At 32.1% G+C, this 72089-nt stretch overlaps 4 protein-coding genes and 1 long non-coding RNA gene across 8 annotated transcripts in view; 3 read left to right on the forward strand and 2 right to left on the reverse strand.

The window, feature by feature from the left end:
* Positions 1-21575: 21575 nt before the first annotated feature.
* On the forward strand, positions 21576-30351 carry LOC148277460 (putative pseudouridine-5'-phosphatase). Its single transcript, XM_088232860.1, has 4 exons — positions 21576-21830; positions 26609-26827; positions 27132-27364; positions 29631-30351. The coding sequence occupies exons 1-4, from the start codon at positions 21734-21736 to the stop codon at positions 29808-29810; spliced, it is 729 nt and encodes a 242-aa protein (XP_088088986.1). The 5' UTR covers positions 21576-21733; the 3' UTR covers positions 29811-30351.
* Positions 30352-35357: 5006 nt separating this feature from the next.
* On the reverse strand, positions 35358-36215 carry ND-B8 (NADH dehydrogenase (ubiquinone) B8 subunit). The gene is made up of 3 exons (XM_088232861.1): positions 36030-36215; positions 35726-35832; positions 35358-35525 (listed from the first exon to the last, which is right to left on the reverse strand). Exons 1-3 carry the CDS (start codon positions 36107-36109, stop codon positions 35437-35439), a joined length of 276 nt encoding a protein of 91 aa, XP_088088987.1. The 5' UTR covers positions 36110-36215; the 3' UTR covers positions 35358-35436.
* Positions 36216-36870: 655 nt separating this feature from the next.
* Positions 36871-38518, forward strand: LOC148277462 (uncharacterized). 2 transcript variants are annotated; one of them, XR_015823462.1, is made up of 2 exons: positions 36871-37107; positions 37491-38518. It is a non-coding gene; the product is annotated as an uncharacterized LOC148277462 (long non-coding RNA). The 2 variants fall into 2 exon arrangements; XR_015823463.1 differs by having other exon boundaries at positions 36923-37107; positions 37496-38518.
* Positions 38519-41388: 2870 nt separating this feature from the next.
* Positions 41389-52167, forward strand: LOC148277463 (pseudouridine-5'-phosphatase-like). Of its 3 annotated transcripts, none has more exons than XM_088232862.1 (4): positions 41389-41625; positions 48934-49152; positions 50527-50759; positions 51419-52167. In XM_088232862.1, exons 1-4 carry the CDS (start codon positions 41526-41528, stop codon positions 51614-51616), a joined length of 750 nt encoding a protein of 249 aa, XP_088088988.1. In that variant the 5' UTR covers positions 41389-41525; the 3' UTR covers positions 51617-52167. The 3 variants fall into 3 exon arrangements, with proteins under 3 accessions (XP_088088988.1, XP_088088989.1, XP_088088990.1); XM_088232863.1 differs by lacking the exon at positions 41389-41625 and adding an exon at positions 48402-48565; XM_088232864.1 differs by lacking the exon at positions 41389-41625 and adding an exon at positions 48718-48824.
* An 11456-nt stretch (positions 52168-63623) lies between these two features.
* SCCRO (defective in cullin neddylation 1 domain containing SCCRO) overlaps positions 63624-72089 on the reverse strand; it is a 10945-nt gene continuing 2479 nt past the window's right edge. The window contains exon 3 of the mRNA XM_088232855.1: positions 63624-65610. Within this exon, the coding sequence (XP_088088981.1) occupies positions 65434-65610 (177 nt within the window). The 3' untranslated portion in view covers positions 63624-65433. The remainder of the gene's footprint in view (positions 65611-72089) is intronic.

Raw genomic sequence — 72089 nt, forward strand, 5'->3', positions numbered from 1 at the left:
ACAAAAAATGCAAAGATATAAGCTTATGATATAAATTCTGTAAAGCAAACACAGCAAATAAAGTGTTACGGTAAGCAAGAAAGTCAAATTTAAGTTAAATTAATAAACAAGCGAGCATATATTATCGCGAAAAAAGAAGAAACAAAAATATGTATCTATGAAATGCGTATTTGCCAATACTACAAAGCAATTTGATATAATAGTAAAAAATAAAATTAAGTATAAGGTAATAAAAATAAACAATTGAGTATTTTGATAACATTTACATATTATGGAAACTAGATTACCAATTTTGAGTAGAATTGTTTGAAAAATTAAATTGCGCGAGTGGCTAGATTACATGCCTCGCATGCAACTATATTAAATGTCTTATCTAGGCAAAAAGCGTGAATGTTAATAGTCGGATCGTCAATTTGATGATTTCACACACGTTTTAAGCGCCGATTTCTACAGCCAGCAATAATTTGACATCTGTTTGTTTATTAACGCCGGCGAATTGTAAACAATGAAGAGCTAAATATACCTATCCGGCTCTGGATGTCCGCTTTCCGTACACGTGCGCCATGCGGAGTAACACGTGGTACCTAGCGGTCGAATACTAGTTGATGAAGCGCTAGTTCGGGGTGAAAATAACACCAATTGAACGTAGTTATGCAGAAAGCAGCCAGTCCACAATTGTGAAAAAAAAATGAGATATTGATTTTATCGGGTGCAGGAAGGTCAAATCTATGTTCTGCTAAAAACAGCCAGACCGCTTTTGTACAAAAAACTGTATTAATCACCTCCTGAAAATGGTGTCCATCACAAAAGAAGCATTATTCAATTTGCAGAAAACACCCACATCTTTAGAAAAATCTTATGTTTTTTTAAAAATCATTAAAACTGGTCAAATACGTAATCAGATTATTGTTTGTAATATTTAAAAAAAACTTATGTATTCATTGTTTAGCATTTGTTAAAGTCAAAAACATTCCAACAGTTTTATTTAAATTATTTATTGGCAATTCTTGATAGAATTCCATTGTAATGATGTAATAACTTATATTTTCATGTCCAAATAAATAAGTAAAAGTATACCAAGTATTTTTTAAATTAATAACTTATATGTAAATATAAGTTCTTAATTACATCATACCAACTAATGTTTAGATTTGATAATTCACTCATTTCACAAAAGTGCTTTTATATCAGTTTCATTTTTATTTGGCTAGCTATTTTCTGCATAACTACGTTCAATTAAAGCTAGGGTTACACGAGGACAATATTGTCTTGTCCCGGGTCCGTGAATAGCCACGACCGCGCGGGAGGGTCTCTGGGACAATACAAAAATTCGGCCATAGTTCATACGTTAGCGCTGCGAAAATGACAATGTTTGAGTATGTCCAAATGCGAGCAGACTGGCTGGATTTCCTCCCTAGGGATTTGTTCATATTTAAATTTATTTCAACAGAGAGGGAAAACATTACGAATTTGGACATACTCAAACATTGTTGAATTACTACCTGGTAAAAAACCAGCCAATGACAGGTCATAAGCCCTGTAAATGCCTAGACTTCCATATTCCCTTCTCAAAAACGTTTTCCCTCTCTGTTGATATAAATTTAAATTAAAATAGCTATTTTAAACTAATATAAACTAAGATAAAAACATTACCTACGGGTGAAAGGTTTTTTAATATATATATATATATATATTTATGGGAGATGCCTTTATTAATTACCTTGCTTATAATATACATGGTTTATATGTTTTAATAGTGGATTTTTCTGCAATTAAATTATTTAAATTTATATAAGCTGTTGGGATCAGGAGGGATTTACTTATGTGGGCCAATCAGGAACTTCTCAGCATTTGCTCGTGTGGAGAGGAAACCACTTAAAACTCTTCGGGAGAAGCTGGCCTGTTGGTAGTAGTCAACAGGCCTCCCGTTCCACATTACGGTGAAAGGTTTTACCATAACTTTTTATATCTTTTCTCGAACAATCTGTGCAGTATCTTAGCGTACATCTTGGCATTTTAGTCATTGCGAGAAGAGGCAAAAGTTCAAAAGAAGCCGAGGAATGCTCGCAACATACTAGAGCCCATTCTATCACATATGCCAATTGGCCGCAAGTTAAGGAATCATATTTCGAACGCTTATTTTTACTCTAGTTACGAGTATATACCCCAATGACTAGCTACGACTACACATCACCGGGAAGGGAGAGTTGACTATACTTAGATTGTAATTTATCAAACGTCTTATTTCTAATGATAAGTCTTAAACGTCACGTCGTAGGCGATCCTTTTTACAATACTAAATCCATCAAACAAAATATCAGTAACGTCTAGACAACGATTTCAAAGTGAATAAAAAACTTTTATAAATGATCTGTGATATTTATTGAATCGGGCAAGCGAGAATTTGGCCCTTTTGTGATGCGTATAAATAAGGGCCCATTGGACATGTGATATTTTGGCCCTTTGAAGGTTCCAAGGATTGTGAGTTGAATGCTATTGGCTCATCCCGACCGGATGCTGCGTTTGGGAATCTGATAGAAAAGGGTTTAAGAATGTTTATAAGCCCTTGTATTAAAATGAAAGGGCGGAGTGCAGCGACGGACGATGGAACTACTCGTAGCAAGGGTGAACATGAATTACGAAAGGAAGAAAAGAAAATTGATTTGAAATGAATGGGTTGCATTTTTTATGTTTCTTTGACTGGCCCCTGAAGTGTAAAACTGATCGTCTTACCTTCACATGACAAAAAAATCAAGATGCGCTGCGATACTAAGCATCATAATGTGCGGAAAGGGAATAATGAACATAATAATGAAAAAAATAGACTCACATCAGTGTTTGATATTTATTTATTTACGGACGTATCCAGTCCATAACAAACACATTTTCTTTTAATATGTACAGGTATAATTGAAATAAAATGCAATTAAAGAAAATTAAAGCTACTAAAAAAAATAAAAAAATAACTACGTCACTTCTATCTTAGAGATTGTTTAAATCTAGAAAGACTTGCACCGACAAAATCCAGATCTTGTCCGGAGTTTACAATGCGACACAATCAGGACATTGGTGCATGCAAGCCATAGTTTGTGCTGTGCTGATCAAGGAATATCACATTATTATTTCGCAACCGGCGGATCGGAAAATTGAATGCCACTTGGTACAGTGACGATGGCACATCAATTAAGCCATTCAGTTAATTAAACACAAATATTGAGTGAATGTAATTTCTACTTTTTTGTAGACTTGAGATTTTTAACATTGGCTCCATTTCTCCGTAAGTGTAGTCTCCTCTCTCGAGGCCGATCATCCATACTACTTTTCTTAGAGAACGATGTTGCACCGATTCGATATGATTTATTCGGCATGCATAGAAGGGTGACCAGATCACGGCATCTAAAAGAGGCAAACAAGAGAGCAATATAATGCTTTTACTGTGAACATATTAGTAAAATCACTAGTGTCATAGTAGTGTCACTCAAACGAAGAAGTGATAACCGAAACTAACGCGTATTTTGAGAGGTTCCCGAAATCGTATTATTCAGATGGTATAAAAAAGTAGGAATATCGTCTTACTAAGTGTGTCGAAGTAAAATGAGACTATGTTGATAAATAAATGGTTTTTGAAAAAAAAAAAAGTTTTTTCCCCACTTAGGTAGCTTTATTTTTAATCCGCCCTCGTAAGTTAACAGTACATGATAACTCCGAGGTCTTGACTTTATCTAGATTAATATTTTCGATTTTGTAATCAAAGGAAAAGTATATCGAAATGACAATATGAAGTTCTAGAAAATAAACGCCAACTCAATTTATTTATTTATATACGGCATTTCTGCCATTTACATATATGTGGTATAAAGAGTGCTTAAAAATAAAATAAAAAAATCGAGTATGAAATATTAATATGCTCGTACTGTACACATTATTAATTATAATTTACTTGAAATACATATATATTTTAAAGAAATTATACATTAACAAAATACATTAATCAATCAAATTATAACTATTCCAACCCAATCTTCGGAAGATGATTTGCTCTTTTTGATAAAAATATGTGGGTCACTTTATTTTTAAAGTTAGGCAGAGATAAACTAAGTATATCAAAATGTGATGCATATTCATTCCCGGTATTCTGTAATTAACTAGCAATTAACAGAATGGTGAATCTTATACAGTGAGTAAGGTGGCCACTTTAACCAGCCAATGATACTCTAACTATACATCGTTCACCGTCTCTAGACTCTAGATAGTAAAGCATTCATAAACAAATTACAAGAATTTATTAGAGATACTGATTTTTGGGAAACATTGAGTTTTCATTTGTTCTTCAAGGTTTATTTTTTGTTTCTGATCTTACAATATTTATACAGTGTGTTTTAATTGTGTACGTGCTGTAACGTAAAACTGATAAAATCATGTATACCCACGCACAAGCTGTAAGAAGAAAATTACTTTTTTTTTTTAAATATACATACAGGGTGTTCTTTAAACCCTTTCACATCCGAAACCACAATGATCAGTATGGGAAAGAAGACATATTAGCATATTAAAAAAAATATTTAGGACAAAGAATTTTTTTTAAATAAAACATTTAAAAAAAACAATGGTTGCATACTTCTGCAGGGGAGAAGTGAGGGGAGCGCGACGCAGTTTCAGACTCCCCCTCCCCCTCCTCGTTTTTGCCCTGCAGAAGTAAGCAACAATATCCTTTTTTTGATATTTTATTTTTTTAAATTTGATTCGTTCTAAAAAAATATTTTAATGTGCCAACATGTCTTCTTGCTCATACTGATTATCGTGGTTTCGGATGTGACCAGGTGTAATGAACACCCTATATATTGTCGAATAATAAAATAATTATTTTTTTTTGGGCGGGAATGTCGATTTAAAATGCGTAGTGCGGTGTCTTCGTCTTCATAATAAAACACGCCGAGAAAACTAATAAAGGTAAGTTCTATCTAGCCATTACAACTTTTGAAGACATATCATTCATTTTTCCTCGTATAAGGATTCTCCAGTAACACGTTTGTTTTCAGCAGTGCATTTATTGCAAAAGGTTGGGTCAATGTTTAAAGTTGTGTTTTAACAATGAGGAAAAAGAATGGAGGTTTTGAGTCGGTGGCCATTTCGTGCTGCGTTTATTCTGTTTGTTCGGGTGCATTCCAGAGTAGGCGGCTCTGGGCCATACAGAGATTATCGGGTCTAGATTTTCAAAGCAGATTTGAATTAAAATAGAAAGTTACCACAGTAAAAAAGAAATGCGGTATTATTCCCACATTATCGATGGTAAAAAAGGCCGAATAGCTATAAAGTAAAATTTGCAGATAAGCGATTTTTTTTAATAAAAAAAGAGCACATTTTTTATTATTTTGAATAAGTTTCAAAACAATGTAGACAAGTGTTATGTAAAACTACTTATTGTTTAAAAAAAACTCTTAAAAAATCTTCGTAAAACCTGTTATGGTTTGTAAAATAAAGACAAAAAGCATAAATTAATGTTAATCTAAACGACAAGTCCGATTTTGGGCAGTATCAATACCCTGATTTTATTAACCTCGTATAAGAGAATTTTTGGATAAAACGCCAAAATTTATGTTCGACATCGATGCAGCTCAAAACACTTAAACATTAAACTGCATATTAATCTCATTATTAACGCGCTGTCCTCAAACGAAATCGTTGCAAATTTTGAGTTTGGTTTTACAGATGTTTAACGGACAGTTTCGTCATTGCGATTGCAATTCTGGATCTGAGTACCTACGGCTAATTGTTTTGCAGATAACTGTACCTAATTTCGTGATTGATAATCCTAGCATGGTTTTTGTCCATATGGGCGGCAGTATAAGCGGTAGCGTGTTATTACTTTGAGGTTCTAATATATGTATGTCAACAAAATCTTGAATTGAACAAATTTGAATAAAAATAATAAACGTGATATTCCTATCTAACCAATTAAAAATTAAAAATAAAAAGTACTTTATCTAGAAAATATTTATTATTGAAGTAAGTGTTAATTAACAGTTCAAGTAACGAATAATAAATTAAAGTAATAAATATCGTTATTTATATTTACATAAAATTATTTTTATGACGCAAGAAATTGAAGTTATCATTTAACTGTCACGGGTCATGCCCAAAAGATCCTCTAAAAATAATATTACTAATGCAATATCTGTTTATTTAATAACAAAGTAATAAAAAAAATCTCAAATAAAAGATATTATACTATTTATTGAATCGGCATTCACTTCATTACACTTCATGATGAATAATTATAAAATAAAAACTTTGTTATTAGTGTTACACGTATATTCTATTTAAAGTACACAACTTTAGTTTCGAGAGGGCACTACTCTCATCTGCGGGAGACACAAAACTAATATTACAAATATAGAATATTGATAATAGTGTAATCATGGAATCTATATAAAAAACAAACAAATAAATCGGAGATAGAAACTAAAGTGGAATTAGTGGGAGCTTATTCCACTTATCTTAGATGTTGACATATGTTTTCTGAAAAGGGTGGGTACTGACTGGCGTTACGCGACGTAATATAACGTTCGCAGAGAGCATGGACATAACGTCGTTTGCTGTAAAAACCGTGTAACATGCTCGTTGCTCGCCCGTGCTCCAGATTTCTTGCCACTCACAGTCAAGATTCGGAAAGACTTGCCGCGGCGTACTGACTGAATCTACGCGATTCAGTCTAAGGATCCGCTGAAAAATCGACAGCCGGGTGAAGCACTGGAGCGAGCGACGAGCGGCTTGCTGCTCGCTAGTTTACCCGTACTGACTGCACGAATGCTCGCACTTTGTATCATGTTACATAACGCCTTGTAACGCTGGTCAGTATCCACCCTAGACTTATTTAAAAATAACTCAGTTATAAATAATATTCAAATTTATATATACATGGGTACCGACAGGCTAGGGGGAAAATAGGGAAACATAATCAATGGAGGTAAAATAATGTTAAGCGGATTTTAGTTCTTTAAATCTAAAAAACAAGTGAACGCGACAATAATGAAATAATCAAAGCACCCTCTTAATACCCATCCACTATATACATATATATTTTTATTAATAAATTTCATAAAATGTATATGTTTAAAAAAAATTCAATACAGATCGACTTTTATACATCTAGTAAATGTTATCACTGTAACTCTCCAAAAAAGAGACTAACTCTTGTGCTTGGAGAGTGACTTACACTGTTGTAGTTGTTTATTTATAAGAGTTTATATAATTTTGAATATACGAGTACATGAGAACAAAAAAGCATAGGACATATAAAGAAAAAACATAAAATATTAATACATTCATACTAGTTATCCTGGCATACATTCCTAGCTTCTTCCACATTTATACATCTTGTCATACATGCCTTTCGATTCTGTCTGCTTTTGACATGACCAGACTTGAGCTTTTGGTTTATCTGATCATGCCACGTCTTCCTAGGTCGTCCTCGTCTCACGTTACCGTTTATTTTCGCCATACATACTTGTTTTACTATTCTTTCGTCGTCCATTCGTTCTACGTGACCAAACCATCTTAGAGACCCTTTCTTAATCTTATCAATTATACTTGGCTCAGATTTACACTCTTGCCTGATTACATCATTCGTAACCCTGTCATACATTGATTTCCCACACATTCGTGTTAGAGATTGAATTTATTGATGTATTATTTTTAATAGTTTTAAGTTCATTGGGGAGATTGTTATAATTTTTTACACCTTTGAAGACAAAGCTATTTTTAACATGACTTGTGTGGAATTTTAATATTGTACATTAATCTTTCTTCTCTAACGCAAATTAACTTTCCCAAAATATCAAACTAATAAACTTCAATCTGTTTTCAATGCAGCAGCAAGGCTAATTACGGGAGTAAAAAAATATTCCCACATCTCACAACATCTTCGAGATTTACACTGGTTAAAAAGCCCAGAGATACAAAATACAAGCTTTGCTGGACAGTATTCAAATCCCTTCATGAAATGGCTCCAAAATACCTATCGGACCTCTGTATTAGGGAAAATACATGTCAAAGAAAATCTACTCTTAGGTCAGCATTTGATTCAGGAAGAGGAAAACTTGTCGAAATCCGGTGCTCCCCAAACACTAGATTTGTTGATCGTGCTTTTGCCGCCGCCAGCCCCTCTGCCTGGAACCAATTGCCTTCAAACTTACGAATCATCGACAGTCCCAGTCAGTTCAGATCCCCACTAAAATCCCACTTCTTTAGACTTTCATACCCTCAATTTTAAATCTGGAAATATAATATATCACTTTAGTTTAGTTAGAATGTAATTTTAGGTATACAATTGTAAAGCGCCCTTGAGATGATTTTTTACAAAAAATGGCGCTTTATAAATCAGCCAAATATTATTATTATTATATTGACTCGCATCGAAAAACCGCTCCCAAAATTTTCCTACTGCAGTCCATTCATTTCTAAGAAATTTGCCGCCCGCCCGCGCATTCTATACCTGAAGATGGCGGCGCTGGCGACACCTCCCCACTGTGAAATATTATTATTTTGTATTATCTACAGTCATTTTACTTACTAAATGGCTTTCCGATTGTTTGAAATTCAACGCAGGAATCATTTTAAACTACTCGTCAAAACATTTAAATCTTTCGCAACATAAAACTCACAGTTAAAATTAACGAAAAAAATATGAAAATGTTTGGTACCTGGTCGATTATTTAAAGCTGGCGCGTTCACAAAACTTACACAAACGCATTATGAAAATAATATCTGTCTCTCTCGCGCTCAGACGCGCTTATGAGCGTGACGTAGACTACTATTGCTTTGTTAGTTGCTAATGATATGGTAATAAAATATACACAAGATGCTTCTGCGTTCGTCTGAATTTTGCTGCGATTCTTAATAGTAAAAATATAATAATATATATTTAATGTTTAGCTATAGATTAAAAACACTGGTCTATAAACATATTTTACACAAACGCATTATGAAAACAATATCTGTCGCTCTCGCGCCCAGACGCGCTTATGAGCGTGACGTAGACTACTATTGCTTTGTTAGTTGCTAATGATATGGTAATAAAATATACACAGGATGTTTCTGCGTTCGTCTGAATTTTGCTGCGATTCTTAATAGTAAAAATGTAAATTTAATGTTTAGCTATGGATTAATAACACTGCTTTATAAACATATTTTTTCATTTAATCAAATCATATATAGTTCGATTATCTAGTGTTGATGCGTTCGCAAAACTTACCTAAACACATTTTTTATACACAAAATATTGATGTAAAAATCTTTCATATTCAATTTAAGACAAATGTGCTATGTTTTAAAAAAAAATTCTTTGGTGTAGAGCAAAAAGTCAGTTAAGAAAATTTCGTATATTTATTTTAGAACTTGTCGCTCCCGGCAAAAAATCACCCGAAAATGGCGGCAGAAAAATAGATTTTTTAATATTTAGTTCGTCGAAAATTATGAACACAAAATATTATTTTATATTCAATATAAAATTATCATTGTTCCCTAACCGCACCGAATGGTGCATAGGGCACTGCATTGGTACACCAATCGCAGCGTATTTTGATCAGTTTTGTTACATGAAGAGATGATCAGTTTTGTTACATGAAGGTAAGATGATCAGTCTTATGCTTCGGGTACCAGTCCGGGGACTATTAATTAATTAATTATGGATAACTTATATAGCGCCATTTTCGTAATAAAATACCTCAAGGGCGCTTTACATGGTGATTCTATTCTTAAGTTAATTTAATTGAAGCTCTTAAATTTGTTATTTTCTAGTATAAAAACACACTTTTAAATAAATATTTCATGTTAACCATGTCGGGAATCGAACCCGAGACCTCTTGCATGGTAGGCAGACGTGCTGACCATAAAACCACGAGGCCGACAAAAAACATATAACGTAAAAGTAATTAATATGTATTTTGCATTTTCTACACCTATTGTATTTTCTACAATATTTTGAGTTTGTTTAAATTTTTGTAGACAAGGATTTAACTCCCTGGGGAGGTTTGAGTATGAATATATTACAACAGAGATGAAGAACATTATAGAGAATGTAATATAATAAAGGTTTCAGCTCTTTCACTTCACAAACATCAACAGATGAAAGAGTTGAAGGGATATAGATGTTTTAATATGGGCAGAATGGTGAATGTTACACAGTGTAAAGTGGCCGCTTTAACCAGAAAATGACAGGTCATAAGCCCTGTAGATACCAAGACTTCTTTATAACCTTCTCATAAATGTTATTCATCTCTGTTGTAATGTTACCATTGTATTTTTTTTAATACACACAACTCTAAAATTCGACACGGATTTTAAAAAAGATAGCACATTTGGTTAAAATTTAATGGAACATTTTTGAAATCAACACTTCATATATTTGAAATGCGTTTGTGTAAGTTTAGCGAACGCGCCAGCTCTAGTTAATCGACCCGTACTCCAGCCCATTGGCAGTGCTGTAGAATAGCCATAAAATTAATTCGAACACAAACAAATGACAAGCGGCTTCGAAAAACGGCCGTCAAGATGGCGGCCCTTTCAAACTTTTTTCGTGCAAAAAGTATCTGTCAGATAAATCATAATTTAACTACATTATTAGCACGGGATCCGGCGCCAGTGCGTGCAGAATCGACGCAAGTCGGGCGGCTATTCTAGCCGCAGTGCGTTGTGGCGTGAAGCATTCGTTGACCTGCATAATGCATCGAAAATGCATTGTTTTACACGCCGCGCCGGTGTTACTTTGGGTTGTTTTAATTAGATGTTTCGCGGCGCGGCGTGGCGTTGTGAGTTGTGAATGGCGGCAAGTTGAAGCGGGGAAACGAGTTACCGAAGATAAAAAAATTCCATCGCACTTTTTAAACGCAGTTTTGAAATTCCCAGTAGGTTTAAAACGATAACTGTATGAAAGAACTGAAAGGCTCAAGAATGGGAGCAAAAATTGGTGATTTTACTGACAATTGTCTTTAGTATGCTGATGATGTCGAGCTTCTTGCTAACAACAAAGAGGAACAGCAATTCTTGGTAACAAAGGTCTACGATGTATGCGAGGGGAGCGATTTGCTGATGAATGTCCGTAAATCGAATTTGATAGCTTTCGGCAGCAAAAATGAAAGTATGACTAAATGTGGATAAACTGTGAATCAGTGGCCAACGGTGATTTTATTAACAGGTAAGCTATAAAAAATATAATTTATTTGTCCCTATATGTAGGTAATATAGTGTAAATCATTTGAATGAATCCGTAGCACGTGACAACAAAATAAATTGTTTTAATTAAATTACAAATTTAAAAGCTTCAATTAAATTAATTTAACAATAGAATCACCATGTTAAGCGCCCTTGAGGTATTTTATTACGAAAATGGCGCTTTATAAGTTATCCATAATAATAATAAAAATAAACGTAGGTACTAAAAATTGCTATTTTTTCTGTGGTTCTGTGTGATACATCAACTCTCATCTATTAAATCAACTCAAACGACGTAACTTCGTGATATTGTATCGTGGAGCTATAGTATTATCCATTAATTTAAGACATAACTTATATAAAAGTTTATAAAAAATAGCACAATGAATTCAGTGAGTATTAAGTATTCGCATAACGATTGAAATGTCAACTGGCCGATTTGTTCTAGAAATGAATAATGCCAAAAACGGCTGCGTCGAGCGCCGCATGTATTGCGAGTCACATGTCAAAAGTATAATCTCAAAGAAAAATAGTCCTTAAGAAATTATGTTTGAAATACTGTTTTTCAAATCGAGAATCTTTAAAGAATTTGTGAAATCTGCAAGTTTACTTAAGGAGAAAAATCCTGGTATATAAAAATAAAATAAAAATTTTTGGCTTGCACTAAAAAGCACTTAAACTTTCTTGTTTTTTTTTTGTTTTAAAACGAAATCAAATGTACGCAATATTACTTTACCTATTCTGCAGTACGGTGTTATAAATTTGCCGGCAGATTAGGGTTAAAGATCGGACGTTAACTAGTTATTACTCGCCTCAGCAGACGGGGGAATAATATTCGATCTTGGCAAACTGTTTCGGGATTCGGGGTTAATCGGGTGTGATGGGCGCAATAAGGAAACATCGAGCCAAGGAGCGCCATGGATCCCGAGAAAGGAAAGTGAACATTAAATACGAAACAAGGCTAGATATAAAAGGGCGGGCGGTGAGATGGTTAAAAACGGCATTGAAGGAATGTTACCCGGTGTGTAAAGTGGCCACATGAACCAGCCGATAAGCCCTTTGAATGCATAGACTTCCATATTGCCTTCTCAAAAATGTTTTCTCTCTCTTTTGCAATAAATTTAGATCTTAATAGGGAGCGAAATTCAGCCTGTCTACAAACATTTAGCCATGATCAAAATATTGTTGGTTAAACAAACTGGCATAAAAAGATATTTTTTTAAATTATGTAATAATTCCCACTTCCACACATTCTGCAACATATCGTTAAATATCACTAACTTAATTTTAGTGCATGTTCGGACATGGTGGTGTTTGCATCCCTTTTAACTCTGCGTGTAATTTATGTATTTTTTTGTAAATACTATGTATACTACGGTGACGGTAAAGGTGAAAGTGTATTTTAGTATTTTCATGTTGGTGAGGTGAGTGTCCTGACGAAGAGACGGGTACGACTCAAAACCGGTAGATATTAAAAGTCGATCGATAAAATCAATAAATGTTGGTATTCGTGTTAAATGCGAGACATGAGGTGTCTTGTTAATTTTAACCATGGCTTTAATAAAGACACTGGAGTGAAAATCTTACACAAAAAAAATAAAGGGTTTAAAGTAAATCATATGGAAATATTTCAGATGAGGGAAGCTTTAAAAAATAATGTTCCTTTGATCAATAATCAAACAACATTTCAATATAGCCCGTTATACGATGCTCCATTGTAATCGTCACCGTACCTATTAAAATCCCGCCCGTCCCTTCATCCCTTCCCTCTTTTTTCAACTATTTCTACAACAGCATAAAAAAATGCATAATTTAATCAGTGCATGTAAGGATTGCTTATTAAAATGCATGTCCTGTTGGTTTTATAATTTTGCGCATCAACTATGATGAAGGTGTATAGTGGGTTTTGCATGTTGGGTTAATAGGGAAATATCACTTTCTTAAAAACATTTCTCCACAATATCCATATTGATTTTGAAAATACAATAAATTATTCTAAATCCATTTCATATATTTTTATCGGCATTCGTAGTATGTGATATTTCTCTATTGTAGTCCTGATGAAGAGACGGGTACGTCTCGGAACCGGTAGACATAGAAAAGTCGGTAAGCGTTTATATACAAATACACATTTGATCATATTTAGTAATAATGAATCCTTATAAATTCAAGCATTCTTGGCTAGTGACAGATACAAGGTTAGGAGTGATGATAAAATCGGAAAGAAATTGCGTATCGTGTTCGTGAAACAGTAACCAATACACACTCCTACACGTGTCCAGATAAAGGCGTCTTGTTTTGGTAGTGGTATTGTGGTTGCAGGCACAATTAGCTGCCTGTGTAGGAGTGTATCACATATCAGATAAGCTACTGCCGTGCTGTTTATACGAAACTTCCATTTCCATATTTATATTATGGCACCTTCGTGGGAAAACGTCGAGACTACTCCGGGTATTCTGGTCGATAATAGTCCCAGGAAACAGTAATCTCAAAATGTTTGATGTGCATCCTTTTATGAATTTGTAGTATTAGGGAAATATCACATACTATGAATCACTGGTGGCTCCTGACCGAAAACATTGGCAGTGCATTTCTTTACATTTTGTTAACTTGTAACTTGTATACTAAGTTCAATGATATTATAACAATATAGCAGGTCTGACGTGATAAACGGGCAATAGTATGACGAATGACAGCCCGCGCATCGGAACTAAGAACGCTAAATTCGCCTAACATTATACGCACGTTATAGGATACTAAATCAATTAAATTCGTACTAATATCATGTCATTACGCATGTTCAAAGTGACATTGCAAACGCACTTTAAACTTCAAATATGCGCATGCGTTGGCAATGCCCGGAGTATGTAAATTATCTTCTCCCTCTAACGCACGATTCACCAGTATGAAGCGTTGTCTGTCTCCCTAAAATGACGACCTTAGGAGAAATTACATATTTCATACAAATTCAGGGTAAAGAATTGCGCAAAACAGAACATGCACAGGGACGATTGCGTATGCGTAGACAAGATGTGAAAATCGTCCGCTAGAGTCGATCTCGCTAGATCTTTTGACGCTAGTATTAAATATTACGATGTTTACGAGTATAATATTGCAACGAATCCCTGTTTTTTTGTAGCTACCTATAACATATTTTTACTATCAATAAAATTACTAATTTGTTTGCACATATTTTTACTTGGCGGTGCACTGCACTTATGCGCATACTAAGGAACCGCCTCTGCTATGAATACCGACAAAAACATGTTAAATGGATTGAAAATTAATTGTATTTTCAAAATCAATAAGGATACTGGGGAGAAATGTTTTACAATCACTTAATATATATCTCTTGTTATTTTAATGATGAAGTTGTATTTCGAGTAATCAAATAAATAATAATTTTAAAAATAAATTTTCACACCGGATTTGGAAAGTAAAATTTGTATTAACATGCTGGATTTAATACAAAAAATATTTATCCTTGCTATGCAAAGAATGAATATGACGCCAATACAGCAATAAATCTGACGAAGATATAACCTTATCTTTATATCTATAGCAGTGGCGGCTCCTGACCGAAAACATTGGTAGTGCAATTCTTTACATTTTGTCAACTTGTATATTATAAGGTTCAATAATATTATAATAATTGTCAATTGTCTTCAACTTAACATTGACAAATGTAAAATAATATCTTTCACGCGACGAAAAAAACCTATACAATTCAACTACAAACTAAAAAATACTTTCCTTTCAATGGTTTCGTCGATAAAGGATCTTGGCATTACTTCAGATAGTAAACTCTCATATCGTGAACACATTGATAATATTGTAAACAAATCTCTCAAACTTCTCGGTTTTATCAATAGAGGGACGGCGGACTTCAAAAATATTAATACCATCAAAACTCTTTATTGCTCACTAGTTCGACCCCATCTAGAATACGCTTCTCCTATTCGGTCTCCATTCTACAGGACTCATATTGACCATATCGAGTCTGTCCAACACCGTTTTCTAAGAAAAGTGGCATGGATGCTCGGATTACAAAGGGGTAAATATTCCTATTTTGAAATAGAGCAATCTCTTAATCTGTCTTCATTGGAGAGACGTAGAACTGAGATGGACCTTATATGCATTTTCAAAATACTTAATGCTTTAAGTGATGTCCCATCTCTGTTGCAATCAATTTCTTTTCATGTTCCCAACCGTGTCACCAGAACTCAAAATCTGCTATTTATAAAATCTTCTAAGAGCAACTTTGGTTTATATGCACCAATGTCCAGAATGTGTATATTACTCAATTCATCACACGACTTGGAATTTTTTGGGATAGATCTTCCGGCTTTTCGTAGATCTCTTCGCGACTAAACAGTGTGGGATGAAGTTGGATTGGCATGGTTTAGCTCAAAGTTTTTGGTCTTTCGTTTTTTTTAATATATTGCATACAATTATTGTTTTGCCCTTGTTTGTCTTTGCTAAATAGTTTTATGTTCTTTTTGTTCAGTTTCTTGCAGTTATGTTTCTTCATGTAACTGTTGTAATCGGCTTAGGCCATATATATAATAAATAAATAATATGATAGATCTGACGCGATAAACGAGCAATAGTATGACAGACCGCGTAACATAATACGCACGTTATAGTTAACTAAATTCGTGCTAATATCATATTATTACGCATGTTAAAAGTGACATTACAAACAAACTTCAAATCTGCGCATGCGTTGGCAATGCCCGAAATATGTATATTATCTTCTCCCTCTAACGCACAATTCATCGGTATGAAGCATTGTCTGTCTCGCTCAAATGACGATTTTAGGAGATATGATATATTTCTTACAAATTCAGGGTAAAAGATTGTGCCAAACAGAATATGCACTGCGACGATTGCGCATGCGTAGACAAGATGATAAAATCGTCCGCTAGAGTTTCGCTAGATCTTTTGGCGCTAGTATTGAATATTATGATGTTTACGTGTATAATATTGCAACGAATCCCTATTTCTTTCTAACTCCTTATAACATAGTTTTAATATCAATAAAATTACTAATTTATTTACACAAATTTTAACTTGGCAGTGTATTGCACTTATGCACATACTAAGGAACCGCCTCTGATCTATAGCCTTATCTCCTAATTAAAAAACAGCTGTTGTTAGTAGCAGCTGTTACTTTAAATTAATTAGTTATAATAATAAAAATACGTATAAAGTTTTATTTCACTTTAATTCATAAATTTTTACCGGTGACCGGGTTTCGTCGTGACCGACATCGTCAGACTGGTATTATATGCAAGTTCAAGCACGGTCGATGGAACTACCAACCAGCGGCCCCTGTTATAGTTTTAATAAAATTTAAATACATATAACTCAAATACATTTTCATTATATAACTTCACAAAATTATATGATTTACACCTGGTTTTATTATATACATTTAAACAAAACTTAAATTCATACAATTGTTATTACCTTGTACTTAAATTACTTTGATTTAAACTCCATAATTATATAAAATCATGATTTACAACCCCTGCTTGCACAAAAATACAGTCCATAAATAGGAAAATAAATTTTCTTTATTTTTAAAGAAATTATAAGTTTATGTTATTTACTATGTAAAAGAGGACGAAAAAATTAATTTTGACATAGTAAAAACTTAATTTCATTATATTTGGAAATACCGTAGTTTACTTCTGACATACAGAAATATGCATATTTTACATGTTAGGTGTGTTTTTTCTCCAATGCAGCGTAGTCTCTTTTCGGAAAGTCTCAAAACACAATCATCTTCATCGGTACATATCGAGACGGTATAAACTAAGATCGATATTTATGTACAAAAATGTGTATATTGGTATGAAATTCAAAGTACTTTGTCGGTAATCAGTAATTGAACATGTTTAGAAAAAAAAATGTAAACATTCTATTTTTCATACAGAAAACATAATTTTACTTTGTAGTCTAATGATGGCTTGGTAGTACCAAAAGTATGCAATAAGTATGGAAATAGAACTCTGAAATATTTAGTACCTAGAATTTTTAATTTATTACCAAAAAAAACTTAAATTTAACTCACATTGTAACAAGAGCAAAATAAGAGAGTGGCTACTCGATCAAAAGTTTATATATGAATAGTAGCTTAGGTGTAAATATTTTAATTTTTCATATATTTTCTTGTATTTAAAAAAATAAAAATATATATATTATTTATTATTATCAAAAACATTTTTCACTTTGTGGTATGACATTTTACATTTATTTGTTTATAAATTTGTATAAACCACTTAATTTTTTTTATTTTTTTTAAATTACACTTCGACCGGTTTCGAGGTTACTACCTCATCGTCAGGAAAACTTCCGTCATTAAATTCCTGACGATGAGGTAGTAACCTCGAAACCGGTCGAAATGTAATTTAAAAAAAAATTAAGTGGTTTATACAAATTTATAAACAAATAAATGTTATATATTATTATTTGTATAAACATGTTTATTCTGATCTTAAGGGCTGTTAATTTTTATCTGTTATTCATTGTTTTTATAAATGTAAATAATATTATTAAGTTAGTATAAATATAATCTTCACCAACAAGCTACAGAAAGTGGCTTGGTGGGATTTAAGTTTAAGTTTTAGTAAAAATATAACAAGTGAATTTTTTATTAAATTGTAAAAATGTACAATTATACTATTAAAATAAAATAAAAAAATTAAAAAAAGATAAAATTGAAGATAAATTTTAACTTCAGAATACGTACCCTGGACACCGATTACAATGGGAAGTTGACATTTATCTTCCATTTTAAATGCAAAATAAAAAAGAGTTTCCTGTATGAAAATCAGAAATGCATGCATTTTTTTCTTCTAAACATGTTCAATTATAGGTTACCGACGAAGATACATTAAATGTTCATGCAAATATACTTATTTTCGTACACAAATATTGGTTTTTCTTTATAGACAGTCGAAGATAACTCTGTTCCCATTGTAATCGGGGCCTAGGTACTTGATAATATGGTGTTTAGTGGCAAATAAGTATTTACTTGGTATTCCTTAAAACATATATTATTTTAACCATAAATACCATGGTGACCCAAAGGGATTTCCGACAAAGGATCCGTTTTAAAAACAGTTCGACAGGATAGGTAGTAAATGTAATAATCCTTTTGCCCATAGTATGGACTTCCAGAAATATGGGAAACAAAATATACCTGGAATTAATTCCTTGTTCTAAAGGTACAACTTAAAATTATTTACATAACTGTCGCATTTGTAGAGGATTTTTCGAAAAGATAGATTTTTTTAAGAAGCAAAATAGTCGAATTTGTGACGACATAATGAGAGAAACGTAATTTCGAATGATTTGTAAATCGCCATATTCGTGCAGATCACCCCAAAGACGTTGCTGTACCTCACTTACATTACCATGTCCAAGTGGGTGGTTGAAATTCTATTATTACAATTGATATTTTATGCAGCGTCATTTTTTGTGTAAATCACCTAAGAGGCGTTGTAAAATAAATATCCCAACACGTCTTGCAACTACAGAGCATAAAGGCATATTTGATGATTTTTTTTAAAATTTATTTTTATTTTTATTGTTCAAAAAACTTAGATTTAAAAAAAAACTAATGTTGTATTATTTTTTGTAAAATGTTCTTTGAACCGTTGATGTATAAATAAATATTATATTGTGTCTTATGTGTAAAACTAAGAAGTTTGTAAAGATTACTAATCTAAAGACTATACGTAACACAATAATGGTCATCATTTCCCCATCGGCACTCAGTGGTGCATAGGGCACTGCAGTGAGGAACTTCAGCCCTACAGGAAATTAGATACAAAAAATGTTTTCTTGCGCGCGGTAAAAAATAGAGTATTCAATTGTACGGCAAAGTTTCTTGAAAATGTAAGAAAAAAAATATTTTAATAAAAACGAACTACTTTGAACGACGTCACTAGTTCACATGAATCAACCGATGATAAGAGAGTTATGAAAGATTTCCGGTTTGCTTGCCGTCAATCGACCAATCATTGAGCAGAACTGATCGAGAATATGCGGAAGAGAACCTCTGACGCGGAGTTTTTTAAGAAATACAAAACTTTAAAAAATCATAGCACTGATAATACGAGTACGATATATATGATTTAAAAAATATATTTTTGGCTTAGTTTAATAGTCTATTAACAAATATTTTTTAAAAACCACTGAACTTCTTCATTGCAGCGTATCTAGATCATTTATGTTACATGAAAGGTAAGGTGATCAGTCTTACGGACCCAGGGCCAGATAATGAACGCTATCTCTATCGGTACATGCCGAGATGGTATAAAGTAAAATCGATATTTATTTCCGAAAATGTGTATATTTGCATTGAAATTTAAAGTATCTTCATCGGTAACCTGTCATTGAAAATGATTTTTTTTTTAAATGTATACATATTGTATTCGTCATACATAAAACGTAATATTACTTTGTAATTAAAATTGACGATAAATGTTAACATCCCATCGGAAAACGGGCCCAGGACCTCAAAAATGGTAGGCTAACACGCCAACCACTGCTCAAAGAGTGGGACTTATTTCCAGACGTTTCCCTTTCAGCATTTTTACCTGAGAGTAGCCATCGAGTCAAAAACGAGTTCTGAAATTCGTTCGAAAGTTCGAAAATTTACTACCACCGGGTGATCTTCTTGTTATTACGAAGGAAAAGCAACTTCGCACATGGCAAGAATATTGGGTAGCTTTCGCCCAAGCCAAGGGTAGACATCTTTTCCAACTGAAGCCAGAGTAACAGAAAAGCCTTGGTTTTCCAAAGTGATTCTAAACAAGTTTGAGACATCCTCCATATGCAGAATGCGCATTGGGCACTGCTACAATGGTTCTCACCTGCTCAGAATCCACGTCCGGGACTCTGCCATTTGCGAATGTCAGCTCGACGAGGAAGATTTAAACCATGTTTTTTTTTGGATAAATGATTGTTATCCTGATTTCCTATCCGACCTCTCTGATATTAATATCCCATTTCCTAATAATATTCTAACTCTCATGTCCCCACCCAATAAACGTGTATTTAAAATTCTATGTAAATATCTAGTTATAAATGGTGTCAGGCTGAAAATATGTTATATTACATGTGTAAATATGTAAAAAATAAAACAAAAAACTCGACACTGGCCAGAACTCTCGATTTGAGAGGTGGAAAGGCCATAAAAAACGAAGAAGAAGAAAAGTACTGGATCCTTTTCACACTCATTTAAGTGTAGTCTTATCCGCCCGGACACATAATAATGGTACGATGAGAATGATTAGTGATAAAAATTTTAATATATTTTTTTATACACGATGAACCACCTTAATTTTTTTTTTAAATGCAATAAAATTAACTACCTTACTACTTCCTCATTTTCCCAAACCTATTAAATGAAAACTATTTTAATTGTTTCATTACAACGAGTAGTGGAAATGAGTGTATTTATCATTATGTCTTCATTATAGGTATATAAATTGAGTGCTGGAATACACGAGTTTGGTAGAATGAAAAAACATCAAACGTGCCGACGGGATTCCATAACAATGGGTAGGTACTAGGATTGTGTACGGTACCTACTTTCCAGCGGGACCCACGGTATAATATTTATGATAAACTCACGCGGACCGACTGCATAAGAAAACTTTGTTTATTACGAAAATTTTCAAGAAACATGCTACACATTTGCATTCTGAAACATCAGTCCGGCTGTCGGTAACATAAATGAAGTGTTAATAATTCAACATACCGGTTATTGGCTCCTCGAGATTGTCCAAAATGGTTACAGATCTGCTTTCGAAGATATTCTTAACATTACTACAAGAAACTATGCCGCTGTTCGCAGCCGCGCTAGATCCGACACTCGAGAACACAAAACACAACAATAAACACAATGTCTCCGATCCAGTGAGGCTCCTCGCACCACGCACATTCGGAATCAAACAAAGTTTACGCCAAAACATTGCACTCGCAGACATGATTGCATCCGCGTCAAACACTCGAAAAATAAACAAAGTCTCGTTTTCTAACACAAAAACAAGACGAAATCCAAAGATGTGAGAAAAAAGAGACTATCCTATAGCGCGCACTGAATACAAATCTATTTAAATGAAGTTAATTCCATTATTTAGTAAATAAACTAAAAAAATAAACGTCAACAAACTCGGAGGTATCCGACGCGACACGCGCGCTCGCCGACGGAACAAAAGTGAATAAAATTAAATTGAATTGTGGTGGCGCTAGTGCGCAAGACGAAAAATGCACATGCACCAGTGTTGCCACATTCAAAATATGTTTCTTGACTTTTGACACCCGCAACTAACTTCGCACTCGTTAGCCATATGATAAAAATATAAAAACATACGTGTATAATCTTTGGAGCTGTCATTTTCAGCTGTCCACCGAGATTATAGTTTCGCGAATGAAAACGGTGCAAAATTGCGCGCTCATTTTTTTTTTCTGAATTTGAATTAGAACTATTTAATCAATTAAAATGTATTGCTTATTTAAGCGCAGTTTTTCAACATCTAACCGATTGTATTTCAAAAAAGTGTCTCATGTACTTTTTGATATGGATGGTGTTATAATAGGTAAGTTTTATTGAAATATTGTTTCGAAATACCATTATTGCAAAGGTGGTAACTATTTAAATTTCACAAGCTGTTGACACTTTTCATAGTTTTATTTTATGCATTTTGCTTTCGTGATTTTATTTTACCTTGAATTTATTTACTTAGAATTGGAGGTCAATTATTAATGTTACGAACTAATTCATTTCCTGTCACTTATTATTCTTGAATTTTTATTTCGATCAATAAATAACATGGGTCTTCATCCAGTGATGCTTCCAATTCTTGTCTTCCAACTTTTTCGGTAAGCCGGAACATTCTTTATCTTTATCTTCAACATCAAAATCATTATTTTTAAAGCATCAAAACCAATATCTGCATGCTGTTTCCAACAGACCATGGTCACCGTAAGTCTCCACAAGAATTCTATGAGCTTCAGCTGCAGACTTTAAAAAATTAAAGTAATACAGTAAAATTCCACGCAAATTTTATTTTTTGGCATGAAATTTGACACGTTTAACGCCATGAAAAAATATTTTAGTTGCAATTTGGTGGAATAACATTTACTGCCATTTCAAGCTTAATGGTGAGCTTCACGATGAAGTTGGCTGTAGTATTGCTAGATGTAAAAAAGCTAAGCTATCACCATCTGTCGGGAAAGAGCGAAAACTTATTCAAGTCCCCATTATAAATTTGAATTTTCAAAATTTATTTTATTTATATAAAAACACATATTACAAAAAAATAATAACATGTCCCTAACTCTATGAGGCCATCAGCCCTGTGTTGAGTTGGGATACAACTCAATGGAAAGTGGAAGCATGCATATTATTTAAGAATACTATAAATAAAAACTATTACATAAACTTAAATTTTGACGAACATCTGGACAACACGCTTAATAGTGTATAAATCTATGCAATGTCTCGCAGCAGTCTCCTGCAATGATCTCTTCCCTGAGACGAAATCCAAACTTGTACAATTCTCCTGAAAATGGCTTTTATTTTGGAGAACTTAATATGTTCATTAGGGACATTGAACACTCTTGGGGCCACAAAAGAGAAATTTCTCAAAGTTAATTTTTTAAAAGATTTTTAATTTTAAAGTAAACATACAAGTAAAAAGTCTCGAAGATGTCGCGAAAGCGATGAAACCAATCACTGGTTATTTCAAATTTTTCAAGTCAAGTATCACTTGTGTTTTATTTATACGATAAATAAAATAAAAATAAAATGGTTACAACAGTGTGAAAGTAAATAAATAAATTATTGACATGTTGAATGTTAATGATTATGCAAGTTGTACGTTGTTGACATTGTACAAATAGCAGTCTTGACTTACTTATTATTGCGATATTTCAATTAGAATATAATTACATAATTAATACATATTGACGGTGGAAAAGAAGTTCCTAAGGGACATGTAGCAGATTCATAGAAAAGCCAATTAAGTTTTTCTTAACTAATAAAAAAAATCATATATGCCTATTATTTTGGCATGGTTCCTACATAATTTATTAATTTAAAAAAATGTGAAGTTTTTTTATTCATAAAAAAATACCTTTAATTAACTCTTCTGTTAAATTGCCCACATTTTGCTAAGAAACTTTTCCCTGTTTACCCTTGAAATATGTAAATGGGTTTAACTATTTTTTACTATTTATTATATTATTTTCATTTAATTTATCTTTTTGAAATTCCTTTGTGAAATGTCTGTTCCATACGAATGTATTCAATAGATGGATACCATTCTAATAATAGACTAGATGTTTGATTGTTTATCAGTCAAATCAGTAATATTTTATTATGATTATAGGTCACAAAAGCGTTTTACAAGTTAATCTAATTTTAATGTAGAATTTTTACAGTGTACGTAGAGTAAATGATACTATGATAACTTACCTTCATACATACATATTTTTTAAACTACTGGCTAATACTGAGATTACTTATCATTAATCCATTGGAACATAATACACACATTATTATCTGATTATTTTATATATTTTTCAACTGACAGCGTGTGTAAGTTTAAAACATTAAGGACATTTATGTGATTCAAAGTTATTATAGCTTATCTCTAGTTATTTTAAACCATACATAATATAATAATCCATGACATCAAATTGATATATTACTTTTTTAGTCGCTCATCTTTGCTAAAATTTTATTTATTTTTGGCTTTACATTACTTATAGCCATATAACCTACGGTAATATCTAAACCTGTGCTCCACTGTGGTCAAACACCAACCTTTATTTAGAAACTAAATATTAAATCTTTTGGATGTTTATAACACTAACTTTGTAGTTCATTGTTATATTTTAAAGGAATAAATAAAATTACTTGGTTTTATGAACCACCTTTTTTATTTATTGTCACAACTGACTAGTTTCGGCAACTCACGTTGCCCTCTTCAGGGTTATATAATAACTAAATAAACTTATGTAAAAGAAACAGTGGGAATAGTGCTCCTTTAAAAGAAATGTATACATAAAAAACTTATCTCTAGTAATCAAGCACTCCTCTCTCCATAATTCTGTAATCAGTAATCATAGATTTCAAAGTATATTTATATAAACCTCTAGAAAAACATGTTTCATAAGTAAAACTGCTTGTACTAAGAAAACTAAAAATCATAATCCCATATTTACATTTCTTCAATCCTAGTTACTTAACAATCTTTGCTCAAATGCTTGGCACTCATTCAAGGGTCAGTAAGTCAGAAATAAACCATTCACACACTCACCACACACAATCACATTGCTTTCTGAAGTATGATATTGACACTTCCTCTTTAAAATATTTACTTCCTTATATGTATCTATTTTTCTTGGCTTACTACCATTTGTTGAAATTTTGAACAGTATGTATTTTGAGGGTGAGTGGGAAATCGGAACAAAGACAGCTAAGGAAGACTTTTCTAAAATTAGATCAATCAAATCTTCAAATATTTGCATGATATGTATCTGCGTAAAGGCCATCCATGATTTAATGTAATGTTTGGATATAAATTGTAACCTTGTATTTAGGAAGTTTAAAGTTCTAATTAATATACAATTCATCATGATCGTAGAACAACGACACAAGTGATTTTCTTTAATTTTACATCAGAGCGGTTATTATTTTTTTTTTGATTTGATACTCGGCTAAGTTAAATATATTGATTTTTTTCTCACCTGGTATGTAATGCCTTTATATAACCTTTTCAAGATCAAATAAAAGTAAATGTCGCATTTTTCGCACATCTGTCATTGTTCTGGCGGCCTCTGTGGAGCAGTGGTTAAGACACTTGACTTAAGCACGGGTGGTTCCGGGTTCGATTCCCAGTGAGAAGACAAAAATTAAATTAGATTTTTCTCAAGCCTGGGTGTTCTGCGTTGTGATTCACTACTGTAATTGGACCTTCTGGCCTGTTTGTGGTGCGTTTTTTTTTTAATGTAATAAAAATAGTACCTGGACTGATGCCTAAAATGTAAGACTGGTCATCTTGCCTTCATGTAACAAAAAAAACGTCAAGATACGCTGCGATTGGTGTTCCAATTCAGTGCCCTATGCATCATCAGATGCGGAAAGGGAATGATGATGTCATTGTTCTACTATCATGACAAATTGTATGTCAGACCATTTTATTACAAGACACAAAAATATAAAATATAGACATTTGCTACAAGTGTACCTGTATTTTTTGTCTATGACTCATCATTCCTTTGATGTCAAAAAACATATCAATTACTACATTTTTTTTTGCAATTTAGGATGTGGTAACGATGAAGTTCAGTGCTACGGGAAATTGGATGGAAAATGTTTTCTCACATGTGGTAAAAATTAGAGCATTTAATTGTACGGCAAAGTGTCAGAAAATGTATCTCAAAAAAATAAAATTAAAATAAAATAAAATAAATTAAAATTAAAAATAATAAAAATCAACAACTTTCAACTACATTACAGGATCTTGTTAATCAACCAATCAATTACAGCGTTGTTATGTATTATGATAGATTGCCGGTTTCCGGGTAGCCATTTTTAAACATTTACATACTTTTTAAAGTATTTACTTACATTATTCCCATGTGACATCACGGGCGGATTGATTTCAAAATTACGAAACTTTAAAAAAATCAAAGCTATGATAATATGATACATAAAAATATATATGTATATATATATACATATTGGCTTAGTTTGATAGTCTATTAACAGATATAAAAAAACCTCTGAACTTCCTCATTGTAATTGTAATTTTCAGATATAAAAATAAATGGAATTAGAATTAAGATTTTTACTTTAAAAATATTGAGGCTGCAAAGAACTATGAATTCATTGAATATATTTATTTAATCAACAATAAATATTTACATTCTTAATTTTTAAAAAACATTTTAGAGAAGAAAATATGAATGTTTATAAACCCTAAGTGATGAAAACCAGTCCCTGTCTGCAAACATTTGGACAAACTCAAAACATTGTTCATTAAACCGACTGGTCCAAGAAGTATAAAAAACTTAAAATATTTTCCGACGTTGCCTAGTATGTACGTAAGAGAAATAATTCAGTCAGACTAACTTTACAAATATGTATAAGGTGTTTAAAAAGGAGGAATACGTAATCTAAAATATGATGTAAATCTTTCGCAATCATTTCCAGGCAAGGATTATAAAAATGTATTAAAAATTTGTTAATCACTACAATATTTTCTTATCTGTCGGCATATTAATAATTTGTTGATGAAATTGGTATAAACAATGATAATGCTTTTTATTAGTGATAAATAATATCAATTTGTTGTATTTTTTTCAGATACGGAGCACATTTATGAGAAAATAGTTGCGACAATCGCAAATAAGTACGGTAAGGAATACCCCCGCAATGTTAGATTAATGATTATGGGAACAACAGAACAGCGAACGTCGGAGATCGCGTGTCGTGAACTTGGCCTCCCGATCACACCACAGGAGTTTCACACACAAATGAAGGATTTAGGAAATGTCATGCTGAGAAATGCTCCTCTGATGAAAGGTGATACTTTGAAATAAAGAATGTCAGATATTAACTACCACAGAAAAGGGAATAAAAAAGCCTAGGCTTTGTACAGGGTTAAAAATCAATGTTGAAAGCTCCCTTAGAATTTTACATAATACTTGCCTTACCTACATTGTTTAAATTATGCAAATTTTTCAATAAACAAATCTTAAATTGATTACTGCAAAATTCGCTTTTTTTAGCAGCGTTCATTTAGCCATGTTCCTGTTGATATTATGTAACTTCACTTGCATTAAATAAACGGTGTTCTGCATCGCTGAAACTCAACACCTTTTCCCAGGATCCAAAAGACTGATTGAACACCTGCACGAGAGTAATATCCCTATAGCTCTGGCCACCAGCTCGGGTAAGGAGAGTGTGGAGGCCAAGACTGTCAAATACCTTCCTCTGTTTGACCGCTTCCATCACAAGGTCATGGGCAGCTCCGACCCTGAGGTGAAGTTTGGCAAACCGCACCCCGACATATTCCTCATCTGCGCTTCTCGGTTTAACAACGCTCCAAATCCAGAAAATGTAAGTTGATTCCTTATCTGACACAAAACTTCTCTTTCAATTCTAATGAATGATGAAAAGAATTTGATAAATGAGTCGTAGAGTTGCAGCTGCTCATGGAGGCTTTTTCTTTGTCACAGTCACAAGATTTTTAGCAGCGCCCTATGCGTAATAATATACGGACAACGAAAATAATTGTGAATATTTTTATTTAGGTACACTAATTGAAATACGTTGAAAAGCTCATCATTTTGGTAGAAATTTTAACATAAATAAGAATCGCTTTAAAAAGGAAATATAGAAGTCTAAGCAATCACAGGGCTTTTGAACTGTCAAACGTTTAAGTAATCACTTTACACTCTGTGCGACATTCTCTCAGACTCTTTACTTTCCATTTGTTCGAAGTCAATTAGAATTCGCATCTCCTGCTTGGAGCCCTCAATACAAAAAATACATTAACCGAATTGAATCTATACAATCAAAATTTTTATCGTATTGCAATTTTAGACGGTCGACTCAGAATACAGGTCCAGATGAATCTATAAACTTACCTAAACTCCAAACTCGAAGGAACATGGCTGATGCCATTTTTATGTATAAAACTTTGAATAACATGATAGATTGCCCTAAGATTCTGTTACTTATTAATTTTAGAGTCCCAGTAACGCAGACCAGAAACCAATCTCTTTTTAAAATTTCTAAATGTTCAACTAAATCTTTTCAAAATTCATTTGTAAATAGAACCTGCCATATGTGTAATCAGAAATTAAATTGTATTGATATTAATAACATATCTTTAACTTCCTTTAAAATTGAAATTTCCAAAAATAATTCAAGTTATGATGTTGCGCCTTGAATCCGCAGCCTATATTATGCAGGTTATGTGCAGTTCTGTATGTAGGCACATAATAAATGAACACTGTATGGTCAACTATAGTTGTATTATTTATTATAATGTGCAACTGTGTGACCAATATTCATTAACATTTCTAGTAATATTATAAGTTTTGTATGATTAGTTATTTTATGTTATGCATAATTTTTATGTGACAACATTAACAATAACAATATTATGTGGAAGCCTCTAATTGGACTTTATGATATGTATTTATGTTATGATTGATTCTCATAAATGTATAAATGTCTGTTGGCTTTCCAATGAAATAAAATAAAAATAAAATTCACAATTGATAAACTCTCTAGTGAGTTGAATCTTGTACTTGTCTACAGTAATTTGGTCATCCTCAAAAAATCGCCTAATTTAGGAATATATTGACTTTTTACTCAATCAAAAGTTTAGGTTTTAACCGAAACTAGAACTGAAGTCAAAATTTAGTTTCATTTTTGGGGTGAAAATCTGGTTTCGGTTGATCACTGGTATACCTGCTAACACATTTCACACCATTCTAACATTGATATTTCTTTGACGGGAGGTCATAAGAGTATAACCGCATTTTTGTTCATTTATATGAGAAAATGTTCATTGCGTAAACATGTACCATTGAACAATACAACTACTTAAAACATAAATAAACAGCTTTGTGCCTATTAAACATTGGTTGTAATGAAAAAAGTGTGCGCATTTGTGTCGTATTTTCAGTGGCACAAATGGTACAAGTTAGTCTCAGTAATATAAGTAAACTCATTTCTATCATTCATTGAGAGGTACAAATAGTATAAATTAGTTCTAGTAGTAAAAGTATACACATTTCTGTCCCATCTTTAATAATTCAAGTAGTATATCTGGAATATTTCTGTTATTTGTACAAGTTACTTCAATGTGCTTACACAGGTGAAATGATCTGTAAATAATAACCCATTTTACAAAATATGAGTTCAATAGCTAAATAATTGGGTTCATAATAAAGTTTTTTGCTCTCCTGAAAAGTTACAGTTTTGTAGCGGTACTCTTTTATCTGCCTATCAAAGATTTGTCTGTTTACTTTTTAATTTATATATTATTATTGTTTTATGAATAGTGTTATTAAAATGTATGCAACAAATTTAGTAATACTGAAAACAAATATCTTACTTCACAGCAATTCACCAGTTAGTTACTAAGTTAATCCTGATTCAATCAATAAAACTCTGTCTATTTGACTTTATTATTAAACTTTTAATTAAAATGTAAAGTAAAATAAATACTCTGCAAACTATTTCCAAACGTTAAGGTTATAGACTTTTGAAACATCCATGTTTGTTTCTTATAATTTTTCAAGCTTGTCCTTCTCATATTATTCTTCTTTTTAAACAGTACATACCTTGCAAACCTTTTGGTTTCTTTCAGTGTCTGGTGTTTGAGGATGCGCCTAATGGAGTAGATTCTGCTCTGGCAGCTGGTATGCAGGTTGTTATGGTTCCAGATCCAACACTAGAGAAGGCTCTCACAAAAAAAGCTACTCAAATTTTAAATAACTTAGAAGAATTCAAACCCGAAGACTTTGGCCTACCACCATTCAAATCGTAATTTGAAACAAATTCATAGTGTCGTTTTGCATTAGGCAAAATATCCGCCTAACATGATGTATTTTTTGTACATGCAATAACTAGAAATTCAATATTTAGCAATTGGATTTTTTTTATATGAAAATTGTAATTGGAGGTAAATAGTATTATGTGTAACTCATTTTGAAACAATTCATTTTTGTTTAGAAAATGCATAATTTAACTGCATATGTAAGTGCTTTTGTCAATAATCTTTGTCTTATGTAGTTTTAAAATTAAAATAAATTATTTTATATAGTGGTAAAAAAATTGTGAATTTAGTAAAAATTGTGATTAAGGATAGTATAAGTATAAGAGTAAAATATATTTTAAGTGATTAGGTTTGTTGCTAGATTTTAAATTCGTACAATCCCATTTGACCAAATAGAGAACGTAAAAATAATTTATTATTGTTATCAAAAACATTTTTCACTTTGTGGTATGACATTTTACACTTATTTGTTTATAAATTTGTATAAACCACCATTTTTATTGATAAATTAAATCATTCGGGAATTTATAAATTAAATTGTTTAAATTGCCCAAATTTCTATATTGGAAAAACTTCACGTAAATTTAAAGTTAGAATCAAAGAACATATAAGATGTTTGAGTAATAATAATTTTTCAGAATTCGCAAATCATCTTATATCCGAAAACCATGAATTTAATCAAGAAACGTGTGTAGAAATTTTGCATGTCAATAAAAATGGTTTTCGTTTAGATAATTTAGAACGATTAGAAATTAGTAAAGCCATTAATCAAAAACTTCAAATTATAAATAATCAATTAAATTTAACTTCGAGTCCTCTTTTAAAACTATTCCCGTTATGATTTATTTTTTCTTCTTTCTCTTTCAATTTTCTGTCTCTTTCATACAATATTTTATTATATAAATAGCAACGCGTGTAATTATAAGTTAGTTAAATTCCTGACGATGAGGTAGTAACCTCGAAACCGGTCAAAGTGTAATTAAAAAAAATTAAGTGGTTTATACAAATTTATAAACAAATAAGTGTAAAAACAATTTAACTAAACTGGCATTATTGAATGATTTAATGGCAAAATTCAGTTCTCCTAGTGATTTTTTACTACCTAATAAATTTTTTGTTTCATTTTGATTCTCCATATATTGATTCTGTTTTTAAATGAAAAACGTAACATTTGGAAGTTGTTGAGACAAATATATGGCTGCTTTTAAAATGGGTCATGACAAATGAGCCTATTTTAGAAATCTGTGATAGAAAGTAGAAAATTGTAAGAAATGTGACTACTTTTGACATCAATGAGGAAGTTCAGTGGTTTTAAAAAAAATAAATTATTTATTAATAGACTAATTAAACTAAGCCAAAAAAATTTTTTTTCAATTTTTATAAATCGTATTATCAGCGCTACGTTTTTTTTAAAGTTTTGTATTTCTGAAATAACTCCGCGTATGACGTCATAGGTTCATTTCCGCTTATTCTCATTAAGTTCTTCCCATTGGTCCAGAAAAAACAAGCAGACCGGAAATCTTCCATAGCTCTCAGATCACAGGTTGATTCATATGAACCAGTGACGTCATTCTAAGTAGTGCGTTTTTATTGAAATATTTTTTATTCTTTTTTCCATACATTTTCAAGAAACTTTGCCATACAATTTAATGCTTTAATTTTTACCCCGCGCAAGAAAACATTTTTTGTATCCAATTTCTCGTAGGGCTGAAGTTCCTCATTGGGACAAACATGGTAACTTTTGAATTTGATTGACACAGAGTCCTTTCTGTCATCTCTTTATATTATGAGTCATAAAAGTATTTAATTTCTCGATGACGAGTTTGAAACGCATTGTAAAACTGCAACTCTAATTTCAGTTGAGCAGGTTGAGTTACAGTTCTACATATTTATATTATCAGCAAATTTTATTTTAATGCTCATCTTTCAACAAAAACAATGACAAAATTGCTATATGTTTCATGTGTAGATATGGAATAAATTTATCTGTAGAGCTAAGGAGAGTGTCACATTTAATACAGAGCTGCTTACACAATCTAATAGATATTCTCACTCATAAAAAATGAACATAGTTTTTTTTCTAAAGGCTTAGTGCTACAAAATAATATTTATTTATAAAATATATCCATATTTCATTAATGCATTATTTAGTACAATCCATTACACGGCATATCAGCATTCAGAGTTGATCATAACCTGACAGCAAAATAATGTATTCAAAATGGCATAATTATTTCTATTTTTGTTAGCTTTATAGATAATTTTGTGACACTTCAATTACAGTAACCACCGTTTGACTTTGAGGTTTTGTTATTAATTATGAACTATATAACTATGTGTACTTAAATAATATTTTTCAAATTAGTTTAGGATTGTATTAGCAATTATTATGACAATAAACAGTTTATATTATACATATGTATATTTTTGTTGGCTTGTAGAATATGTACATATTTTTAGGTATCATTTGTTTAGTAGGAATTATATTAGAAAACCTTCCACAAAGCTGTTCGGTATGCTAAATATTTAAAACCTCAAATCAATAATAAATCCTCAGTCAGTTGATGTTGTATATATTTATATAGTATGTATGTATGTGGGGGATACATTGTTTAAGATATTGTAGTTACTATCAAGGCGTGATACTCCAAAAAAAGTAGCCATGTAATAGTAAGAATGATCGTAGTCTTCTCTCATCTTCAGTATTCGAGAGAGCTGTGAATCACTGCAAGATAGCACCAGTGTTTTTGGCAAAAGCTGCTTCTCTTTTTAAAAATTATCTGACTTACCCTGATGGACAAACAACTCGAGTGAAAGTTTTTCTTATCGAGGTTAGTTCTAAAAGTGCCTCTGCCAAAAAAGTTTATTGTTCAGAAGAGGATTTTTTTCTTTAGTTTCTGTAGCAGTTTTCCACACATAACTACCCAAGTCAACAAAGGCATTTCTTTCACCACTAAAAATGACAAGATTTTTAAATTCTGTAACCCACTTACACATAATGCACTTTTTACGCAAAAAAATCTCAAAACATTCAATGCTTATATCAACATTAGGGGTGTGCGGTTGGGTTTTTGATTAGGGAAAGAATTGATATATAGGTAATTGGTACATAATAATATACACTTCCCTTAAGAAATTAAAGACAAACTAAATATTATATACATATGATCAGAAATAATAACAATAATTTTAGATATCTAGCAATAAATTGTAATAAAGAAATCAACCAACTTTATTTACCATAATAAAAAACTGCTAAGAATTTCGTGGCTAATACTTTAATTTACTAAAATGCAGTGAAACCAAAATAAATATTAATATAAATCTTGCTAAAAAATACGACTTTTCAACAGAAAAGAATTGGTTATTATTTCAATGCGAAAAATCAATATAGTAGGTTATAATTTTTTTTCTTATAGCAAATAAACATTATTATTAATGTAATGTTTGAATTAAATTCTACATTTTATTTTGTATTCCTACTTTATCACAAAATAATTATTATAGTATGTTCGGTACCAAAATGGCATCTGCGCTGCGCGCGTTGCGGTCGCATCACTTCAAAACTACATGGAAAATGTACAAAAAATAATGTATCGGCATGTTTCGATTTCTTCCACAGCCAAGTGAGAATTTAATTTTTTCCATTGTTCTTTGCTTGAGATCGATACGCAGCCAGCCAGTAGCAAGGACGCGCTGATCAGTATGCGCATGACAGCGCTAACGAATGGATGTGCCTGGGGGTTATGTTGTTTTTTAACATTTTTTTATAAGGGGATAGTAAAACTACTCCACAATTTATCGTGATTATTTATAAAATTATTATTTGTTTATAGTAATCTAAATGTTAGGTTTTATGACTGATAATTTATTTACTAATCATGATATTTTATAAACATTATTTGGCTTAATTTAGGGGAAGCAATGGTTTCATGCGTTCTATGAACGAACCGCGCATGGTCAACATAGACATTTCTTTCTATAAAATATGCCAAAAACTATTTTTAAATATGTAAAACAAACATATTTTTATACAAGTATCTCAAAGGCTCACTCGTCATTTTGGGAAATTAGTATAAAAATTTAAAAAGAATACTTAAGAGTATTTTTTGATGCTCAATTCATTTTGACAGTTTTTCAGTTCTAGCACAAACCCCCAGATATATATGAAAAATTGTGTGTATCTGAAATGATCGGTGCCCGATTCAACAGTTTTAAAAAAATATATTCTTTTAGATGTTTAGCATATAATTCTTCAACCTTATTAACTTTAGCTTAATTTTACAGTAGGTAAATGTGTGTAGTGTAGAAAAACTCTGTTTTTCTTAATTCTGTGATATTTAATCAATGTTTTGAATTTCTCAGAACAAAGTAACTATTCTACCTCTTGTTTTCTAAAAAACAAATTAACTATCATGAATGGTAAAACAAAATTGCAAAAATTAAAACTGGAACAATTTGTAAATTTGGTGAGGTGTACGATTATAGACCCCTCTTCCATCATGTCTTGCACTTAAAAAATATATATACTAAAAATTGTATCATCTTCTATCATTGAGATGAAATAACCCAATTCAGAAATATGTAATAACTGCTTTATTGCATCATAAACTTTAGTGCTTAGCTTATTTTTGTATTGTAAAATAAAATGTATTTTTGACTGTTTCTATCGAGAATAAATGTTTTTTAAAAAAAACTTTGTTTTATCTAACAGTTGGTGTAAGTTATTTACAATAATAAAAATTTTGTTCCTTGTTCGTAATAAATCAAACCATAGTTTGTACCTTTTTTACAACATTTACTGCGTAATTTAAAAAAAAAAATACACTTTATGTACTTTCATACATTTTGCAAAAAGGTACAACACAGATACAAATGTCACTATTTTGCAACTTTTTACACCGCCACTGCTTTTGGGGTGCTACGACCTTCACCCGGCTAACATCAATTCATAGAAAAATGAGGCCAGCCGAATTCAACCGACAGTTAGTTCTTACTGCAACAAATTGATCTGCCCTATAACTCGATTTTTATCAATCCATCGTCAATTGATTGAGGCTTCTTTCTACGCTTATGTGAGAGCCATATAACCTCGTATCGACGGTGGAAATGAAAAGTTGCGAAGCAACATGTAGCAGTTTTACGGAAGAGCCAATTAAAGGTTTTTTGTTTGATTGATAAAAAAAATCATAAATATACCTATTATTTTGGTGCGATACCTACATAATTTGAATAAAAAATTAAAATTTGAGGTTTTTTATAAATTAAAAAAAAAGGTTTCGAACTTTTTCCTTTCTACTGGCGATATTAATAATTCAAACTTATATTTTAAAAGCTGGATTGTTTTTCTACTATTTACTCAAAAAAGGTTGTGTTCTACATATAAAGTAAGAGTTTGTAGTATTTATACGGTCAATTCTCAAATAATTCATATGAAATTTGCTAAAAACAAATATTTTGTCAGCATTGAAATTGAAATTTGGGTCTTGAATAGATGAAATGCATTTAGAAATTAATGTCAAATAAAATATATGTATAAATATTTTAACAAGATAAAATTTATTCTACTTTTGAGTTTTATTTTACATACGGAAATGAATATTATAAGTTGTGAGTTTTAACATTTGTTGGCCAGAGATTTTAGTTGATCCAAAACTTCATCAGCAGACTTGTTGGTTAGGGACGCACTGGTTTCCTTTCCCTTTTCTGTAAAAATATTAAACTGAGGTTAAAAACTAGTAGATAAAATATTGAGAAATTGACGATTTGAACAAAAACCCTCTTGTACGTTCATAAAACCAACAGATTTATATCACAAAAAATTAGACTTATTTTTATGAACTTTCGTTTGTTAAAATCTATTTTATATTAGATAAACTTCAATTAAATGGGAATAAATTATGTACCATGTCGCGCCCAAACTTTTGGTTGGACTCCCGAACACTCCCTGATGAGAATGGGAAACTTAGGATTGGCTTTCTTCAAGTCCACGTAATATTTTGTGATGAACTCTCTGGAAACAAAATAAAAATGATTAATTTGGGGGTATGGAGAAATCATCAAATATTATTTTATCTTTGTAAGCGAATAAAAAATCTAGAGTCTAGTAATAATATCGTACGATACTTTTAAAAAAATACGTGTGAAAGATCAATAATCACTTGAATAACCTCATATTATATAGATAAACAATATGAGAGATTTTATTACCTTACTCCGGCAGATTGTGCCCCAGTTTGACATAAATGTATCCTCAGCTCTTTTAAACTACTAGCAAATCGCATGGCCATGATGAAATATATTTATTTTGTATTATTTCACTGCAAAATAATTTATAAGAAACGTCAAAAACCTAGAAAATATTATTATTGCCATGTACATAAGTTATGTAATGTCAGAGTGCCTGTGTGAACAAGTAATAAGCTGGCAACACTTTTTTCCTCTATTTTCGATTTGTTTTTTCCATTGGAATAGTCAATACTTATTTTAAAAAAGTCTAACGTAAATGTTACTGTTCATTTGATATTGCTTTATATAAATATATATATTTTATATCTCAGTATGCCGGTGGAACGCTATCGATGGCTACTCAACTTGGTTGATGTATTTTGACAGAAAGTCACAAGTTATGAAAAAGTGCCGATAAATTTCCTTTGTTTTGATTTTTACCTGAGTCATCATCATTCCCTTTCCGCACCTTATGGTGCATAGGGCAATGAATTGGTAAACCGACGCGTATCTTGATAAAACAATGTTACATGAAGGTAAGATATAAGATGATCAGTCTTACGCTTCAGGTGCCAGTCCAGGATCTATGAAATATTCTTGTGTAAAAACGCCTTTTTAAATAAACATTTCATGTCAACCACGTCAGGAATTGAACCCGAAACCTCTTGCATGGTAAGCAAATGCGCTGACCACTACCCCACGAGGCTGACAAACCTTTACCTGAGTAGCCATCGACAAAATTTGTTAATCCACTGGGAACAAACAAGGCAAAAATAGTGGAAAATTGTTGCCAATTTAATACATATTCATACAGGCACCTGGCACTCATACATTTCATAACTTTTGTACATGGCAATAATATTTTTGACGTTTTACGTTCCTAAAAAAATGTTTTGCAGCACTTCGAATTTCAGTATTTATATCTTTAGTCTGTGCTTCGCAGTGAAATAATATAATTCAAAATAAATACATTTCATCATAACTATGCGATTTGCTTGTAGTGTGAAAGAATTGAGCATATATTTACGTCAAACTGGGGATGGGGCACTGCCGGAGTTTGGTAATTAAATCTCTTAAATGGTTTATTAATAAGTCATTAATATTGATCTTTTACTTGATTACATTATTGATCTACTTATGTGCTTGTGCCGTACTATGACAAGTGCCTACACAATGGATTTAAATGTAAACCCAAACGAAAGTTCGTAAAAAAACGTCCAAGTTTGTGTGATATAAATCTGTTGATTTTATGAACGTACAAGAGGGTTTTTGATGTAAATGCTGATTTGTTAACCTTTTATTTATTAGCCATTAACCACTTCATCGTAAGCTCGACAGCCCTGGGTGGGCCTTGGCTAAATTCAGGAATCTCCTCCACTCTTGCCGGTCTGTTTTTTAACTAGTTTTAGTCTTGTTTTTAACCTTAGTTTAATATTTTTACAGAAAAGAAAAGGAAACCAGTGCGTCTCTAACCTACAAATCTGCCAATTAAGTTTTGGATCAACTTATGGGAAATGCAGATGCAACGCTAGCCTTTATCGTGAGAGATATCCAAATGCTGAGTGTTATCAAAATCACCTAGTGTTTGTAAATGTGCGGTCACTCTCAGAGGGTCGATTTCCAAATGAATTGACTAGTGAGGGAAGATGTGTCATGCCCTACAAGAATAAAGTATTACAAGAAGTCGCACAAGACCTAAGTACCTAAAAGTCACTCGTACTATGTATAACGATTGCAAGGTCTGCTACCCGGAGATTACCATGAAAGAGTATCATTTTTTCAAACAATGTCGCAAAAGTACAGGCAAGATCCGCGATTCTTGGAAAAAAATATGTGGTCCGATGAATCAGCATTTCAAAAGGATGGATTCATGAACTTCCACAATTTGCACGAGTGGCATGTGGAAAGAAGATAGATCACAGTATCGCTTTAAAGTAAACATGGGGGCTGGAATTGTGTATGGTGAAATTATTGGAGAATTCAAGCTGCCAGAGAACTTGAACGGCGAGATTTATTTAGATTTTTGCAAAACCATTTACCAAGTTTATTGGAAGAATTAGCATTTATGGAAACATGCGATTTCAAGAAGACGGCTGAACAGCGCATATTGCTCACCCAGTAAGAGAATTCTTTGATCGAAAATACCCGACAGGTGGATACAATTTCGTAGCCAGCCTGTTCACCTGACTTAATAAATCCCCTAGATTTATTTTTCTAGGGAGCGGTAAAAGAAAAAGTGTACCAATTTAAAACATAGCCGAGCTGCGCCAAAAAAAAGCGGAAGCCTTTGAAGACATCAACGCCCATCTAATAAACCGATACTTTTTAAGAAGATCTAGGGCTAGCATTGTAGCTGAAGGCGAACAATTTGAACATTTGTTATAATTAAAATAAACTTGATTCCAATTATTTTATTTTATTTCAAACTTAAACCAAAATAAAAATAAAATGAATGACCTGTGGCCCCTTGACCTGGTAGTTATTATTTTATTAGTTGCTGTCCACCTCACTCAAATTTGTGCCTTAAAATTAGGGATTAAAGCCTAGCGTGCATTAGAAGCATTTTAACTAAGTTAAAAGAATGAAAATGAAATCGGGTTTCTTTAGAAAAAAATACTTTTTTCACTATTTGAGAAATAATCTATCAAGTGTTATTCCAATTTAGAATTCGGACTAAACCAACCATTTTTTAAAGTTACTTGTCAAAATGGCATAGTTCATTTTTTTTTAGTACAGCCAGTTAAAGTTGGGCGTTGTAATAACTTTGAGTACACGGTTTAGCAAAAAAAAATATTTTCTTTAAAACTGAGGCAGTTGCGTTTTCATTTTAGACTAATTTACAGAAGGTTTATTTACTCTCTCATTACTAAAAAAAATTAAGAAAATTAAAGTCTTGTAGTCACAATAGATTATCACTCAGTCGGCTTATTTTTCATCACCTCCTTCCATATCCCCTCATTCCCTCCTGCTGACAAACCTTTAAATAGATGCTTAGCTGGTTTTAAAAAAACATGTGATCAATTTTTTTTCAATGTGTAATTTTAAAAGTATGTGACTAAGATTTAAAAAAATATTTTTCTGATAACTATTACCTATCACTCGTTTCCGGCTTGACATTGATTTTGGGGACACCTGTTTATAATTATTTTATAAATGTATGTGTTGTTATGTTATTATTAATATTTGTTATCAAATATGTCAAACAGTTCATTATAACGCCTCAAAATGACTTAATAATTACTCTTCTGTAATATAGCAATTTATGACATTGGCCCTTACAGATCCAAACAATTGATATGCATAAATTTAGGAGTTTTGCTCATTTATAATAATAAAATATAAAATATCATTTTTGGGTCATGGAATACAAAAAACGTTATATTTTATTACCTTGTATCATAGACATGCCCTACAGAGTGAAATATTTTAAAGAGTAGTGACACGAAAGCGCACCTACCCATAGTTACTTAGTCCTTTTTATTTAAACCAGGGCTGCATTCAACGAGCATGCATATGCTACCAAAAATTTAAGTATATTAATTTTTGTTTCATAAAAAAGTTTGTATTTTAATTTTAACAATCAACTTTGGTTTTTGGTGGATCTCAATATTCCCAATCAGGTTCTTTACTTTCGACCCATTTATTTATTTTCACTGGATTTTTAGGAACCGGAAGATAATATTGACTAACGTTTATTGTTTTTTAAAAACGTATCCCTGTCAGTGCATCATTATTACTAAGAACTTTGCAATTCGCCATAGCGCTGCTAGGCGTAGTTTGACGTTTACAAAAAATTATATTATTTATATCTGAAAAGTAGTTGTTTTAAGCTTTGTGATAAAGAAGAGTTACACAATCCTTTTAACAATGTTTATCCGAAAGGTTGTTTGCATTTTTGTTTCGATTCTAAACGTCATGCTTGGCAGACAGGCGAAGGATGACTAAATACTAAATACTCGTTGGGCATGAGTTAAGTGTCATCATTTTAGAGGGTTCAAGGTATGCCTACCTATGTATTAATATGCCAAAACCTTGTATGAATGCTTTCAAAGCGTCTGAAATGAGTATTATTTAGTGGAATTTTAAATTATATACATAGATAAAGGAATGTGTGATACCAAATATGCATTTATTTTTTTTCCTAGCCTTCTACCAAAACTTGATAATATCGGCCAAAAACAAGTTCCATTAATTTACAATAAATATAAGAACAACCCAAACTGAAAGGAATAACAAAACAGATACAAGAATAACATCAAAACATTAATAACATATAACGAAACAAACAAAAATTTCAAAATAAATTGAAATAGGATTTGAATATATTAGAAGGAAGATAAAACTAAATAACCAGATAAATTACAACAAAATAATCAAAATATTAACAAACATTATGCATACATGTAAGAAGTCGGAACAAATTTTAAACACAATAAGTAGATACACTCAGTCATTAAGGCTAATACCCGTATGCAGAGACAAAACTTAAGGTGAGGAAAGTACATTCTAATTTCAAATGCAAAGAATAACCCGAAGGTGAAGATAATAGAATGTACTTTCCTCACCTTAAGGTTATTACCCGTATGCAGAGACAAAACTTAAGGTGAGGAAAGTACATTCTAATTTCAAATGCAGAGAATAACCCGAAGGTGAAGACAATAGAATGTACTTTCCTCACCTTAAGGTTTGTCTCTGCATACGGGTATAAGTCAACATTATTTTAAAATCTCAAAATAAAAATAATAAATACGCAAATTCAAGATTATATTATTTGGTAAACAAAAATTACTCAAATGTTATAATATGTGCCTAATGAGGAAGTTCAGTGCTACGGGAAACCGGATACAAAAAACATCACAATTAACATAGATGACTTCACAATTGCTTCTAAATCAACCAATATTCGAGTGTTGTGATAGATTTCAGGTTTTCAGGAAGCCAACTTACCAATCAGAACAATTCGCCGAAGGGCACTAGTGATGTCACGCGCGGAGTGGCAAAAAATTAGAAAACGTAAAAAGCCGTAGCTATGGCCACATTATTATGTATTTTATTCAATTTTTCAAAAAATCGACTTGTTTTGATAATCTCTTTAAAAAAAAAACATCAATTTTCCTCATTCTGTTTCATTACATTTTCTCTATTTACATAAAAAAATCGTTTTCTTTGACTGTTCATTTGTGACAAGGTCACATTAAAACGAATTAAATGCACAAAATCTGCTTTGCATCATTTACGTTTTCCGACGAAAATTTTGGACGCTCGCCGGAAAGCCATAAATTTTCTCAAGTTTCCTAGATAGGAACGGAGTATTTAATCGCCGCAAACTCACAGGAATTATCATTCTGTTGGCTAACCTGCACTACAGAGGTTCTGTCGCAGCTGATATCATTGAGTATTTACCAAACCGCGGGTCGTACGATTTTTCCACGAAATATTATAATTTTTAATGCTAATTGTTTAAAAAATATTACTACAATGGAACATAACGGCGAACGCATAAACGGAATTTCGAACGCTAGCCCCAACTTCAAAAAAGTGACACACGTGTTATTTGACATGGATGGCGTTATTTTAGGTAAGAAAATTTAAAAATTATATTTTATCACTTGAATCCAACGTGAATGTATATTTAAACTATGGTTTAAGCTCTGTTATTATTGTGTTGTTGAAAACTTGTTTTAATGTGTTTATTTTATCAAACAAAGTGATTTCAAATAAGTTTTCCAGACATTCCGAGGGTTACGAATTTTCACGGCCGCCATATGAGCGTGTTTACTTTATGTCTTTCTATTTTCGTCCTTCCTGTTAATTTCTACCACTTCATGAAAGCAAAATCACCGCCGGTTCGTTATTGTCGAATCTAAAGTCATTCAATTCTAGGAACTAGGTCTCCAGTAAACAAACGAACGTTCACGATGGTACGTAGTGATCGGACTTTTATATTGATCCAGACGATACTATTAGCATATTTTCATTAAGTATACTGTTTTATAGATAACTAGAACAAACATCCTTGAATAAAGCTAACTAGATGTATAAAAAGCTTATCTTTACAATCACGATATATCGCGATGTCCGATGTCCGGTTTTAAAAAAAGTTTTAGAACAAAGCATTACAATTATTTTATGTTGTTTTTCTGAAACAAAAGTTTTGTCGCTTTTTTTTTTTTAAATGATTAATCACGCGATTAAAAAATATTCTTATATTTCAAAATAAATACCTAGCCATATGAATTATTATTATAGATGACTTATGTAGCGCTATTTTCGTAAAATAATGAAGGGCGCTTTTGATTCTATGAATATTGATTTCAACAAATGTGTTTAGTGTTGTGATCGGGTTGTGGGTTCTGTGGTTAGTCACTACGATTTTTTTATTTTTTTAAATTACTATCGTTGGTTTATTTAAAAGAAATCGTGACATCATTTTAATGATTTTTTTCATACATTTTAGACAAACATGGCCGTACAATTTAATGCTTTAATTTTTACCACGTGTAAGAAAATATTTTTGTATCCAATTTCCCACAGCACCGAACTTCCTTATTATTAAAATTAATTAAATGAACCCAGTAAACCATGCAAAAATTTAATTCTCTGACTCAAAATTGTCATTTATATTTCCAATTAACGTGAATATTTTGCCAATTATTTTCCAGTTAGATCAGAGAAAATTATAATTAGTCATAAAAGTTATAAATTTTTCAACTAATCATACTTATTATCTTTATTTTCTAACTGGACAACTAAGTATATAAAATGCACCAAATTGACGTTGTCCCACATGCCTGTGTTGTTTTAAATTCAATATTTTGATAAAATAAATAAAAATAACTTTCCATAACATAAAATAACATAAAAAATAACATTGTAAATGCCTAGACTTCCATATTCCCTTCTCAAAATATTTTTTTCCCTCTCTGTTGAAATAAATTTAAATAAAAATAACTTTGTTTTTAGCAACTTTTTTTTTCTACCGACCGGTTTCAAAGCTACACAAGCTTCTTTTTTAAGGTATACTTAACTAATTAATTTGAGCCTTTTCTATTATCGATGTTTACTAAATATTACATATGGAGCTAATAAATCCAGTCGGTGTAAAAAAAAGTGAATAAAACAATTAAAAAAAAAAAAACAAATCAAACTGTAACTTCACTAAATTCAACAAATGGAAGAAATATGGATGTTCAAACATAGGCAAAATGGTGAATGTTACACAGTGTGTAAAGTGGCGACTTAAACCAGCCAATGACAGGTCATAAGCCCTGTATATGCCTAGACTTCCATATTCCCTTTTCTAAGGTATTCTCCATCCCTGTTGTAATTTGTTAAAACAAACTGTCTTTGCATACGGACCTCGATTCCTCTACATTATTCCTATTCTTGAAATGTCCATCTTCAAGTATTTGATGGACTTGATCGTGCCATATTTTTCCCGGTCTTTCTCGTTTTCTGCATCCATCGACATTCGCATCGTAGATCCTTTTAGCCGTTCTTTCGCTGTCCATTCGCTCTACATGTCCAAACCAGCGCATAGCTCCTTTCTTGATTTTGTCGATGATGCCTATCTCAGTCTTACATAGTTCACAGATCTCGACATTTGTGCACCTATCATACATCATTTTACCACACAACCACCTGAGGGATCGCATTTCGACCGCATTTAACCTACTTTCATAATTATTTTTCCAATCCCAATATTTAAAAAATTAATTTTATTATAATGTATAACTATTATTTATACTATTACTGATATTTATATTATTTTATTATTATGACCTAATGACACTAATTTCTCTTCCTACAAAAATCCAACTCATCTTAGCGAGCAGGAATCCATCTACTTATATACAATCTTTTGCTTAATTTTTTTTTAAATAACGGAATCGATTTGTTGTGCTCGACTAGGGCCTGATGTTGGATCGGTGACACGGTGACAGCAGCATGAGTATGGGTGGAGGATTGACCGGTTGGTGGAGGGATTCTCCTTTTTAGTTTTGAAACGAGAAAGGAGAGAACTTCCTCGGAACTGTTAGACTTACCTATGTTTACGTTGCTTGCAGACCCAACGGTTGGGCCTGGTTGCTGGTTGCGTACTGCGAACCAGTTTATTTATGACATTGGCAAAAGCATACAATTTATTTTGCAATGCCATTTTTTTTTTTTTAAAAAGTATAACTCAAAGTTAGTGCTTCAAATATTAATTTCAATATTTTGAATTTGTTCAAATGTTTGTAGACAAACGACGGGATTTCACAGATTAACCAATAACATTAGAGATGGAGAACATTTTAAAGAAAGAAATATGGAAGTCTATTTATTTATTTAACTTTTTGTACATAATGTTATTTGTACATTGGCGGGCTTATTGCCAAATGGCAATTTCTTCCAACCAACCAATAGAATAAAAGTTGTATTTTTATAATTCAAGTTACAGAACATATTCAATAGAAAAAAAAAAGATTAAAAAGTTAAAAATGTATAAAAAAATAGAAATAAACGTGTTTGTTTATAAATGACCTAAAATCAAAACTATTACTCAATGGGAAAAAGGAAAAAAGAGGAAAGAGGAAAAAGGAAAGGAGGAGAGATTAAGGAAGAGAAAGGAGATGTTTCTTCAGACGTGATTTAAGCAGAGATAATGTAGTAACATCTTTGATGGTGGATGGGAGATGATTCCACAGTCGAGCCGCATGGACACTATATGAGTTAGAGAAGAAAGAGGAATTGTGTATGGGTATTAAGAGAGTGCCTTGAGAAAGTCTAGACATTTATAAGGCTCGTGACCTGTCATTGGCTGGTTTAAGTGTCAGCCATTGATAAACCAACTGCAGTGTAACTCGATATTTTTTTGTTACATGAATGTAAGATGACCAGTTTTACACTTCAGGTGCCAGTCTAGTTACAATGAAATATTCTAGTGCTAAAACTTAAAACCTCCTTTTAATTAAATGTTTTATGTCAACCATGTCGGGAATTGAACCCGAGACCTCTTGCATAATTGAAAATAGCAATTCAAATAAAAAATGTTTTAAATTATTATTTTGCACCAAAACAGGCCAGGGCCCCGATTACAATGGGAAGTTAACAGAGTTATCTTCGACTGTCTATGAAGAAGAACCGATATTTGTGTACGAAAATGAGTATATTTTTGCATGTACATTTAAAGTATCTTCGTCAGTAACATATAATTGAACATGTTTAGAAGAAAAAAATGTGTGTATATTCTGCTCTTATACAGAAAACTTAATTTTACTTTGTTGATAAAATTTAAGATAAATGTTAACTTCCCATTCGCTGCCCCTAGTTCTTGTATGTTCAATAGACCATTTTGCAAATTGTACAAAATACATTTTATTTGTTTTTAAAGTCGAATAAGTCAAATCAGTGAGTGGAGATTGGCACTCAAAGAATGCTGAAAATATTATTTAATAACGGAATAAAAAAAATTTCTTTAACTACATGACCGCGTAATAGGATAATAAACATAATGTCATTCATAACTCAATTTTTTTTAAATGGTCTATTGAACATACATGAACTAAAGCAGCGCATTGTAATCGGGGCCCAGGAGGCCTAATTATATTGGTGAATTACAACACAGAACACACTGAGTTGTGAAAAATATTTTTTTTGTGTTTTAAAAAAAATGTTTTTTGTTTCATTTATTCTTTCAGAATTTTTGCATGAATTTTTTTACATTAAAGACAATGTTCACTGGGGTGTCCCATGCCAAGGGAAACATTTTACAGACATGCCTTAAATACATATTTAAACTACACAGTAAAATCATGTAAAACCTATATACAAAACGTTTTATAAATATATTTTTTTATTTTTTTTACTTATTTGGCCTGATATACTCATCGATCCATGCGCAACTCACCTCCATTATCCATTAGATTGAGATCCAAGAAGTAGATCAATCCTTTTTGACCGAAGTTTGTGTTGATTTTTTAATTGTTTTTGGAGCATCAGGGTGGAGAGTCCAGTAACTCCTGTATTTGTAATTTGTGTGGGAGGTAGTGAATAAATTTTCTATGGATAGCAACCAGAAATCGAACCCGAACCCGAACCTTCCATGTGTGGGTCAAATGTCTTAGCCATTACACCACGGGATATTTATAAGAAAATGATGATTCAAGCAACACAAACCTGTAGATATGAGCGTACCTATATTTTTTATAACTCATCCAAAATCGCTTTATTTCACTGTCTCTGAATGAGTGCCTGAAGCTTAAGACTGATCACCTTACATTTATGTGACATATGATAAAATTACTCTGCATTTAGTCTACTAACACAATGCCCTATCTGAACAGGGTTTAATTAGGATGATATTTTTTATATCAATATAATTTTTATTCTGATGGATAATGATAACAAATGATCATCAGATAATCTCATGCTTTGCAGTTATTATTAATTAAGGACGTTTATCAGATAACAAACTATTACTCATACTTGCATATAGAGATGAAATATTGTGGAGAGTTAATAATGGAGACATGACTCTTCAGCGTGAGAGCATCACGTATGAACATAATGAATGTCAAGGGTCTTGAGCCGGGCGCATATTTATCATAATACCAGAACCCTCGATATTACTACTTTGCTCAATGTATATTGTTTATTGGAATCATTTTTAGGTTGCTAGAATTCCATTTGTCCATGCACTTTGTAGCTGCGAGATGTTTGTTGATCTAGGTTCCATGCGTTAATGTCGTCAACTATCAAATTATTTCATAGTTAAATTCCGTAAACAGGGTTTTAAAACTTAGAAATTTAAAACTTCTGTCATGTAGCTTTTATTTGCAAATAAAAAAATATTGCAAATTGGGGCTAGATTTCATACCATCCATGCACTCTGCAGCTGCGAGATGTGTCGTAATCTAGCTTCCATGTGTTATTAATATGATCATAATTTGAAACGAGGAACTAGAATCCCAACATTTTTTATGAACTTGTGCAATAGATTAATTGACAAAAACAATACATTTTCTAAGGTTAATGTCACACAGTTGATTTAATGTATCTCCAAAAACATACAGTCATAAATATATCAGTCTGATGACCTCATTTACATCATTCCAATGCTATGTTTACTAAGAAGACATTACTGGGTAGTTTGTAAAAAATATGTGATTTTTGATTACACAGCGAGCGACGCATTACGTTTCCTGGATGTAGAACCAGAGAGATATTTTATTATTTTCTAAAATTTTGGCAACCATTCAAGGTTGCAATAATATTTGGTTAGCTGTATTTGTGAGGTGACCACACTTGGAAAATAGAAAATCGTGTTTGTAAACATTAAATTGCTTCTATTTATTTTTTAATACGTCGTTCTAGTGTAAAGACACCATTTTAAATAAATATTTCATATCAACCATGTCGGGAATCAAACCCGAGACCTATTGCATGGTAGGCAAACATGCTCACCATTACACCACGAGGCCGACACATACAAAGTGATTTAAAAAAAAATTGGTTATTTCTGTTTTATTTTTTATGTAGATCAAGTGGATTTTAAAATAAATCCGATTTGTAACAATCTCTTAATAAAATGACAAAATAACATTTTAAATGTTTTATTTAAAAACATTTATATAAAATAATATCAGGCTGTAGTCCCTTGTCTAGCGTCGTAGACTCACAAATCAGAGGTTTGAGCTTCGAACCCCACTCTACCCCAACTTGATTCCCATTTTCTAATTGTGAGTTATTGTCGAAAATGGCACCAAAATGGAAATATTTGGGTAAATCATAAGATGAACCCAAATATTTCTTTTTTGTATTAAAAAAAAACATAACTCGTTAATCGACTTATAATATTTAAGTAACATGATTCACAACAAATACTTAGAGATGCCATGTCAAAAGTCGGAATCCGTGCTTGAGAAAATGTATGAATTAAAAATAAGCAAGGTCTGTATACAAAGCCAGAGTGATATTATGTTCTGTCTTCTCTGCCTATCCCTACGGTAAAACGGCGCGATGGCTTGTTTATTTTTTGATTGACACATTTAAAACCACCAAAACAATAAAAAAGTCATATGTTATGAGTTCCACACAAGTAAAAAAACTATGGTTGCAGTCTGTTTATTATAATTTACAATTATAAACAAACACCTCATAATTCATTTGTCTGTTTTTTTGTTTTCCTGAAAACATTATGTGATATGTTTACAAAATAACTCTGAGGAAATCTTAAAACAAAGGTCGATATATTTCAATGTTTGCCAGTATCACGAAGCGTGTGCATGCTGTATTGGTCATTATATTCTTGAGGGAATTTTCAAGTTGCTTGGTGAGTAATAGAGATGCAATGTACTGTATTTAGTCTTCTTTGTTGCGTACATTTTGATTGCTCGAAAACATTGTGATGTGTCTGTAAAATAGCTCTGAGGAAATCTTAAAACTAAGGTGGATATATTTCAATGTTAGCCAGTATCACGAAGCGTGCGCATGCTGTATTGGTCATTATATTTATGAAGGAATGCTAAAGTTCCTCGGTGAGTAATATAGAGTCAATGTACTGCATTTAGTTTTCTTTGTACATACGTTTTGTTTTATAAATAAATTCATGCAGTCATTTCATGCAGGTTTTGCTTGGGGTTTTTGAAAGTGTTTATTGAATTTCTGCCAGCAGAAACTCAAGAATTAATTTCTGTTAGCAGAAATAAAATTGTGGTTCAAAAGATATTTCACCATATGAATGAAAAAAAAAAAATTTTTATAACCATAATAGAAAAAACTGATACATAAAGAAAAGTAATTTTCAAAATGTTCCCAAATAAAAAAAAGAAGGAAAATGAATGGAAACAAAATAAGCGCAGAATAAAAACTTGCCGACTAATTGCATTTGATCTTTTGGTTGCAGATTCCGAGTGCATATACGAAGAGATTGTCCGGGCAATATGCAACAAGTACGGGAAGGATTACCCTCGCGACACCAGGCTCCGTATCATGGGCACCACGGAACAGATGACATCGGAGATCGTGTGTCGAGAAGTCGGTTTGCCCATCACTCCGGAAGAATTTCGGTATCAAATGAACTCACTGGGAGATGAAGTGTTCACCAAAGTAAAACTTATGAAGGGTAAATTTTTTACATTTTATTTATTTGTTTTGTTCATTTATCCTTCTCCATGTTTGCCTGTGCCCAGGCGGATAAAGAATAAAGTTCTGTGTGTGTAATTGAACCGGAACCCTGGATGTGTGTTTTTGTTTCAGGTAAAAATCCTGAAAAAAGAAATGAGGTGTAGATAAGTTCGCCTCAATCATTTTTGAGATCCATGGTTCAATGCTCGGCTGGGTGAATGTAAAATGTTGATTTTACTGATCACCTTACCTTCAGATGACATATTTTTGAAATATGCTGCATTTGTAAGGGGAATGAGGTTGATGAAGTATTAGGTTAAATCATATATTACAATATCTCGTGTGGTTAGTAGTCTTCATCTGATTTTAAATTTTGTATTTAAATTTGTCATCCATATAATATTTCAAGCAGTCCGGTAAGTTCTCATTATGTTTAAGTTCATTTTGAGCCATATTGTACCAATAAAGTGCTTCTTTTTAATTTCAGTACATACGAGAGTAAATAAATGCTAAATTTCGTGTTTATTTGAATGGACGCCCGGGCTAAAAGGGTTCCTTCTTCTTAGTTTTTTTAGTGGCCTTTTCACCCCTCAACTTGGGTGTTCTGGCCAGTGTCGAGTTTTTTGTATTTTTTTTTTTACATATTTACACATGTGTTAGTAATTTAGTATAAACAAGTTAGTAAGTTAGTATTATATCACATCATAATAAGTTAGTAAAAATGTGTAAATGGTGAAGAGATTTTTCATTTTTAAACAATTTATAGCAAAAAAAACATAATAACAGTGAAATGAAATAAACGATTTGCAGATTATCAGGATCTAAGAATCAAATCGCAAAATGATCGCCCAATGCTTCATAGGGAGGTCCCACTCACATTTGATCACACAGATGTTTTGGGATAAAGTTTGGTCTCTTTTACAATGTTTTCATATTAAATCCCAAAAGCGTATAACTTTAGTATCTACGCAGACCATCCATACCTTAATTATTACTTACTCACTTAAAAGGTCCGGACATCAGACCTTGCCACTCCAGTATGCAGTGATGGATATCGGCGATGGATGGCGGCCTCCGTGGTGTAGTGGTCAAGACGCTTGACTCACGCACGGCAGGTTCCGGGTTCGATTCCCGGTGAGAACACAAAAATTAAAAAATGTGATTTTTCTCAAGCCTGGGTGCTCTGTGATGCAATTCACCACTGTAATTAATGTTGTGGTGCAAAAAAAAAAAAAAATATCGCTTTATCATTTGCCATCTGTATTTGTGGGCACTGCTGCAGATGAGGATCATCCTGCACCTGCCTGCAATTGCAGCTCATGTCATCTTCCTCGATGTGCCATCTTACCTAAAGTATTTAATTTTGTTTCAGGTGCAAAAAGGCTAATTGAACATTTGTACAGACACAGAGTCCCGATGGCTTTGGCTACCAGTTCCGGTAAGGCGAGTGTTGAAGTGAAAACCTACAATCACCAGGACCTGTTTGACCTATTTGACCACAAGGTCATGGGCAGTACCGACCCGGAGGTCAAGAATGGAAAACCACACCCAGATATTTATTTGATCTGCGCGTCGAGGTTTCCAGATAAACCCAAGCCAGAAAATGTAAGTTTGCTGTCTTAACATACACATTCAAATTTGAAGTTTTACAAAATTCTTTTTATATGCAATTTTTTGAACTATTTGTTATCGTATAATATGTTTTTATTTCTCAAATTAATTATTTTTTCTGTGTTAATTATTATAACTTAACATGGACACAACCTAAAAAGCCATAATAAGTTCATGAGTAAATGTAATATGTAACCTAATTTGAAATCGTTCCATAAATTACACTGAACAAGATTATGGCTACAAAATTATTTGTTGAAATTTTATATGTGATATCAAGATGTTAAAACATACTATTCAAAATAAGTTCTGGATTGGCACCTGAAGTATAGGACTGACCACCTTACCTTCATGTAACAGATGATCGAAATACGCTGTACTTGGTTTACTAATACAGTGCCCTATCCACCATTGGGTGCGGAGAGGGGAATGATGATGAAGTGTAATACACCAATAGAACATTTGCAGAATGAGATACAAGATTTCTTCTTTAGAATTCTGCGACCAATTTTTTATTCAGTTTTATAATCCATGTAAAATTCAATCAATAGTTTTTATTTAAGGAGATTGCTATTTTTGCAGTTTTTACGAATCCTTTATTTTTTGATTCTTACTAATATCAAATTCTTTCTAACAACGCATTTTCATTCCAGTGTTTGGTTATTGAGGATGCACCCAATGGCGTAACTTCTGGTCGTGCGGCCGGAATGCAAGTCCTCATGACTCCTGATCCATCACTAGATAAATCGCTTACTTCTAACGCAACCCTCGTCGTGGATTCCCTGCTTGATTTCAGACCAGAACTGTTCGGCTTACCTCCATTTAAAGAAGAAGTAATACGATATTATTAGGTCTCTAGATAAAGTTATAACTAATAGCTAATAGGGTCTTACGTATAAACCTGGTATAAAGGTACACCTAGGCATAACTTTATACCACGTTTTTAAGTAAGGCCCATAACCTAAAAACAATATTATTTATTCTATTGGGAACACTTAAGAAGCAGCGCTGTTTTTATGTTAAGTTATTTATAAGATTATGGGTTTTATTTTACCATAATTAATTCAGTGGACTATTGAAATCCAGTAAAAACTAAACATGTCTGCCATGCTAATTACAGAATGAGGAAGTTCAGTGCTATGAAATTGAAATTGGATATAAAAATGTTTTCTCATGCGCGGTACATATTAGAACATTAATTGTTGCATAAAAACAAACAACTTTGAACGACGTCACTAGTTCTTCTGAATCAACCAATGATAGAGTATTGTGATAGATTTACAGTTTACGTAGGCCGATTCACCAATCAGCAGAACTAACCAAAAGGAACTTGCGACGTAACACGCGGAGTAATTTAAAAATTACAAAACTTTAAAAATTTAAAGCGCTGATAATTACAAAATAACTATAATAAGATAATATTTTAATAAATAAAAAAACATTGAAATTCTTTATTGCATTTGTGTAAAACAATTTTCAATATTTTGTTTAATTATTGACATATTCATTTATTATATTGTAATACAAGATACAAAGATGTATTAGTATGGGAGATTTTACATAGAATTAATCATTAAAAACATGATTATTGAAATTTTAACGTTTAGGATTTACTTATTCAGAGCTGAATGCATATTATACAAATGTTTATATTGCATTTTGCAATAATTTTGAAAACTCGTGCACGTTCTGCCAAGAACATCATAAATTATTACTATTTCTATAGCTACGATTTATATGGCCAAATATTTTTGTGGTTTTGAAAATCCTTTTTCAAATGCACGCAACATTTTAAATATTAAAAATAAATAAAAAAATACTTATCTTTTCCACGCTTAAGCACAGAACTTTACTTAAGTACTGAATTAAAACAAGTCCATTTTTTTCAGGGAATAAATTTAATTACAGCTCTGTGATTTGAAAGCAATTTTCATAATTATTCCAAATTACTGCTTTGAATAGGTAGAGAAAATGGTTTAAGAAAAATAATTTTTTTGACTGTTTTATGAAAACATTGCTCGTACTAAATAAAAACTTGTAATTAAATAAAGTATTATAGATTTAATGTCGTGCTTGATAGTTTTAATCAATTATATTGAGTGCAATTATTTTTAATGAATATATTTATATAGCACAATTATTTTTATATTGAAAATGCATACTTTACATAGTATTATGTTTATGTAATGATCGGTGCTTATTATAAAATAAGGTAAATATAAGCACACTAGTCCATATTATACATTAATTATCTATATATTATATAGTAGTTTTCCAGTTCAGCTTCATATTAATTATATTCACTGCATGTATTCTTTAATTTAATAAAAAATATGAAATTCTGATGGTTTTTAATTTGTTGATATATATTATGTAATTTGAAACAAAAAAATTGTCCTAATGCTTGTAGCCGAATACTAGATTAAATCTTAAAGTTTTTATATTGACAAACGAGTCGTAAAGATAAAATACTGGATGAGTCTGTTCATTACTCAGAGTAATAATCCACCAGAGAAGCCCTTTCGCTCTTTTGCATAGGACAAAAGCGTTCCAAATTTTCGGTTTGGTTTTTAGCTAAGCAACAAATGTGTAATGGACCGTTTTGGTTTGTGCTTGCAATTCTCGACATGAGTACCTACCACCCTTTGTATTGCTGTAGTACTGTAGCTAACTTCGTAGTAAATAATCATAGAAGGGTTATTGTCCATATGGGCGACTAATTAGCCAATGGTGTATTATTACATTCAAGGTTCATTATTACTAGAATTTCCAAATAAACAAACGAGCCGTATATCTGACAAAGAATGGTCCGTTTCACATGTATCGTCCAAATCCAGATGGCATAGTAAAAATTAAGGTGGATTGAAAATTATTATATTCTTTTGGATTTATTTTTTAAAAATTCAGCGCCTCCTGTAAGATGAAAATTTTACAAAAGGAAATCGAGTGGAGATTAGTCGGTCTCATGGTGTACTGGTTATTGGCTCTTGGTTCATACGTGTACAGCAGTCCAGTCTCCGTGAATGTACTTTGGTGTTTATTAATGTTCTGAAAATTCTACAAAATAAGACGACTGTGAGTCACAAATTCCGCTCCATTGTATTAAAATGACAAAAATACTCATGCGAATTGTAGAACCTGCTCCAACTCATGAGTTTATTGGGATAATTAGCTCTTCTCAAATAGGGTCGCCATACTTGGCTTAAGTCTCGTCAGTGCACTCCGGGATGGCGAGATGTAGTAACAAAAAATGTAATTTTATAATGAATTTTTAAAAATAAAAGTGTTTCTTGAGGAAGAAGTACTTACTGACCATACTTTTCCGATGAATTAAATTTTCTTGGGCAGTTCTTTTTGCCCTTTTATCTATCTGTAGAACTATGTGCAAGTCATCTTAAAATTAACCTAATACTGCAATATTGACAACAGTCCCTTGCAGCAGATGAATTCTTTCATCCGGGTCCACTGGGCTAACATCGATATTTTTCTCTCCATTGTGGTGGGACTGGAAGTGAAAATAAACAAATGCTTGCATAGTTTCAACAGTTGATAAAAATAAATCCACTTTTCTTCCTCAGAATCCATCAACTTTTACTCTATCAAAAGGCAAGTTCAGTTTCTATGAAGTTCTTTGGATGCATAAATTGCTGAAAGCATTTGTCACCCAATCTATTCGTTCGTAGTCAGTACGGCCGAGGAAGTTTTTTGTTAGTTAGCAGTGTACTGCGCAAATTTAAAACGGGATATTTGTCCGGACAGAGGTGACAGTCCCGATATATCGAGCCGATGGCAACCCGATACGACTCAAATATTTTTAACAGAGATGGAGAACCATTTTGAGGAGGGGATAAGGGGAAGTTCAGGCACGCAGTCTTGGATTTTTATGATGGTTTTTAGATTAACAAAACGGTAGAAATCACCATCATTCACCTTTCCCACACCCAGTGCAGCAAAGGGCACTGCATTGGTAAATTAAATGTAGCGTATTTCAACCACCTGTTACTGTTGGAGGTAAGGTGATCAGTCTTACATATCAGGTGTTAGTTCAGGAACAATGAAATATTGTAGTTTAAACGATCTTTAACATTAATATTTCAAGTCCATCCCGCCAGGAATCAAACCCAGAACCATCTACTACACGAGATGGACGTATCTCCTCTCGATTTCCTTATTCGGTACTTTAACCTGAGAGCAGCCAATGAATCGAAAACACTCGACCAGGGTTCTGGTTCTATTTCTCACACATAGAACTGTATTCTTCATCTGTCTGGATACAAAAAAAGTAGGAGTAGAACGAATAAAACCATGTGTGAAATTAAAACGAGAAATATATTTAAATTTACTCACTTCTCAGTACATAATAGAACCGTGTGAATTACATTAAATTTATTTTCTATTTACAATATGTACAAGTTTTATAAAATTCTGCAGCGTGTACTAACATTACCCACTATTTAATAAGAAAACAAAACTAACTCCTGACTTTATTTTACACTTTATGTATTTCAGACACTCTGCTAACATTTAAACACAAAAATAATAATGTATCACATTCAGAGAACGGGGTGAAATCATACTAACACTAATGACTAAGTAGTCACAGATTATTCAAATTAATATTACTTGTAGATATAAAACATTGGATTTACTATGTGAACAAATTACTAAAAGATTTTGGAATAAAATCGTAGATGCAAATTCTTAATACGATACTAGGCAAGTATAAAAAAATGTTTTACCGTAAAAAAAGTATTTTTAGAGCCTAAGCTCTAGATTCTAAAATGTCAAACAGATAATGTTAACAATAAAGATAGTAGTGCTACGGGAAATCGAATGAAAAAATGTGTTTTTATCAAGGTAAAAATTAGGTATGGTGAAGTTTCACAAAAATATATGAAAAATAATATTTAAGTTTGTAAGTGAAAATTCTTGATGGAAGTTCATTGTAATTTATTATATAAATAAAAGGCGAGTGATACTTTAATCCACAAACTTGGAATATCCAGTGACCGGTTTCGCGAAAGCGATGAAACTGGTCACTGGATATTCCAAATTTGTGGATTAAAGTATCACTCGTCTTTTATTTATATAATAAAAGAAAAAATAATAAAAATGAACTGCTTTGAACGATGTCACGGTTCTTTTAAATCAACCAATGATAAGTGCATTGTCATAGATTTTCGGTTTCCGCAAAGCTAACTCACCAATCAGCAGAAATTACTGAAGAGAACTTGAGACGTCACAGGTGGAGTAATTTTCAAATAATAAAACTTTAAAAAATCAAAGTGAAATAAAAAAAAACATTTTTTTTGGCTTAGTTTGATGTGAAAAAATAAAAAAACATTACAAAAAAAACCACAACTTCTTCATTAAAAGCATTTGCATACTAGCTGTAAAAAAAAAAATCAGTGGTAGAAATTACAGTTGGTATTAATGATCAAAGGAAAGAGTACCGTCCTGACACTACAGTTAAGTTATCAAATAAAATTAATGTCAGTAATACTAATAAAGATAGATTTTTATAGCTTATATTTATTTATACATCATGTCGTTTATTTTGTTTGAAACAATAATCTAATAACATGCATCGCAAGGAAAGCACAAACTTCTGAATCTCTTAGTACTATCCATGTTAATGACAAAATTTGATACAATTTTAATATTCATCTCTAGGCTCTTTGCAATACTAACTAAAGAAAATAAAATTTAGGTTTAAATTGAGATATTAAGTAGATCTATAGATATAGTACATACTTGTTTAGGTCAAATGCATTCTTTGGTTTAGCAAATTGAATTGATTATTGACATTTTGTCTTAGACTTTTGCATTCCAGATTGAAAAAAATATATTGTGTAAAAAAAAACGTAAATCCAATGTTTTAAATCCACTAAATTATTACTTGTGAAGTAGTTAACTAAAGCACACACATTTAAATTGAACATGAACTTATTGTTAAACTTTGTAGAGGCAGATAAACACATGTCAGAAAAATCTACAGTACGAGTTTTTTTAGAATTAATTGTAATTTGTATTTAATGAATATAAATCAGAGTTACTACAAATATATTTTTCACTAGGTTGCGAACCAAAAATATTGACTTTGAAGAACAATTCATGATTTAAATAAACTGTTTTTAATTTTTGAATGAACCAAGAATCTGATGTTAGTAATTAAAGCTAAAACATTTTCATTGTCAGTAGAAACATAGTTTATTATTAGATGAACAAAATATTTCAATACTGTGCAAATTTTGACTATTTCGACTATAAGATTGCAAAGCTAATACACTGCTGCAAGCGTAGTATTCATACCAATGAAATTGAAAATTGATTAAATGTTTAGTAGGCCTTAAAACGTTTAACAAGATGGTTTATAATATTACTTAATAAATATGCCAAAATGTCTTGTATTCGCTTTTATGGAAAACTGATGATGACAGATCTACGATTATGAATAAATATATTTTCGAGAGAGTGTAATTCAGTTGAAACAGATATGTAACCTTATAAAATTTTAATAGATCTAAATAACTCAAAATTTGCACAGTTACATTTTGGCTACATGTATGGGATTTTTTAATAGTAACGCTCGATGTTTGACAACAGTCTGATAAGTCGAGGGGCCGACAGGTGTAATCTTCGGTGGCAACTCGGTTAGTCTTTACATTTTTCCATGGAACACTACACGACTCACCAATGCGTGGAATGGTTAAAATTTTGTTAGATTGGGAATTGTTGACTCCGTTATATCGCCAGGTGGCGACATTAACTGGCCACTGTGATCGTGCGATTTGACACCGATGAATTATTTTTGTGGGACTCTGAAATATTGAGTCTACGCCGACAAACCACAGATGCGTCATTGGTAAAATTCATAATTTTTATGCGATACAGTCATATAAAATTGGACGCCCAGATTCAAAAGACCAAACGGAACCATGGAGGACATTTGGCTGATATATTTTTAAAAACATAGGGGCCTTACTCATAAGCTTGGTATAAAATTATGCCTAGGCATAGTGGTAGAATACGGATAAGAATACCATCCTTATTCTTCCACTATGTCTAGGTGTACCAGGTTTATAATTAAGGCCCTTTATGTAGTTGAATATGCTCTAGAATAATTTATTCAGGCAAAGGAAAACTTGTCCAAATCTGGCGCTGCCCAAACACTAGGTTCGGGGATCAGCCCCTCTGCCTGGAACCGATTGCCACTTGCGAATCATCAACAGTCCTAGTCATTTCAGATCTCAACTAAAATCCCACTTCTTTCGTTTATCATAATCTCAATTTTAAATCAGAAAATATAATGTGTAACTTTAGCTTGTTTAGAATTTAAGTTTCATATTACATACCTGGAAAAGATTTTTCATAAAAATGGCACTATTTCAATAAGCCAAATACTATAATATTAATTTTTAAAAATGCATGGCAATTTTAAATACCCAATTTGTTTTACTACATTTCGAAGATCAAGCGTTACTATGGAAAAATCCTTTGCAAGTCAAATGATTTTAGTAGAAAAACATTAGTGCTTATATGAATTTTCTAAGTTATTTTGTTGCCAAACATTAATTGAGAAAAACAAGTAAATTATAGAATATAACAAAATATGTATGACAAAGACATTTGGCTATAAAATTTTAATATTTCAGTTCTTTAAATTTAGTATAAAACCGAAATTGACAAAACCAACAATATATTGTCGAGCAACAGAATCGATCACCTTCGTTAAAAACATATATTTAAATTAAGAAATAGCATGAGAATTTATTATTTAAATATTCATATAGTCATGGAGGAAAACACACGAAAATCATAACTTCTCATTTTTAACAAAAAAATAAAGCAGCATTTTTGATACCTGCAATTTTGAAACGTGCGAGAAATCTAAGGACACTACTTTAGAGTAGTGTCAAGGAAAAACGTATTTTCTACATTTGTGGAAAACATTAGAAAAATATTTTTATTATGTATTACTAACTAATCCTTCTTAAGTCCTCGGTTGGTACACAATTTATTGGTTTAAAAAAATGACAAAAATGAAAATAAACATTTTGAATTTGTGTTAAATTCAATTGTTTAAAATTAAATGAAGTAAAAACGTAGACTCTTTTTGATTTAACAATGTTATAAATTTTACATATTTCATTAGCAATTCAGAGAGAAATCACGCAACTACAATATATATTATAATAAATATCAAATGGCGGTAGTGATGTATCCACAATGGAAAATATGATTTTAAAGATATGTACAACTTTTCACATAGGTAAATTATGTATATATTTTTTTAATTGTCTCTAAATTATTTTACAATTGTCAAAAAAATACATTTTGGCTTGCCTCATTTTAATACCTGATTATAAAATAAGGTATGAATGAAATATGTATGGTTAAATACATTGGTTTACAAAAAAATCATTTCGAGCCCTGACACCATTCCTGCTGATTCTTATGTAAAATGACTTCCTGAATCCGAATATAACCCCCTATTTTTCCTCATTACTAGCCATTTTCAGAGCAGCCCTCCTTAGTTTTATAATATAATCATTATTCCCTTTTCGCACCTAATGGTGCAGAGGGCACTGGATTGGCACACCAATCCCAGCGTATCTTGATCATTTTTGTTACATGAAGGTAAGATGATCAGTCTCACGCTTCAGGGGCCAGTCTAGGGATTATGCAATATTTTGATTGTATAACCACCCTTTTCAACAAATATAATTTATATCAACCATGCCGGGAATCGAACCCGAGACCTTTTGCATGGTAGGCAAACGCGCTGACCATTACACCACGAGGCCGACATTTTATAATACCTTTTCAATAATGATAAAGCGGAAATGAGAAGCCTACACTCCATCAGGGGCAAAACTGTTAGAGATCGGATCAGAAATGAGATGATTAGGTCTGTGTTGAAGACATAGTGAGGTGGGGTAGAAGCAGAAGGCACTTTTGGAGGGATCATGTGGACCGCATGGAGATATAAGGCTTGCGGAAATCAAGTCAGAAAACCCCCGCAGCAGAAGACTACCAGGAAGGCCACCAAAAGGATGGGCGGACAGCTGGATGTCATCATCCCAAAGAAAATAGAAGAATTTGATTTGGACGGGTGAAAAGGATTATTTTAGCTGTAAAGAATAATAGAGCTGAGGTTGTCGATGCCCTGAATCAACCGAACACTCATCTCTGTATGTATCATTTGATGGTTCAGGCTGCGGCTCAAAGTCGGCGTGGTGAAGGTGCCTCCTCCCAAAACGATGGGTCATGGGAGAAAACAGGGGTCATATTCGGATTCAGGAGATCATTTTACTTCAGCAGGAATGGTGTCAGGGCTGATATTCATGCAGACCAGTGATATCTGTTAAAATGATAATATAAAATTTTGTATAGCAAAATGAACTTTATGAATGTGTTATATAAGCAAAAAAATTTTTTTCAAGTAAAAGAATACATTTAAAAAAATGAAATAACTACACATCAATAATTTGAAAATTAAATTAATACCTGACAGTTTGTCAGTAGTCACTAGTTTAAAAATGTGTGCTGTTATATTTTGCTTACAAAAAGTATTATAAGTACGTTACAAACATAAACACACCCCCATTGTTATATATTTTATCAGTAAGGTTTGCAAGAAACGCATATAATTATGTCCTTTCTTGGCCAAGTAAAATTTGCTTCTTACACGAGGTATCGAAATAGGCAAGCGACATATAAAATAAACTAATTATGTACTCTCTCCAGAGATGGCGCTGTGATGAGTATTGAAGATATACCGCACTTCTACTTTACTAAGCACAAAAATAACATTTTGAATTATTTGAAGTAAGAGTGAATGCAAAAACAGAGCAATCAACAAATACAATTATTTTAAAAGGGAAATTATGCATTGCACATAAGAGAATTTTGATTTTTCAATTTGTACCAAAGATGAAAATGCTTTGATTTGATGATTTACTCGTAATTAAGAGTATCAAGCACAATATTTTCATTTCCTTCAAGGTGAAACTTATTAAAAAAGCCTTCAGTTATTACCAACCAAAAGTAAAAGTATTTGAGATCCGTGTCTGTCGACCCGAATGGTACATTTTGTATCTCTAGAAATGTTTGGCCAAATGTTAAGTCTATCACAATACTAATGCCGGGAGACCAATTCAGATATATGACAGATGCAGATCTCAAATACCCACCGATATAATTGACTCGTCTCTAAATAATAACAACAATATTTACAATTTTAAAATAATTTCAAATGCCTCCATTTCATAAATGAAGCTTTGTTAGTAGGCGAGTTCTTCCTTGAGAATGACGACCAGTTTATTAATTTATTTAAATACCCCAGCAGCAAAATTGATAACGTCAGCGAAAATTTTAAATGCCGTAAGGGGCAGAGCGTAACTTGTTCAAGAGAGAAAAATAAAGTTTAAAAATATTGTATGTCTTGTATTGTATAACTGTGTTTAAGGACAAGCGTTTCAAACCACAATTTCAGTAGAAGCTGTTTTATTCGTTTTTAATTACACGGGTTTTATACTAATTCTGGCGAAAGGATTGCGCCAATAGATGTTTGCGGTTTAAATACAATTTGATAGAATATAGGGCTACTTTCTTTTGACTTTAACAACGCAATTATTACTGGTACTTGAAGGGTAAGACTAATTACCTTACCTTCCATGTAACAAAAGTTATCTAATTACGCTGCGATTGACATGCCAATGCAGCGCCCTATGCACCACTGGGGATAGGGAAAATCATTAGAATATGTATCACGCCAAAGTAATTTGTTGAAAACGTGTTTAAAATAAAGCGCTTTTTCCATAATTGTGATTGATGCCTTTGTCCTGAACACAGTCGATATGTAAATACAGTAGAACTCTGTTTATCCGGACAGCCAAAAATCCAGATCGTTAGGAAACAAAAAATAAAAGAGAAGTTTTTAATTTAAATAGATTTTTGCAATTAACTTTGCTGAACCTGTTTAAGTAAGTTTTTAATGTGATTCTAATTCGCTGTATTATTTCAAAAGCAATAAAATCTGGCACTCATTAATCCAGATAGTTGGAGTTTTACTACAACAATATTTGTGCAGTGAAAGTATTATAAATTCATTGGGTTGACCAAAAATATATCATTATTAAAAAATAAACCATGTAACATAGTTGGCCTTGTAGTTCAATTTAAAAAGATCATTTACAAAATATAATTCCTCGGAAATTTTCATTTATTTATAAAATTTATGCACGTGTCATTAAATCATAGATTTGCAGATAATTCAATCAATTAAATTTGGAGACTTTCGCTTCAAATAGGATTTTTTTTCCTAAGTAATTTAGAGAGAATTTCAATAGAATAAAACAAATTTCCTATATTTATTGGACGTTTTACAATTTTATATACATTCAAAGATAAGCAAGATCATTATGAATTCATTTCCGAATGAATTTTTACATTTTTATATTACATTAATAACGAAGTCACATTCGAGTTCACGATAAAATTAATTCCAGACTAATAAAATTAAATAGAGTAGAATAACATAATAAATAAGAAATTTTATGGATTTTCCTTCCCCTTTTCTCAGGTGGCCATTAGAAAGTCAGAGATTATTTTTAAGGAAGTACTTTTCCAAATTAGCTCACTTGCAACACTAATTTTTCCGCTAGATTTGGTATGACTGGAAGATTCATAAATAACTGTCACAGATTAACTCCCGCTAGTAAAAAAAAAAAAAAAAACACCAAACATGAAAAAACTGCATGTGTTTTACGTTTGTTTAAATTTTTATATTATTTACAAAGCCAAACTAAATCGTCATTTCCTTATCCACACCTAATGGTGAATAGAGCACTGAATTAATAAACTTATTTCTGGCTAAGACTAGACTTTATCTTCCTGTAACAGATTATCGAAATATGCTCCATTTAGTTGATAATGCAGTTACATAACGAGCCATAATCGGCGGAACAACGTAAGCGAAATTTTTGGCAAATTGCGTTTTTTTAAGGAAAAGTGTTCCTTATTGCCCCCCAAGCACAAGTGTTAAAATCATCATAGCTCTATAAAATTCACCTGCCACATTTAAGGATATTTATGAAAATATTACAACAAAAAAAATACAATAGTTACAAATAAACACAAATTATAGGCCAATTATAGTTTTCTCTGTACTACTCCGCATCATTCCACTCTTAAAAAAAAAAAAAATGTTGACATATTATTTTTAAGCCAAGTAACTGTAACAACGTAACTGACGACAATGTAGGCGGTTACGCTAGCTCACACCATCAGAGTAATAGGCAAAACAGCGTTATTGCCACTATCTTAAAAGCGGAAGGTATTTAAACAATTTGGCTTTCATTTCAGTATTGGCAGTAACCAACCATTATAAATCCCATTTACCGAATTATTAAAAAAAAATATGTATGGAACACAAATGAAAAAAACCTCCTGCACGATTCAGTATTTGTCGCTTATGTTGTTCTGCCGATTATGGCTCGATATACACTATTGGGTGTGGATAGGGGTTTGATTGATTGATTTGTTACCGCAAAACTGCTTTCACATACATATGTCAATTGTATTAACAACAAAAATCTATAATATAATAATGTGTCTGCAACGATCCACCACAGGTGAATTTTTTTTTATTAAATAGTAGGAGATTGGCAGTGAAAGTATGAAGTCGAGGCCAATATACGATATTTAATAAATTATCGTCAATCAGAATCATATAATATTACAACGGATGTGATTTCTTTATGTACATATGACTAAATAATCTAATTAAATCTGTACAGGTATCTCTAAAGAAAATTATAAACAAAAATGTTACAGGTGTTACAAATGTTACTCTTTTGTAAAAATTAGGCAATCTGCGTTCTTCGATACAATTTTATAAGTCAACAAAATATTGGAGATGATCAGCTTCAGTACGTGAAATGTAGCTATGTGAAAGCAGTTGTTAGAATAATAAATAACTGTAAATAATTATATCAAAGTTATAAAGCTCAGAAAGTATTATGACGTTGAATGTGCTGTTTATTAAATTTACTCGAGTCCACATTGAAATTATTAGTAGATCCTTGTAGCAATCTATGTAAAAAAATATGCGCAGAGAAAAATACCACAGAACATATTCGAAAAACTATACAAAAGAATGTCCAGTTTTACGGGAAACGTTTGGTTATTTATCTGATTGGTGGACAATGTTTTTGTTTAAAATTGTCTAACTACACATAATTATATATCTGGTTTCGATAATGCCCTTGTAATGAAAAATGGCTGTCACAAACATTAAAAAAGATTGAATAGTTTCACCGATTATTAAAACTAATATTATGCACCGAGTCTTCTTTTAAACCAGGCAATCTCTGCCCGGAGATAAAAGGTATGGTTTCTTAAGAAAGCAGTGCCGTTATTTAGTGGCCCCGATATGTGTGCTGCGGTGGGCGCAACAATACGGCCGGCTTAACGGTGACCAGATGTCAACTTAAAGAGAGCAGTGCCGTTATCTAGTGGCTATGATCACCTAATTTTACTGACTTATTTTTATAAAACTTAGACATACTGCGGCGGAAATTGGAAAAACTAGATAATAGCATTATTAGTAGGTACATGTGGAAGATGGGGAATCATCGGAAGTAGAAAATTGTTATTTGGAGAAGAGAGATGCTTAAAAATCATGCTTCAGAGTGTATATAATATTAAAGCGAATTTCAAATTTTTCATGATCATCTTGCAAAATCAATCTAAATTCTGTCATTTTTGATAGTCTAAATCACGTTAGCCTCATTTTAAAACGCACAAAAGTTCTTCGCTACACGAAAAAAAACATTCCACAACTATTTGTATCACTACGACAGCCGTCCTGCAAATGGTGTCACCGCTGTTTGATTTTCTGCTCACAATCAACGCTCCGAGGAAACCTGCACTGCCTGGTTTGTAGAGAAATTTTAATGATGTCACCCACTGCTACATGACGGCTCGCTCTCCTAGGAAACCATAGCTTAATGATTGACAGGTGAAATCCATAGACAAAATCTATGCCTTTTTTGTATAGTTGACCAAAATATACGGAAGGGTTACCAGTTAATTGACATATAAAAGACAGAAAAAGGAAGTTTAAACAGCATTATCTCAATTTGAAACTAAAAATCTAAAAACATGCATTTTTTATTCAATTCAAAGAATATAATTTCTGAATGAACTGGAGCAAACTTTCAAACGTCGATAAACCACATTTTTAAATCGTTCCTAGCAAAGCTGTATAACCCTTTGCAATCGCATTCATACGAGCGTGGGTTTACTTTTTACCAACACAATATCAAAAGCGCGCAAACGTGCGATTGTAAAATAATTTCTGAACGGCACGATCGTGAGAGTATTTATTCCAAAACTGTGGGTGGCATCATAATCAAAAGCTTTAGTGTAAACAATAAAAATATTGAAAGAAAATCAGTCAGTTGCAAAGGGACGAGAAAGAAAATGTAGAAATTCATGTATTAATCACGAAATCATTAAGTTTTAACAGTCGCCATTCGAAAAATATGTGCGGCAGAATATTAAGTTGCGTCACTTCACTTCGAGATCTGGCACAGATGGTTCGGGATGCCGGGAGTGTTTGAGATGTCGTCAGACAGAGTTATTTACACAGGGGGCTCCCCTAGCAGGCAGGGGCCTCCCGAGCCCCCTCCTGCTTGAGGCACCACTCTACGAAGTCGTCTATTAGGACGGGCCAAGCCCCTTCAGCGTCGTAATTGCTCATGTCTTCGTCTATGTGCGAGGCAAAGTCTAGTAGCAGGTTCCAGGTGTCTTTCGGTATGGATCTCTTATGATGTTCCTGAAATTCACAATGGTTAAGTTCAGAATTCTGTTTCAACATTTTGTTAACTTTTTGTCCGTACGTAAAATTTTCAATTAATATTCTCATCAGTAAAAAAATTAAAAGTATACTGTAAGGTGTTCTCGGAATGGGTCACTCCAGTTAGGACACATTTTTTATGTTTTATAGTTTAAAAAGTAAAAATAAATAAAGAAATGATACAGTAAAATGGAAAAACATGGAAAGCATCCAATAAAGTTAACCATAAAATTCTTTACAAAAAAGAGGCAATTGAAATACACAGAATCCCAAATAACATAAACAAAGACGACGGGCTTAAATTAAACTCAACATGGTTTCTGGCACTACACAACAAAAATGATACTGAATGATGACGGACTGTCATTACTAGTACATAAACACATCATTTTTCAAAAAGATCACCCATAAAATACAATACATATTCATAAAAGTCTCATTGTTAATGCATGCTCTTGAATTAAGAGGTCTTTTATTGTCATTTGTACAATATTATCTAAGTGGGAGACGGCAAAAGGTTAGGATTGGTAACTGTTTGTTGGTACTGATGTTACATTGGGTGTACCTCAGGGTGCCCACCACACTCCCCTTCATTTTGATTGATTTATTAATGATGTAGCAAATGCATTTTCCTTTATTCATTTTTGGCTTTTTGCAGATGCAAAAAAAATTCTTAAAATAATTGAAAACACAAATGACTGTTTGCTCATCTGGTACACATCAAATTAGCTAGAATTAAATATGAAAAAGTAATGTATTTTTATCGAGTTGAAAAACCTATCTCCTTTGATTGTAAAATAGAACATATTTATTCAGATGCAGTCAAGTATTAAGTTATTGTTTTGATGTATTATCTACAGTTAATACACTCTAATGCTCACTTGTCCATCCTCTTCTAGAATATTAAAAATATACAATATTTTTATTATTTCAAAAAAGTATATTGTTAAGTGTCCTCGGCACGGGAAACCCCAGTGAGGTCACATTATTTTTATTATTAATTATAGTTTGTAAGCGAAAAATATGAATAAATAAATATGCCTTCGTAATCTGATCTCCTTGCTATGTAGGCCGGATAAATAAAATTGAATCAGAGCTAAGAAAAGTAGCATGGATAGTTGGCCTCGAGAGGGGAGACTACACTTACAGAGATATAGTCATTATTAAAAATCTCAAAGCTACTAGCCTTCGTAATCTGATCTCCTTGCTATGTAGGCCGGATAAATAAAATTGAATCAGCGCTAAGAAAAGTAGCATGGATAGTTGGCCTCGAGAGGGGAGACTACTCATACAGAGATATAGTCATTATTAAAAATCTCAAAGCTACAAAAATGCATAAATAACATTGACTCGATATTCATGTTTAGTCTTGATTGATATACCATCATTAGTGGAACAAGTGGGATTGTATATTTTGATCAGCCGATTACAAAATAATGGTGTGTTGTTCTTAAATTAGCACAGCACAAACTATGGCTCGCATTCACCATTGTGTCGTATTGTAAACTCAACAGGATCTGGACTTTTTTGGTGCAAGTCTTTCTAGATTTAAAAAGTAGCTGTTTTCATCCTAGGGGTATCTTAAATGTTTTTTTAATTTTGCTTTCTTTTGATCATACCATTACATCATTATAAAAGATATAATCGACTGTATTATTTCTCATTCTTGTTAAATATTAGGGAGTTAACATAAATTGTGTCCATTTTTTGCAATTTTTCCAATTTAAAAATGAGCACCAAAAGTTAAATAAAATGGCAAAGGTTATATATACATCATTGGAAAGAAGATTTTCTGCTCTACAAGATATTGTGTTCGCATATTATAACGCAAAAACGTTACATACATTATTTTATTTGATTACAAGCCTTCAAAATGGAATGTCAAGTAGATGAAAGAAAGCACTTTCAACACCTCCTTCTGTTCGCATTTAATTGAGGGAATAAAGCTGCCAATGCTACTCGCGATATTTGCGCAGTGTACAGTGAAGATGCTATGAATTATTGACTAATTGAAGGTAAAATATGTAAAATAATGAAGGATTAAGAACATAACTATTTCTGTTTTAAATTTGTTGCAACAGAGAGGGAAAACATTTTTGAGAAGGGAATATGAGAGTCTAGGCATTTACAGGGCTTATGGCCTGTCATAAGCCCACATGATAAAGGTTTCAGCTCTTTTACTTCACAAAAGTCAACAGATGGAAGAGTTGAGGAAATGTGGATGTTCAAACATAGGCAGAATGGTGAATGTTACACAGAGTGCTAAGTGGTCACTTAAACCAGCCAATGACAGGTCATAAGCCCTGTAAATGCCTAGACTCCTATATTCCCTTCTAAAAAATGGTTTCACTGTTGCAACAAATTTAAATAAGAACAACTCCCTAGGGAGAGAATCCAGCCAGTCTGCAAGCATTTGAACATACTCAAAACATTGTTGAAATAACTATTTCTGATTTGAGATATTTCATCTCAGACACTAGTTTTCCGGTTTCTTCCACATTTTATTTTTATTTTTACATCTGAGCATGTTTTTCATTCTTTATTTTAATTCTTAACTTTTAATTACTTTTACAAATTTTCTCCTTTTTTTTAACTTTAATTTTAATTTTTAAACAACTTCTATTTATGTTTTTTTTTCCTTCTCTTTTTTGTACTTTAATTAATAATCTACATATAATTACTTTATAATATGGAAACTTCACTGGTCCATTAGAGTTAAGTCTAACTATATAAAATATAAAACTTTGTAACTGTACTGTATGTTTCCTAAATAAAAGAAAATAAATAAATAAATTTCCCAATACTCTTTGCTTCTACTGACCCTGTTGCTTATTTCTGCTTAATAATCTTGCTGACTGCTCCCTGACTCACAAAACACTCATTCACAATCTCCTTCTGAGCCATTGATGTATGTTAACTTAAGGTTATAATTTTTTCCCTTTTCCTCGGCGTGATATCCATGATTTGAACGAAAATTATGTAAAATAATTTATGAGTTCATTGTAATTTTTTTTGTTGTTGTGTTCTCTTCATTTGGAAAAAATCCACATAACTTATGTTACACCCAATATATAAATTTATATTATACAATGTTCGCTATAATACTAATTGAGTTCTTGTTTTATTTAACAAAAACTAGAAATACGATTGATTTTGATGTTTCATTTACCCTCATGAACAATTTACACTTTGTCCCTTAAATTATTGCAGAATTCAACCCACGATCCCTAATAATAAAAAGGTACCCATACCCAGTATAACAACTAAATAAATAAAATACTAAAAAAAAACAAGCAGACAGAATGGTATTTTAAAAGAAATGCCAACTGACAAAATATGTGATTGTGTACTTCGATAGTTGCCAATATTTTTTGGCAAGTAAACTCCAGTCAAGCAATTACTGTGCAATATTATTGAGACATAAGACACAAGCTTTTGTAAGATGCATAGATTTAAACATATTGTGAGCAAGTCCAAATTTTTGCAGAGAAATACAAAATTGTACGGATTGATATATTAATACATATAGACATGCTCCGAGCCCTCAAAAATGATGACACTTAACTCGTGCCCAAACATTCAGCCATGCCCAACGCGTATTTAGTCATTCTTCGACCGCCAGCCAGGCGTGATGTTTATAATCGAAACCAAAATGCCTGCTTGTGTCATTAAAGCGTTTCGGATAAACATTGTAAAAAAGATTGAGTACCATTTCATTGTTAAATATTTGTTCACGATGATTAACAAAACTTAAAACAATTCATATTCAAATAAAGGCGCAAGCTCTTCTTAGTTACAGGGGTGCACTAATAGGAATACATCTTTAAAATATAATAAACGTTAGGTATTATTTTTGCATTCCCATAATAAATGGGTCGAAATTATAAGGAATTTGAGAAAAGAATTTGATTAGGATCCACCAAAAACGAAAGTTGATTGTTAACGTTAAAATACTAACATCTTTTTGTACCAAAAATGAGTATCCTACAATTTTTGGTAGCATATGCCTGCTCGTTGAATGCAGCCATGGTGTAAATAAACAAACTCAGTAACTATAGGTACGTTTTCGTGTCACAACTTTTTAAAATGTTTTTCTCTAAAGGGCGCGTCTATGTTTTAATTTGTCAATGCTTGTAGGACTTTAAAAAACCACTAGTTAAGTTTTTATACTATATCTTATGTTCCAGGTTTTAACAAGTCCAACCGCTTCAGATTGATTATCGGATTTAGCCATGGTTAGACAGCACGAATCAGGAGGTTCTTTGTTTTACCGACTCTCGCCTGAAACTGACGGATCCCGCATTTCAGGAGATAATGGAAAGAAGGAACCTTACCTTCTCGAAACATTTCTGCTGCACTACAGTATCTAGGAAGCTTGAAGAGCTGTCAATAAGTGTTGACATATAAATGTCACTTTGACATTTGCAACGCTGTGTATTTAATCCAAAGCTTGCTTTGTTAAATAAATGTGTAGATCAAAAGTGCTTTAACATTGTCGCTGCATATATTTACCATTGGCGTTATCCCTATTGTTTTGCTTTTATGGTAAATTATTTCTTATGGGAGCCAGGGCCACCAAAAACCCCATAAAAGGGCCCTTATCTCTCTCTGCGGACGGACGGTATACAAATATGATAAATAATTTTGACAAATGGAAATGATGCCAAAACCGAAAATCTCATTCAGCTACTCTTAAAAAAAAAAAAAAACAACCAAATCAGTTCAGTTTTGGGGTGCGGGACAGCAAAATGTTGATTGTCAGTTGTCTTTTTCAAATTTGTGAGAGAGTTACAGACAATGTTCAAATACCTCTTCTTCTTCATTCTACTTCTTCTTCGTTTAGATCTGTTATGGCAGAAATATGCTTCTCTCAGGAAGTTGAGATCCAACCGTCTCTCCATCTTTTAGACGGTCCACCAGATGCAGTAAAAATATTCAGATACAGTTTAAATATCTGTTCATAAAAATTTCCAGCCACCGCCTATCCGCTTAACAGATATTACCAGGGCATCGATGATATTGCCAAATATAGTCCATTTAAATCTTCAATAGCCTTTGTTTATGCGTGGGTGACAAAAAGTTTTTAAATAAAATATTCATATGTGCTTACTAACACAAATAAAAATGGCATGTTTACTTGGTTCACTGACAGGCACTAATACATTTTTTATCATCACCCCTATATCTGCACTCGATAGTGCATAGGGCAATATATTGGAACACCAAATGCAGCGTACCTTGATCATCTTTTACATAGAGGTAAGGCGATCAGTCTTACGCTTCAGGTACCGGTCCAGGGACAGCGAAATATTACAGTGCTAAACCACCTTTAAACAAATTAATTGTGACCACGTAAAAAGACATATACCGTACAAACGAAAAATATAAAAAACAGTTTTATTTAAACATAAAATGGTACATATAGCAACGAGGTACCATTGACAATCATGGAATTTTGTGAAATAAGCATTGTTTTATAAAAAAAAGCATTGTTTTATTTTTAAAAAAGCACTGTTTTATTTTAAAAAATACCCGTAGAACCTTAACCTTCCATTAATTTTTTTTTTCGAATTGTAAAATATATTTTCCCCTTTTTTCAGGGTTTTTTAAAAAAAAAATTATTTATTTATAACAAAAAAAATAATAACGTATTTCTAACTCTATGAGGCCTTGTGTTGAATTGGGACAAAACATTTAATTTATTTTATTTTATTTATTTCGAATACAGGTTAAATGAATATAAATAAAAACCAAAAAAAATGTATACAGTGTAAGGCCTGCCATCCAATAATATATATTCACTAAATTATATAACAATAAAGCGACGACCGTTTAAACTATGTACATAAAGTATAAATATAAATATACTATATACTATATACTAAAATAAAAGAAATGTGGACAAAACAAGGAGATAGTGGGAAGGAAAAGAAGGAAATTGATAAGGAGTGGTGAAGGATGATTGGAGGAAAGTAGGAGTGGAAAATTGCATTTGATTTAATGATTAAGAACAAGAAAAGAGACAAAATGTCTATTCTCTGTTATTCTGAATCAAGCCTATTAGTTCTTTTCTGTACCTATTATATGGAGTGTTAAATATATGAAGACTATGAAAATTCTTGTCAAATGCTTCACACATACGAGGGATCGTAGAATGTTTCCAATGATTAGTTTTAATATTCCGAATATAGAAATTATCAGAGGGTCTAGTTGTTCTAGAAGGAACATAATAGAAGGTGGAAGCATGCATATTATTAAACAATACTACAAATAAAAACTACTATAAAAACTCAAATTTAACAAACATCTGGACGACACGCTTAATAGTATTATACATAAATCTTAGCAACAACTCGCAGCAGTCTCCTGGAATGGTCTCTTCCCTTCAAAATCAAAAACGAAATTCAACTTGTTTTGGAGAACTTAAATTATTTTTTTTTTTTATTTTATTCAGAAAA

This window comes from Micrasema longulum, unplaced genomic scaffold, assembly GCF_059751315.1.
Source record: "Micrasema longulum isolate JH-2025_06_02 unplaced genomic scaffold, ASM5975131v1 h1tg001030l, whole genome shotgun sequence".
NCBI lineage: Eukaryota > Metazoa > Arthropoda > Insecta > Trichoptera > Brachycentridae > Micrasema > Micrasema longulum.

Coding starts and splice junctions, on each gene's coding strand:
- LOC148277463 (XM_088232862.1), top strand. CDS start 41,526: ATGGAACATAACGGCGAACGCATAAACGGAATTTCGAACGCTAGCCCC. Junction 41,626..48,933: donor CATGGATGGCGTTATTTTAG/GTAAGAAAATTT, acceptor TTTTGGTTGCAG/ATTCCGAGTGCATATACGAA. Junction 50,760..51,418: donor ATAAACCCAAGCCAGAAAAT/GTAAGTTTGCTG, acceptor TTTTCATTCCAG/TGTTTGGTTATTGAGGATGC.
- ND-B8 (XM_088232861.1), bottom strand. CDS start 36,109: ATGGCCATGCGATTTGCTAGTAGTTTAAAAGAGCTGAGGATACATTTA. Junction 35,833..36,029: donor GCACAATCTGCCGGAGTAAG/GTAATAAAATCT, acceptor TTTTGTTTCCAG/AGAGTTCATCACAAAATATT. Junction 35,526..35,725: donor AAAAGTTTGGGCGCGACATG/GTACATAATTTA, acceptor ATATTTTTACAG/AAAAGGGAAAGGAAACCAGT.
- LOC148277460 (XM_088232860.1), top strand. CDS start 21,734: ATGTATTGCTTATTTAAGCGCAGTTTTTCAACATCTAACCGATTGTAT. Junction 26,828..27,131: donor AAATGCTCCTCTGATGAAAG/GTGATACTTTGA, acceptor ACCTTTTCCCAG/GATCCAAAAGACTGATTGAA. Junction 27,365..29,630: donor ACGCTCCAAATCCAGAAAAT/GTAAGTTGATTC, acceptor GGTTTCTTTCAG/TGTCTGGTGTTTGAGGATGC.